The 71,677-nt window shown below is 40.5% G+C and overlaps 4 protein-coding genes across 7 annotated transcripts in view; 2 read left to right on the top strand and 2 right to left on the bottom strand.

Annotated features, from left to right (window-relative positions):
* Positions 1 to 1,102: 1,102 nt before the first annotated feature.
* LOC306826745 (tubulin beta-2B chain-like) lies at positions 1,103 to 5,258 on the bottom strand. The gene is made up of 4 exons (XM_079348253.1): positions 5,061 to 5,258; positions 4,609 to 4,717; positions 3,403 to 3,513; positions 1,103 to 2,553 (listed from the first exon to the last, which is right to left on the bottom strand). The coding sequence occupies exons 1-4, from the start codon at positions 5,115 to 5,117 to the stop codon at positions 1,469 to 1,471; spliced, it is 1,362 nt and encodes a 453-aa protein (XP_079204379.1). The 5' UTR covers positions 5,118 to 5,258; the 3' UTR covers positions 1,103 to 1,468.
* A 1,339-nt stretch (positions 5,259 to 6,597) lies between these two features.
* On the bottom strand, positions 6,598 to 41,026 carry LOC306826707 (solute carrier family 22 member 23-like). Of its 2 annotated transcripts, XM_079348186.1 has the most exons (11): positions 40,868 to 41,026; positions 39,590 to 40,571; positions 33,188 to 33,291; positions 32,935 to 33,089; positions 19,262 to 19,430; positions 17,638 to 17,765; positions 15,652 to 15,754; positions 14,621 to 14,856; positions 13,087 to 13,119; positions 11,885 to 12,008; positions 6,598 to 11,153 (listed from the first exon to the last, which is right to left on the bottom strand). In XM_079348186.1, exons 2-11 carry the CDS (start codon positions 40,025 to 40,027, stop codon positions 9,632 to 9,634), a joined length of 3,012 nt encoding a protein of 1,003 aa, XP_079204312.1. In that variant the 5' UTR covers positions 40,028 to 40,571; positions 40,868 to 41,026; the 3' UTR covers positions 6,598 to 9,631. The 2 variants fall into 2 exon arrangements, with proteins under 2 accessions (XP_079204312.1, XP_079204313.1); XM_079348187.1 differs by lacking the exons at positions 39,590 to 40,571; positions 40,868 to 41,026 and adding an exon at positions 38,712 to 38,730.
* A 5,831-nt stretch (positions 41,027 to 46,857) lies between these two features.
* Positions 46,858 to 63,981, top strand: dspa (desmoplakin a). 3 transcript variants are annotated; one of them, XM_079348181.1, is made up of 24 exons: positions 46,858 to 47,295; positions 48,891 to 48,975; positions 49,092 to 49,210; positions 49,636 to 49,780; positions 51,726 to 51,851; positions 52,015 to 52,074; positions 52,163 to 52,330; positions 52,447 to 52,551; positions 52,643 to 52,738; positions 52,852 to 52,977; positions 53,260 to 53,412; positions 53,645 to 53,799; positions 53,987 to 54,113; positions 54,259 to 54,445; positions 54,552 to 54,814; positions 55,039 to 55,220; positions 55,391 to 55,529; positions 56,065 to 56,258; positions 56,400 to 56,562; positions 56,894 to 56,977; positions 57,089 to 57,196; positions 57,389 to 57,487; positions 57,669 to 59,483; positions 60,016 to 63,981. In XM_079348181.1, exons 1-24 carry the CDS (start codon positions 47,048 to 47,050, stop codon positions 63,226 to 63,228), a joined length of 8,160 nt encoding a protein of 2,719 aa, XP_079204307.1. In that variant the 5' UTR covers positions 46,858 to 47,047; the 3' UTR covers positions 63,229 to 63,981. The 3 variants fall into 3 exon arrangements, with proteins under 3 accessions (XP_079204307.1, XP_079204308.1, XP_079204309.1); XM_079348182.1 differs by having other exon boundaries at positions 54,555 to 54,814; XM_079348183.1 differs by having other exon boundaries at positions 46,860 to 47,295; positions 57,669 to 58,166.
* A 790-nt stretch (positions 63,982 to 64,771) lies between these two features.
* The window catches only part of LOC306826212 (tensin-3-like), a 32,786-nt gene continuing 25,880 nt past the window's right edge, over positions 64,772 to 71,677 (top strand). Inside the window, exon 1 of the mRNA XM_079347399.1 lies at positions 64,772 to 65,172. The gene's annotated coding sequence lies outside the window, so the exon portion shown is untranslated. The remainder of the gene's footprint in view (positions 65,173 to 71,677) is intronic.

Below are 71,677 nucleotides of genomic sequence, written 5' to 3' on the forward strand. Positions count from 1 at the left end.
CCGTCACTCATGTCAAAACAGATGTTTGTGTTCAACTCTTTAGTGGAAAAATTCTTGGGTTGACAGGCGTGACTTGGGTGGGGCCCGTAGTGGAACATATTTCATCTGTGTACACTTCAACAGCCAATTCGTCGCTGCATCACAACGTGTGCGTATTTGTCTTGTCAGGAAGTCCAAGCATCAGCTCGAGTTTCACCAGGTTCCTGTCTTATGGGTGTGAAATAGATGACATTGTCGGTGATAAAATATTTTCTCTCGATTTTCTGCACAGATTAACTTCTTTACTGTCAGCGGGCTCCTCAATGGTTGCTGCAGCTTGATTCCGTCTGATGCTGATCTGCAGTAACACATTTCACAACACCATTTCACTAAGGCTTACATTGTTCTGCAAAACTCAAACAAATAGTTGTTTGGCAGCTTAACTGTCAGTTCATCGATCAAGTTCTTATTAAGAGATGCAGTGCATAAACTGAAGTTATGGGCCATGTCAAAGATAAATGTGTATCCTTATTAATAGGACAGGACATTCAAGCTCCTGTAGTGAGCTTTTAAAATGAATGCTATATAAGCTGGCTATGAAACACACTGCAATCAATAATGATATCTCAGTAGGGCAAGTAATACAGAATGAGCTGCAAAAGCAAACCAAGCCTTCAGCTAGATTATTGATAATGTATAGTAATATTTGACTCATGAAACCACAGCCACCAGGAAGGAATTAGATAAGGCAGATTTAACTATATGCTGCAGAAACTGCCTTTGTTAACTGTTAAATCAAAGCAGGATAAGAAAACTACTTGTGTTTTAACCCGAGAGATTCATAGCTTTGTCCACATGGGGTGCCAAGAGCAGCAGCACAAAATAAAAGGTCATCACAGGAGCTTTCGAGGGTAAAGCTGGCAAATTGAAATGTTTATATTATATACAAACAACATCCCTCAGAAGCCCCGGAACAATGGTGAGGTATACAAAATGGTCGCTTATGAACACTTTGTAGAACTACAAGGCAATATTGACAAATAAAAAGTCATTTTGCCCTCATTCATACAGCTTATGCTATGTAATAACATTTTTTTTACAAAAAAAAAAAGAGGACACAGTATTTTCAGGATTTGATCATTTATTCAAGACTTGATAGTGAATGCTTGTTGAAGTAAATGGTACAAAACTGTACTGTATGTAGGACAAGACAGGACTGTACTGGATACTGGCGTGGCATGACTCGGAAAATCCAATACTATCGTACTTGCATAATATATAAGTTCTAACACCCCTCATAATCAATGTCACTATAAGCCATATCTATGTGCAATTCAATATTGGCAAAAAAAGCTTTAAATCATTATGAAGTGCAATAAAGTTGAATATCTGCGTCGCTAGCTTACTTTGATTGATCTCACTTCACTGTCCAACAACAACTACGATTTTGGCGGACTGTTTCACTCAGTGTCATGTCAGTGCTTTACAATCAGTGGCGAACTTCAGGGCGGACTTCTTCCTCATCCTCCATTTCATCTTCCTCATATTCACCAGTCTCATCAGCAGTGGCGTCTTGGTACTGCTGGTACTCGGACACCAGGTCATTCATGTTGCTCTCTGCCTCAGTGAACTCCATCTCATCCATTCCTTCTCCGGTATACCAGTGGAGGAAGGCTTTGCGACGGAACATGGCAGTGAACTGCTCAGAGATCCTTCTGAACAGCTCCTGGATGGCTGTGCTGTTGCCAATGAAGGTGGCAGACATCTTGAGGCCACGTGGAGGGATGTCGCAAACAGCGGTCTTCACGTTGTTTGGGATCCATTCCACAAAGTAGCTGCTGTTCTTGTTCTGCACACTCAACATCTGTTCATCCACTTCCTTCATCGACATTCGTCCACGGAAGATAGCTGCCACAGTCAGATAGCGTCCGTGACGAGGATCGCAGGCGGCCATCATGTTCTTGGCGTCAAACATTTGCTGTGTAAGCTCTGGCACTGAGAGCGCACGATACTGCTGGCTGCCCCTACTTGTGAGGGGAGCAAAGCCCGGCAAAAAGAAATGCAAGCGTGGGAAGGGCACCATGTTCACAGCTAGTTTACGAAGGTCAGCATTGAGCTGTCCAGGGAACCGCAGGCAGGTGGTCACCCCGCTCATCGTGGCTGATACTAGGTGGTTGAGGTCTCCATAGGTAGGTGTTGTCAGCTTCAGGGTACGGAAGCAAATATCATAAAGGGCTTCGTTGTCAATGCAGAAGGTCTCATCAGTGTTTTCCACCAGCTGGTGGACAGACAGAGTGGCATTATATGGCTCCACAACAGTGTCGGACACTTTCGGAGAAGGCATGACGCTGAAGGTGTTCATGATGCGGTCGGGGTACTCCTCACGGATCTTGCTGATCAATAGGGTGCCCATTCCTGAACCTGTGCCTCCACCCAGTGAGTGGGTGAGCTGGAAGCCCTGGAGGCAGTCGCAGTTTTCCGACTCCTTCCTCACAACATCCAGGACCGAGTCGACCAGCTCTGCTCCCTCAGTGTAGTGACCCTTGGCCCAATTGTTTCCCGCTCCACTTTGACCTGCATGATTCCAGACATATTTAGAGACAGTCATTTTAAAATGAAAACAATCGTAATCTGCAAAAGCACAAGATGCATTTCCACAAAAGTGATTTCTCCAGCCCACGACAGTTTGCATTTCACAAAGTAAATAATTATTGGGTTTTTTTTTAGAAACACTATTTATTCCCGAGGGGCAATTAGCAATTAGCGCACCGCAGGAGCAGCGAACTGCATACACCCTGACAGAGCAGGGGGAGCAATTCAGGATTAAGTGTCTTGCCCAAGGTACTCCGAGGAAATGCAAAATATTCAAGTTTTTTTTTTCTTAGACTTTGATGTGAATTTAACATTATTGATAATTTCACACAAAAAGTGTACAAACAGCAGCTTAATTCAGCTATGTAAATAAATGCAAGTGATGTGATGCAAGTATCTGTTGGCCCCTTTCATTTTGTCAAAGTAGCTCTTAGATGAAGAAAAGTGCTTTGATGTTGGGTTTACAGAAAATTACATGGATTTTATAATAAAGCTTTAGGAGATTCATGACTGTGGTGTATTTTCTTGTGAAAAGAAAAAGTGGAGTCATCTTTTTTTTCGTAGTTTATTAGCCCCTGTATCCCCACTTGGCGGGATTAGCACTGCAGCATCATCTCCTAGTGGATTTCTATTTTGCTGAGTCACCTCTAGAGCTGTCAGTCTGACACAGGATGAAGGATTCACCACTGAGAGGCTACAGAAGTTTGTGAGGAACCATCCATCTCTGTCATGGTAAAACTAAACTCAGCTTAACACGATAAGACATCAATAACACAATTTAATAACATGTTATTGATTTGTGACGACACTACCGCAACGCTGTCAACTCACCGAAGACAAAGTTATCAGGCCTGAAGAGCTGTCCAAAAGGCCCAGAGCGGACTGAGTCCATGGTTCCTGGCTCCAGGTCAACCAGAATGGCACGGGGGACAAATTTGCTGCCTTTGGAAGAGAACAGTTAATAAAGGGATGGAGAGATGTAATGGAGGAAGAGTTGGAGTACGATATCGACAGTCTTAGTGAGCCTGATGTCAGAACATACAAATGACTGTATATTTTATATAATTTACATGGGATATTTTAAGGACACTACCTGCCTTCTACTGTTTATTTCACACACAGTACTTTGCTCCATTCTTTTTGTCTGTAAACTTTGCCACCAAACGGCCGCAGCATGCTGCACTGCTTATTCTTGACGGGTGGGGCTTTCAAAGTGCTGAGCTCTGAGGAGTTCATTCAAACAAAGATGTGATCCGCCCCTATCCTTACCTCTCTTTTCTGTCTCTGTCTTGCCTCTTAATGTTGCTACATTCCTGTCAACAATAGTGTCTGTTCTTTTTTTTTATTTTTATTTTTTTAGGAGGATTGGCATTTATGTGTTACAAGCAACATGCAATTTTGGTCAAGGTGAAACTGATGACAGCATGCACCACGGAAAGAAAGGATCAATAAAGCCTGATGCCAGCAACATTGATGAGGGGAGACAGTAAAACCTAATGTGCTGTTTGGGCCTACCTGCCTCTCCTTGTGTCCCTATTTATGATTTCAAAGTATTTAAGTAGACAGCTATAAATATACTGGCTATACATTATATAGTCTGTTTATTATAAGACATTTAATAGATGAACTCTAAATGTAAAAAAAATAAAAATCGGTTGCTGAGTTGAGACTGAGCGGGGTCCACTTTACAGAGACTGCAGATACCTGTACTCCCTTTAGACAGAGAGAGAGAGAGAGAGAGAGAGAGAGAGAGAGAGAGAGAGAGAGAGAGAGAGAGAGAGAGAGAGAGAGAGAGAGATTTTAGCAGATTCACTGTCCTCGTTTTTTTCTTAACTCATGCTGGGACCTACTTTCCCTTGATGCTAAATTAGTGACATGATCATGCTGTTCCATCCAGACTAGCGTCCATATAGCATAAGGTCATGCAAGGACAATGAGCAATGAAAACAATGTTTCCCCTTTTGGCAAGCCCTAAGGCACTAAGACGCAAAGATGAATTGAAACAAACTAAATTAAATGTATTTTTTTTTCTTTTACCTGAGGCTTCATTGTAGTAGACATTTATCCTCTCCAGCTGCAGGTCACTGTCACCTTGGTAGCTACCGGAGGGGTCGATGCCATGCTCATCACTTATAACCTCCCAGAACTAAGTTGGGAGAAAGGTAATCATGTTAAGGATCTGCAGCAAAGTAGCACGCTGTGAAAATAGAACTTGATGTGTCTTGCTTTACTTTTTTGTAATTGTGAATCTTTTTGATGAGAAAACGACACGCAGCAGAGGCCACATCACTGCAGCCGCTGTACCTGATTGAACCGCACCCAGCACGGTAATACACTAATAATCGATATCTAACTTTTTAAAACTTATAATAGACACCAAGAGTAAATCAATCAAAACAAGAAACCCAGTGATATAACAAGTGCATTATTCCGCATCTATATTTCAACTACATTTTTATTTTTCCTAAAACAAAACACGTTTATCATACCTTAGCCCCAATCTGATTTCCACACTGTCCAGCCTGGATGTGAACGATTTCCCTCATGGTGCGCTGCGGTTACCGGCAGAAATGATCCTGTCTCAACTTCCACTGCGTCAGGTCTTCAGTCTATTGCGTGTGTTTCTTTAAATCAGCACTCACTTCTTCATTCCCAGGACGAGTGTTGAGCCTGCGAGGTAGATAAACGTCCTGCTGGCAAGATGACGTTGCACGTAGCGCAGCATCCCAGCATCTCCGTCAGCCAATAAAAAATCAGCTGTGTGACGCAGTGGAACCAGAGGACCGTGCCGCATCATCCACCTGACATCAGCCTGTCCCACGCAGACAAATACAGTATCTGCCTGAGGTTGTCGTTTAAAGCTGAGGCAATATGTTCCCTTCTGGAAAATGTAAATCTTTACTCGTATAATACTGACAACTGCGGTTCAGTTATAGGCCTATGTGTAGAATTATTTAGCAGCAAGCTGTGTTCAAACCATATTTATCAGTAACTATTAGATATCTTCTTTGATCACATACAAACACAGTTCCAAACGTTTTTGGTTTGAATCTGAGACCGTTTTATTATTGCTATTTTGCTAAGGTTTGGTTAACTTGTTATGATTTTACATATTCTTCAACTAATGGAATCAGGTGTGCATAAAGGGACTGGATCAATAATGGATAAGATCAGCGGTAATAATTTTGGTAATCCCAAAATTGTTCAACTAGTGATGGTAATTTGTGCAAACTATAGTTTATGAGCACATGTTAGTTCCCAAGCAAATGTTAGCTCGATAAAATAATCACGACATATGATTGTCAATACATGGCAACATTTTCTTTTTGATTTATGCACTCATTTTGAAATATTTGTGTAATAGCAAAAACACACTCTCTTAGTTTCAAAAATAAAATAAAGCCTGCATGTAATATTAACTGTGGTTTCTGCATGGCCACTTGAGGCCAGCTCCAAAAGTGGGTCCACCCTGACCACACCCCATGTCAAAATACTTAACTTTACAGAAGAAATAAACAGCCAGGTCCAAATCACAGCTCTACTCTTTATAGATAATTCCTCCATTCAGATGGCTGAATATTGTTTTAACTATTGTTTTAACTAACTTGTTAACATGTATTAATGCTTTCAGCAATGCTATACACAATTAGACCATGGCAATAAGACAGTACTTAGCACATACAGTCTGTGCTAAGCAGGTAGTATGATTATTTAAAATTAGATTTGTGAAGAGAAGCATTTTAACTCAGAAATGCATTTCGCTACCTTGAATTCTTTCCACAAATATAATTTCCTAGACCCCTGAATATTTTATACATTCGTCCAGCCTTTTCTACAAGCTTTTTTAAAAACATTTAAATCTTGTTAGATGATTTTATAAAGTCAGCAATTTTCCATCATTGTCTTTAAATCAAATATGCAATAGATACAAGGCCTCCAGCCAGCAGAAAGGGTGTTCAATCTTTTTTCTTGGACCTAGTTTTAAAAATATTGAAGGTTGTTAGAATAAGGACTTGATGATATTGATAGCTGATCAATAAATAGTGGTTTATTTAACAACAGGTATGGCTTATATACAAGTGCATTATGTTTGTTAAAACAAAACAAAAATGAAATCAAACAATCAGAAATTAAAAATGGTACAATCCATGGTTTTTACATTCATTCAAATCTCCCATCTCCCCCAAGAGATTCTGAGTCGCGCAGTTGAGAGAAGCAAAACCTGAAATGTCTACACTGGGGACTTAATGTGTCTGAGACTTCTTTGTACCAAGTTCAAAACTTTACACCAGTCCATGTTATGATCCTTCATCTTATTGAAGCTGGGGGTCTCCACACATTTACTATTTACAAAGGCATAAAATGTTTTTTTTTTTTGCTTTACCACTGCTCTCTGTCTTCTTGTCTGCCTGAACGCTGGTGCTATCAATGCCGTGGATTGCTTTTACTTATTTTTAATCTAACTTATCTGCAAGGAAAGTCCAACCAAATGCATTTAGACGTCCTATCAGCACTCTGAAATAGCTGCATGAGAGTTGTGAAAATGGAAGCAACAGATCTCAGAGAAGACACTGGATGTACTGGATGCTGTGTTGTGATATTGTCTTACACAGATCAGTTTCTGCAATACGCACACTGAGACAGAGAGACTGACACTCACAGACATTGAGGACTCAGAACTATGTGAAACTACTGACCACTGCAGATAACCCAGGTGCTGCTGCAGACACAAAAAAACCCTGATTAAATCCAGTTTAACCATCCTGTTTTACAAGACTGATTACATATGGGTCTATTGCAAAAGTTGTGTTATTAGTCATTTTTGTATCATATGCAAAATCCTACTCAATTTTCCCTTTTTTTTTTTTATTTTTTTTTTTACTGTCAATACACCACCAAATTTGACATCACATGATAGCAGGGTATTGTGCTTTGAGGCTTAGCAGCATGGCATATGTATGTAAGACATGAAATGTTCATATGAAACTTTCACTTTATGGAAGTTTTTTTTTTTACATCATGGTGTTTTAAAAGATCATTATTGACTAAACCAAATACAGCTTTTACACTTTGAATAAAACTGCTTTTAAGAAAAATCCACCATAGTTATTTGTGCTCAACCATTCACATACCAAAGGGTATATTGCCTTTGCAAGTGCACATTTAACTTGGATTAATGCAAAAGACAATTTTAAATGACTCAAGTACCTGCAAGATTTGTTACAATAGTACCACAAGATGTGGTAAATGACAGAAATCTGGAGTTATTGATTCCTGAATGACACCTTGATAGCTCACCAGTATGCCCTGCATAAGTGATATACTAAGAGAAGGTTATATCACATTTGAAATGACAAGACATCACTCAGTTGGCTCTTATGTTTTACAGTAACATGTAACTATTATTCCCATGTATTATTATTGTTGTTGTAAACAGTGGTCTATCCGTAATCACATCTTTCACTAATATTACAACCTCCAATGCATGGAGTATGTAACTACACTTGTTGAGTTACACACAAGTCAAGTAATATCGCTGTCCACAGGTGGACACAGACGTTGGAAGAAAAAGTGTCTCCTTAATAAAGAGTCCGTCTTTTTTACATCAATAGATTCATGGAGCTATAAATAAGAATTCAATTTGTATTGTAAAATGTCAATGTGACAAATAAATGAGATATTGCATTTTTTTTAAGGTAAACTTAGTTGTGCGCATGAATGTATTTACATACATGAACTATGTTAATGCCAGAACATGATTTGGATAACACACTTAACGTTAGCAATGCTTTGAGAGGTGGCGATCCTTTTGAACATTTCATCATCCATTGATTTCATTTCGGAAAAACATTTGTGTCTTTTCTTAAAGTTTGCTTATTTGTTTAGCTGACACGTTCACAATTATTTTCATGCTTTGTCCCAACTGCAAAGAAGAAGATGCCACCCCACTGAGGTGGCAGAAATACTGTAAGAATAAAGTAGAGGTATAATAAGGGCACGCCATGGGAGATTATTCAAAATAATATTTGTTTCAATATAAAAAAAGACTCAATCAAGCTCAACAACTAATTATCAATTTACATACAATATCACATTTACAAATAAGAGCATTTGCATACCATACATTTCATCGACTGAAATGATTTGGAAAAATAAGTTTCTTTAGACCAACAAAATATGGGTCATTATTTTCTCAAACATCGCTGTAGCAATCTAAATCTCAACTGTCAATTCTGACTCATCTAATTGTGATACAGTGTGTTGCTTTTTCTATTCCAATACACAATTTGGGTTTTCTTTTGTTCCTAAACTGTTGAAAAGGTTTTATCAGCTTTACTCTAATCCACTTCACAAAGCAATATTTCCCCAAACAGGACAATACTGCATTTATAATATTTTTGGCACTGTGTCTACATTTGATTTTGGTCTGAGTTGTTTTTGGCTTTGTATTTAGAGAAATCCCTCCAATTTGGATTGTTTTCCTCTGTAACGGCAAAGAAGAAGAAAAAATACCATGTAACATTCAGATTGTTTGTTGTGAATACAGGTAAGGCGATATTTTAATACAAATGTTAGACGGACGTTTTTGACGTTTTATTCGAACCAAAGTAGTAGTGATCAGATTTTTTTGTTTGTTTTGTTTTTAGAATAAATGCATTTCTCACCACTCTTGATTGTTGGTATAGTTGTAAGTCTCTTTAAAATGACAGACAGTGATTTCCCATTCATTTACATCAAAGTAGTTTAAAGGCTGGTGATTTCCAGTGACATTCAAAAGAAGGGCAAAAAGATCCTGTCACATTGTCACAAAACCAGCCTGTGGCACTCTCTCTGTTGCGTGGTGTCATTTATTGGCTTAACGCAGGGTGGGGGAGGGCATTGAGAAACATACAGCAGCTCATTAAGACATGTTTACTCGACCCCAGGTTCTGGATAGCCTTCATCGATTGCCTGGAGTCTGAGCAGGACAGTTCATGCCCCGTCGTGGTTAGTCATTTTGCATTGGCTGCTTCGACGTGCAACCATAAAGCTTCTTTTCTTGGCTGCATCCAACACTTGATCATGATGAGGCCATGCCGTTGACAGTGTTGTTTTCTGTGCTGGCACTGATGGAAAGGACACCAGAGTCAATGGGGGAGGAGACGGTGCAGTCCAATAGAAATGGGGGTGTTGCTTCTGTAGAGTCTGGATCGCTGATTGAAGGGGGTACTGAATCTAGAGCAATGGGGGGAACTGAATCCTGCCCTGGCTGGACAATGTCTGTCAAAGAGATTGACTCTGGGGGAGGGATATGAACAATGTCTGTGACAGGGGGATTGGTAGGAGTGGGTGTAGGGGTGTCAGTATCTGGAACAGGGGGAGGGAATGAGTCTGCTGAGGGTATATGATCTTGGTCAATAGGTGGGGGCAGACTGGGTGAAGGGAAATTAGTGACTGGGGAAAGGGTATCATTTGCACAGGGAGTTGGGTCTACCTGTGCCGGTTCAGAGTCTATGACAGGAGGTTTTTCAAAGTCTTTACTGGAGGGCGTACATGTGGTTTCATCTACTATTTCTAAATGAATATCTGAGTGTTTGCCAGTGAGGGGTGGAGGGTCAGTGGAAATGTTGCAGTCCGTCATCGGAACAGGAGATGGCATAGGAGACGGCAGGGGACTTTCATGCATAGATGGAGAAGGTAAATCTTCTACAGTGTCGTTAGAGTCTTCTTGCAAAGTTGGATCAAATTCTGCGTTGATATTTTTGATATTGTTACCCATGGGGTTTGGGGATTCTAACGTGGAAGTGGGCGGGGGTTCGATGATGGGGATGGTGTGTATCAATAAAGAACCAGGCACAGTTTGAGGGACAGGGGGAGTTGAAGAGTCTGAAGAGGGGGAAGGGGTATTGGGAATCTCTTTTATTGGGGAAGGACTAATGTCATTCTCTTCAGGCGTGGCGGAATCAGTTAATGGCTCAATGGATTCCAGGACTATTGCTGGGAGTTCTTCTGCGTTGGCTAAAAGTGGGTCTGTGATGCACTGGGCTTTGTGTAAAGGCGTGGAAGACATCAGATGCGCTTTACTTGCATGTATGATGCCGTCTTTACCCAGGGATGTGATGGGTGGTGTGGCTGAAAGTGAGTGGCCATTGGGGCCTTTAGAGTCAGGCTTGCCAGGGTGCACCTCCATGAACGCTGGAGCAGACACATCGGCGACCGACAGAGCAGTCAAATCGACAGCTGAGGAGGCAGTGGAGTCCATCGTTGACACTGCAGTGTTGGCCGCCTCGTGGAGTGGCGTGTCATGCACCCTGGTGTAGTCCCTGCTGCTTTCAGATTGAGCCAGCAGGAGGCGCTGTTCTCCAGGTTTCTTTGGCGGAAGGAGAGGCTGGCGGGTGTAGCTCTCGCCGTCAGCCAGGGTCTCAGGGAGGGGCTGGTAGCGTGTTTCAGGCAGCAGTAGGATGCAGATGATGCAGATGAGGGTGCAGCAGGCAAAGATAATGTGATGAAGGAAATACCCCTTCTGATTGTGGAGCTCCATGATTGGTGCAGTCAGCATGCCAAAGCCAGCACTGGCCAGGACTAGGCCTAGACCACCACCCCTATGAAGAGAGGGCAAATATTACTACATAGTCAAATAAAGTGCGGCTCATCTGAAATCATCATTTTGCAGGGACTGAAAAACAGCGTCATATATGTGATATATCAGGGAAATGTTTCAGTTGACATTTTATCAAACAGCAGCGAAGAGAGCTGCAGTACCATTAAACACATCCTCTACTTGCAGTCACACTCATGTAGTTTCCTAAGTTCACCATCAGATGTCGCCCTCTGAACACTGTCAGCAAAAACAACACGCCTTACGTAACCACGGATAAAGAACATCCAGGGCTGTGTCATATATTCTCAGAGGGGATTGCTCATTTGTACAAGATGTGGATTACATTTGACACTGAACTGTGAGAGGCTGTTGTTTCCTGCAGTTCAACAATTTCATACCTTCATTTAACAGGAGGTGAAGCTGTTAATCCATCTGGAGCATCTAATGCTATGGAAATCAACCACTGCAATAACTCAATTAAAAGCTAGACGACATATTTAAACAGAGACAAATGATGTGCAACTCTTGTTAAATTGAGGTCTTGACAATTTCTCTGATGACTCATAAATGCATGATATTAATCCTTAGATTTTACAAATATTATCACACAAAAACACAATGAACAAATAGTGCTCTACATTTCAAACACATCCGCTCAAAAATCAAAAGCAGCTCATCCACTTTTCCTCCTCTTCCGCTGTTGTAACAGTTGCAGTGTTAAAGTGGGCTTACCTGATCACAGTGGGCGTAATCTCGGCGCAGAAGAAGATACTCAAGTTGCTGACTGCGTGGGAGGAGAACATGCCGATGATGGAGAAGGCGACTGAGAAGTTCTTATTCAGCGTACTGGAGTTATCTGCAGACAAAGCAGGAGACACACGTTTGCCAGTTTGCACTAATTAAGATGAGTAATTTGCAAAAGGACCAGAGTCCTTTTGCAAATGTCTTTTTTAAAGGGGTGGCATAACAACAAGCATGTATTTAAGGAGATAATGCACTATATTGTGTTATTACAATAAAATGATACTGCGTTACTGAGTTAACAAGTTAGCAAGTTATCAATTTAACAAAAAAATTATTATGAATTACTCATGCGGGCTTATCTTCTTTGATAACGTGAGGCGTCTGAGTGATTCCTTCAGACTCAGGGTTTCTTTTTTTTGAATCTTTGCTTGCTCAGTTCAAGTACATTTTTTTTTTTTTTTTTTTTTACAGCTCTTAAACAGACATTTAAAACTGAACTTTAAATTCGACAACATTTTCACCAACTTTAATTTCTACTTATTGAAGCACTTCTTTGCTTCAGTGGGATGCCACATACTGTACCGCTTCAGTAAAACTGAACATATTTACAAACTTATTCTAGCTCTGCAAAAGACCTTAGAATATGTTCAAGTGAATTCCTGAAATGAAGAATGTATAATCACAACTGATTGAAAATTGCATGTAGAGGTAAAGAGCCAAGAAAATATGATGGCCTATCCAAAGCTAATGTATGGATTAGGAATGCATAAGACATGGTGAAGATGATGCACTGTGATCATTTCTTGTTCTTGCTTTAGTGAGGACAGAATAACGATATTGATAAACAGGGGAGAAACCAAAAGGAATGCTAGTTGTGTGATTCACAGCTCTATAACAAAGAGGCTCACCCTCTTCAACACAAAGGGGATAAACAAAGGGAATAGTGAGACATAATTACATCGAGCACTTCATTATGTGTCTCTGCAGGGCATGGATACGCCAAATGAAATACTGGAAGAGGCCTGCATGCTGCACATTTTCTAAAACCTCATCAAGATAGGGCAATAATTCAATTCCCACAATAACAGATGTAAGGCTGATAGAGGCGACTGGGCACTTTTGATTGTTATCAATAAGTTTATCTCCCTAATTTAAGTGCAACACTTCATTAGAACAGCAATAAATCCTACCTATATTCAGATGGTCACTGTACTTCCCCAGCACTGTAGGAGAGAGGAGGAGGATACAAGATATGTGTCAGTAAGAAAACACAGTCAAATGTCACAATCACTCATAAAGTAGGACCAGATTAAATCCAGAGTCAAACATCAGAAACTAAAACAAGAACACATGTTGAGCAAATCTCGTCATTACACTGCTGCAATAGTCCGACGGTAAACATGAAACTTGTGTGTTGATGTAGGTTAAACATTAAGCCTGGTACGTTTGTAACTAAATAAACCGACTTGTGTACCGTTTTGATCATCTGGAGCCCTTTTTGGTAAACATTGACTAAAGCAGCAGTTTGTAATCATGTCCGACTACTCCATTAGAAACAAGTCAAGGCCGCAGAGCCCTCAGGACGCCCACTGACAACTCCAACAACATTTGTGGACAATGTGGACTGCTGATAAGTCCAGATGTCTCAAATGAAGTCTGTGCTGCTTCTAAAAACAGCTTTGTTTGCAAATTACAAAAACAATGACTGGCTGAAAATTACTTTTGTGTTCATCACCGAATAGAGATCATTAAGAGGACTCACATAAGTAGAGTAGATACTTTTTAAATCAAAACAGATATGCACATCCTTTAAATCTATTGTTTTTAAAGTTGTACCTATTAGATCTTATTTTCTATGGCCATCAAACCACAAAAAGATGGAATTCATATTAACACATTTCATGATATATTTCAGTACATTTAACAAGTATCAAAATGTCTCTAAAAAAGAAACATATCAACACATTCATTTTATTTATAAAGCGGCCATGTTGAATAGTGAACATGATGGGACCGTTTATGTGGACATTTTGAAAGAAGCTGTGTGATATGATCATGTCATCATAAAAGGGTTGTACTGTCAGTCAATATGCACAAAAAAGACAACATTTAGTGCAGCATTAAGATGATACAGCCCCGGGCTGTTACATTCTTTTAAGAGATTCACCTGGCTTCATTAAAACTGTGTTTAAAAACCTACAAGATCAACTGTTTCTCAAGGCTGTCAAAATGGTCTCTAACAGCATGCTGATGATGTTTTTAGAAAACGTTGAATAAACACGATAAAAATGGAATACCTGCCAGAGCACATTTTGCAGTCTTGGGTGAAATCAGACGAAGTAACCTAGGAAGTATTTCAAAACAGCTACAACTATGTCCTCTAAAATGAAAAGTATGCCAAACAGTGCAGAGATGTGCATCAGCGTGTAGTTTTTTTTGGTGACAATGCAGATTTATGGTACAATTATTTGAATTAATGACACTTACACAGAGAAAACTTTGTAGAAGGATTGGCTCTTAGTTAATTTTTGTATTTCAAAGAGATCAATGGGCAAAAAGAAACAATATGAATACCCTTTTTTCAAGTTAGTGTGCCCATTAAGGTAGACAAGTCCTGATTTATTTCCTGCCTCTCAATTCTGAAGACAAACAAAACCAACAAACGTCACCATTGCAATACACTTCATGTATAACTGGACATGTGTCCTTCAAAAGAAAACTCACAGTTAAGCAGGCCCAGCTGCAGCAGCGAGGCCAGGGCAGTGATAATCATAAACATGAGGAGGCCGCCCCGTCGGCCCATCAGACCCACCGCGGGGCAAAGGGCCATGCAAGACGCCACGGCGATGCCTGCCATGGTGTAGTAGTCTGCATAGAAGTTATGAAACATGGTCGTCTCCTGGGCTTCAGGGTCCATCATGCTACGGGCGAAGCAGTGGTGGATCCCGTAGCCTGTTAGCCTTCATACAGAACATACAGAGGGCAAAATGATCAGACACGCAGAGCAGCAGAGAATACTGAGGCTAAGTTAGGGGCAAAACAAATACAGTAGGGGGAATGATAAATCAAATGTGAAATTAATAAGAGGGAGGGAATGAAATGGTAAACACAAAGATAGAAAAGAAGCTACAAAATACAGAAAAACTGCGTCAAGGTAAACTAAAAGACAAATCTGATAAAAACAATTAAGACATTTCAAGCTCGAGCTCCTTATTCCCCTCTCATCTCTACATTTACACACATGTAAACACTGACTGACTGACTGACACACAAGCACACAACCCCCATAGGTATCCAAAAAAAAGAAAAAGCAAGCAAACACACACCCTCTCCCTTGGCTGTCTAATGTTTCATAAGGACACAGCTCATGTAAAATTAATGCTGACTGAGAGAGTCAGGGACACAGAGAAGCAGAGCTAGAGCAGCTCTGCCTCTCTGAGATGGAGAGAGAAGAACAGAGATCCCTCCTGAGATGAAAAGAGAGAGCAGAGAAAATACAGAAGGAAAAAGGCAGGGTTGCTGATCAATGCAGTATCAAGCCGACAGGTTAATAGTGGCATCTTGGCAGCACAAAATGGCGTGTCTGACAGGCACTGCCTCGCCCTGCACACACATACAGGCACACACACATTTCCCCTTTTTTTTCCCTCTGGGTTTTCAGATCCTCTCACCTACAGAACTTGACTTGTCACCATCCAAACTGTTTTGTTTTTTTGTTTTTTTTTTCAGAAGTAACACAGAAGACAGACACTCACGAGTTGACGCAGAGCACAACAATATTCTTCCACAGGTTCCTCGTCCCGACCATTTTCACGATGCACGTCTTTTTGGGCTTCTTTTGAAGAGCTTTCTGCAGCTCTGGAAAAAAGAAAACACATTCATGTTATAGAAGTGAAAATATACGACCTAAGTAGAACATTTCAATAATCAAGCACAATCGTTATTCCTTATATTTTCACATAATCGGCTGATCATGGGACGCCCAGTTTCTCTTTTAGTTCACCCTTTAATCTTTTTGATCTTTGTTCTGCATCGTCTATGTCTGTTATCTTACTTATATTACATTCCAAAGCAAATAAGGGAGAAATTAAACCTTAAATAATTGTACCAAGATTCACTTTGATTACACAAAGAAACACTTGGTTGTTACCATGGACCGTAATGTTGTTACCCTCAACGGCTTCAGGGGGGGGCTGTAAAAAATACTTTCAAAAGCCACATGATGAACCTCTGAACCATGACGAGTACGTCAATAAACTCAAGACGGCAAAGCATTTATGACTTAAAGGAGACACTGGGATCTTTCAAAGAAATCATTATTTGTGAGAAGCACAAAATAATACAAAACACAGTTTTGCACATGTATAGATATAAAAACAAAACTTTTTTTATTTGAGTTTTACCAACATGCACACTGACTTTAGTTCACCATAGTGAGGTGATATTAACCTGCTTATAAATCCATCAGTCTGCAGTAAATATCATCCCTTAAAATGGAGTGTTCAGCTTAAAACAAACAATTTGATTCTCTTAAAGAGATAAACAAGGGTGCCCCTGATTTCTTACAACCACAAACAAATGCCACCTTTGGTTTCGAAACGCATTTTCATCCCCCTCCTCCCTCTCTGCTTTGTCTAACAGGCACTGCATGAGACTGCTGCTCACAGAAGAACAGGAACATTTCCTGTGAGGCCAACAACACCCCTGAGCCGTCGCTGATATGTGACATCGCACACACTGTGGATGTTTTAGTATGAGACTGCGGGTTTCTACAGAAACACACCTTGGTTTATGTGGTACTGAATGTCCGTGTTGACTCAGGCATGTGACGGCATTCCACACACCAACGCCTCGAGGTTATCTCCGGCTCTAAAACTGAGGTTTTCCTACTGTAGGCAAATTAGTACGCTCACTTTCCAAAGATGAACTAATCAGCAGATACGCATGCATCTGTCCTGTCTCTGTGCTTTAAAAGTTCCTCAGCTGTGATTAAAAAAAAACAAAAAACAATGAGTACATTTTGTGCCCGACCTGCTGTTTAAGGCTGAGTGGTTAAAAGTAGGAAATATTACTGTGTCAGGGACACACAGTTACTATAAAACAAGAGCGGGTAATAAATGTCGATGGCACAGTTATTTTGTTAATGCTGCAGTTTCAGAGTTTGAAAATAGTATAGCTGATTTCACACCGAGTGGCTTCTCTTTGAGTATTTTTCCAGCCATCGTGCTTAAATGGTAAAAAATAAAATAAACCCTGTTAAATCCAATTTCAAGTTCTATTAGCCATGACACTACCAATGGCAGGCCTTTTATCTTCGACCCCATCCGTCCTCATAATGCAGACTCAAACAGTTAACCCGGCCTCAAAGGTCAAGTGTCTGACCGTTGTCCATCTGCCATCACAAGTCCATCCACCCATGCTTTAATGAAATAAAGGCGCATTATAGAGTCATAATGCAATGTACAACACTCACTGCTACATCTGAATGGCCTGTTTCTATGGTAACCAGGCAGGAAACTGAAATAACCTTGTCAATCCACCCTTTTTTTTTTTTACATTCTTTTTTTTTTAGGAAGAACAGCTTTGGGAATACAACATACCAAACAAAAAAGCTTTAATTATGACAATGCAGCAACACTGAGACAAATGTTAAGATTTAAAATGACCAACAGACACAGTAATTATAATATCACTAAAAGTACAACTTTAATATGTCGTTTCAATGTAAGCAATATGGTCACCTGTGAGGATATTATCTGAGTCGAGCTCCATGTTCACTCGGTTTTTCTGTGCGATGTGTCCCATGATCCACTTGGAGCGACAGTACTGCTGAGTGGCCAGAAGCCAACGCAGTGACTCAGGGAAAATCCTGAGGAAAAGACGGGGGATATCCTTGTTAATAAGGCAAAGATTAGCTGATAAAAATGAAAAGAACTGGCGGATTTCTCTCTCTTATTAAAAACTTCTCAAATGTTTTAAACAAAATGAAAAAAAAAAGAAAATCCTTGTTAAATTATTCACATGAAGGACAGTCTTTCTAATTCTTCCCACTAACTCTTGAATAGCAATAACGTGCGTCTCAAATAAGCCTGACACACATGATATGAACAAATAAACAGATAGTTTTACTGTCACTTGTCACACTTTGTTGTCTGATCTGTGTTTTGCATGATGGAGCACATATTTCTCTCCTGAGCTGTACGCTTCCTTCTCACAAATGTTAAAAGTCATCCAAAACAACAACAAATTTGACCCTGGTCTGGAACAGAACAGAATGTATGATCTTGCACTGGTGTAGCTTGATGTTGTTTACCTGAACTCAGCAAACTTTGATAGTAGTAGTGAACTCTTCTGTCCCTCAGCTGTATTATGTACACACACAGTCACCTTGTCACAGACATGTTCAGTTTGTCACCTTAGTCACTGTTAATCAACAAAGTCATCATGGGTCCACATTCATGACAGTGTGACCTAACTGATTGTTTTCTGTGTGCTGTTTTTATGCCTTTTTTCCCCACTCGTGTCAACAAACGAATGCCCTCGAGTTTTAGGGTAAGGTTATTTTGAAGGCCATGATCACGTGATAACAAAGTGTTACAAGTACCTTCAACAGCAACTTCTGAGTGATAAGGGATACGCATTGTGTTTCACTCGTTTATTAGAACGATTACACTGATTTATGTCTCAGGTTTCTGACCCCTGCACTGCTCCATTATGGGAATACCATCAATGCCCCATCAGTTCCCCTCTAAGTGTCCTGCAGTGATTGAAGTGCACTGTATTGATGTTCGATTAGATTAGTGTCTCATATTATTTCAACAGTTTCTCAGGGGAAACGGCTTTGTTTTATACTGCACCTTTAAAACATGCGAAGGCCTTTAACACTGTGGTTAAATGGACGTTCTTGGGTTTTTCTTCTGCTGGCTTTGTACATATTAGCAATGCTGTTGAGAACTGTGCATTACAAAAGAATCCACTGAAATTAAATCAAGAGGATTTATTGCTTGAGCTGGAGTAAAAGGAACTGTGGTCACAGCAGAGGTCACTGGAAGTGTGTTAATGACATTTATTTCAGCTGAGAATTTACAAGTTGTCCTTGGAGTTCCTTCTTCACTTTTTAACGTTTGAAACAAGAATGTCTGAAAAGGCCTCTTTGGAGTAACAATGTTTAATTCATACGACATAAACATTCAAAACAACATATTTTTTTAATGAGAATTTAGCACATGTTGAATTTTAGTGCATATGGTGCCACATATTTACCCATTACAAGGGCATCATGTCAAACGGCGAATAGTGAAAAACACCTTTTAAACAACAGAAGTGGGTGCAAAAGAGCAGCAGACTCCTGGTTCTATTCCTCACCAGATGTAGGACAGCATCAGCAGGAGGGGGCAGATGATGACCGCTTGGAGAACCTGCCAGTCTCGACAGAGGTAAGCCAACCCGGGCATCAACAGCTGACCGCCCAACACTACAAAATTGGCGACCATGGTCATGGAGAAACGCCATCCTGGCAGGCACAGCTCTATTCCTGGCAGAGAAGAACAAAGAGGAGAGATAAAGAAGGAGAGAAAAGTCTGTTATAAGGTTTTCTGCAACTGAGACAAACAATAAGGCCTTATGTGAAAACACGGAACAAAAGCCTTCCAGAATTAGAATCACAAAAACGTTAATATACCAAATACGGAAAATAAGACATGCTTCATGCTATCATATAAATCATACTGAAAGTAGGAATAAAAGTTAGAATAACACTATTTACATTGATTCCCAGATGAGTCGGAAATAACTGCTTCTTAGCTGTTATTAAAACCCAAGACAGACTTTACATATAAAACCATTAATGGCCCAGAGTCTTTCTGTCAACATAAAAAGGAGTCTAGCATGATTTGTCCCTGACGTTTACAGAAACAGTCCAGAGTTCATCAATCAAACCTCTGGAAAGGTGACGCACGGCAGGCTGTAACATGGATCCTGACAATGCCTTTGATCTCAATGCAGAGTTTTTATATTCACATCCACAGACATTATCCCCAGGCCATTGTACATTGTACTGAATAAATACTGTGACTTTTAACGGAAAAAAACACTACAACTTTCTTTACCTATCCTTGACTCAGAGTAACCCCTTTTCTGATTTTGGATGTCTGGATAAAAGAATGTTTGGACAAAGGAACACATTTTAAGACCTCACCTTGCACGCTGTAAAATATATTTTTCTTCAATTGTCTAACCTTCAACGCATTAGAAAATTCATGGCTCACAGCACACAAAAAAAGCATCAATACGTCTTTTGTATCAAAAACAATAAAAGGTCACTGTTACAGCTACAGAGCAGCGCAGAGTTTGTGACATTAAATCAAGGCGATAAATCAGCATGAACTGTTGTTGTTCAGAGACAGTAGACAGATCAAGACAGTAAGCTGCTGTAAGAGAGAACTAACTAGAAAGAGGTTCCTTGTACTCAATTCTCCTCTGTCAGAATAGCACTGATTCATTCAGCCAGCCATTAGCATGCACAGCACACTGGCAGCAAGTAACCACAGACAGTTCAGGCCTTTAGTTACTGCAGAGTAGAGCATGACTTCACATCAGCCCATAGAAAGTACAGAGTACTGTAATGCTCCTTTCTTCAAACTACACAAATCTTTTGTGCCGCTTCATTCATCCTTTTTGTTAAACATTGCTGTTTTTTCTTTAATGGGTCTTTTCTAGTGGTCAGAAATGTGAACAGTCTCCAGATGGGCCTTTCAAGGTGACAAGGCCAGCATAATACAGTGGGTGTCGACTGCCCAGCTTCATTCCAGTGGAAAAGACCGGAATTTCAATTAGGACTTGCCCCCTTCTGAGGACATGAATAATGCTCTCTGTTCACAGACACTATCGCAGCTGGAATGACAAAGCCAATGAGCTGAGAGCAGGGCGATGGGTGCAAGACCTGCTGAGTTTGAACCAGCTAACCTCAGGACCCCTTCCCTGTTTGCCGCTGGGAGAAAAGTAACGGTTCACTGCTTGTGGGATTTGAATTCTTCAGTTATGTATAAGGCATCATGTGTGCTGATCAGGCCGGCGTATTGTGACGGGAAAAGTACATCCTGTGGTGAGCTATAGAAGAGTGTTCACACGCATGGACAAACTCCATCACATTTCAGTCTGAGCTACTGTGTATCATAAATATATCAACCAAAATAAGTGTTACAAAAACATACAAAAAGGTGGTACATGTTCTGTACATGGAGCAACAAAATCAGGACCAAAGTTTCTGGAAAGGAAAGGAGGCTCTGAGCTCCTTACTCCGGCTGACCCTAATCCTTCACAAACCCATTAGATCAGCATTCCCACAATGCTCTGCTGCGCCCTCTGTTCTACTGACATAAATAATCTAATTTCCTTACAAGAAACTCACTAATGATGCAAGCAAATGTCTCTGGGGTAACAAAACTAGCAGAATATACATCTTATAAAAGAAGGACACATTTGAATGCATTGGGACACTAACTGTACACAATGAAAGTGGAAATGACATCATCAATGATTGAGCCAATAGCCAATTAATAATAGTGGTAATCCTTAAAGAAGCTTTGCTTGTTTTGCTGACTTTGGCAAAACAAGAATATGAATCACACGCTCTGACTGCTACACACTGCAACAGCTCACCAGCCTTCTGTCATGTCAAGTACAGAGCTCAGTCAAGGCGGCCCATTGTTTTACAAGTGAAAGAGATTGGTTGACCACTAAAGGCACTCAGTGCAGCCACTCCCTGTACCCACAGGCTAATGTTGGGACCTTTCACTGGTCACATGAGATCCGTATGGCTCCATGCCATGATTTCTCGGTCTAATCCCAGCCACTCAATCCAGTAAGGACTCTGTGGCCTTTCTTTTTACTAAAAGATAACAGTGGCTTGTTTTCTATGATAAATGTTTCTTATGTTTTAGTAGCATCTGCAAAAGCAGCACAGTACAAGGATGGGGTGTTACAGGTGGAAAAAGTGCAGCTGTATTGCAGTGTCATCCCTCAGCTGAGATTCCTCTTCTCTTCTCCTCCCACGCATTTTTTTTTTTTTTTTTTTCCGCTGCTGTTGTAAATTCCATAAACCTCAGTGTCGGTGGCCTCTGAATCACTGCTTATGGCTCTGAGATGTTCAGTAATTAAAACAGGTTCTTCAGTTTTTTGTCTCCTTCTGGTTGAGAAATTATATGCTGGCTAGGTAACCACACTAAAGGTTTTAAAATAGTGAAAGAACAATGGGCAAGTAAATAGTAAAATGAAAGAGATGACCCAACAACAAAGGGTTTTGAACTCAGAAAAATGATACTTACTTTTATTGATGTCAATGTCAATTTTATTTATATAGCACATTTAAAACAGCGGGTGGCCAACCAAAATGCTTTACAGTAAAAGACAGAGTTAGTTAGATGCACTTTAGTACTGGGAAAATGTTTAAGCTTCTACTGCACAAATCTTCAAAGCAGCTTCCTTGTCATATGGTGACAATTTTTCTCTAATTGGACTGGGAAGTTAAAATACGACTATAATATTGCACTGATGTGATCACATAAACGTGGTAAGTCTAAGAATGTGTTCACTGTTTGACTGCTCATCAACTGAAGTAGTAAGTAAAATCTGACAGAAATTTAGGCCAAATTCCAAGATTAAACACTTTATACACAGGTCACTACTGTTGGATAACATCAAATGTAATAAATCTTTTAAAGCTAACATTATTATTTGATAGTCTAAACAGATATTGAAAGCTGTCTCTTTAAAGTTAACATTAATGTTTGCTACTTCAGGGTTAGGGTGTTCAGTTGCTATATGAGCTACGCTAATAAATAAATAAGAAGCTTTCAAAAAAACTAGAAGACAGACACACCCTCAGACATTTAAATCAGAAAGGATTTTTTTTGCCTGTCATATAACCTATCATGATGTGATGTGATAAATTAAGTTTGGAAGTGGCTGAAAGTGATTGGGGAGCTCTCTGCTGCCGGCATGCAGGTCTCAGCAGCTGGGGCACAAGATCTGCCTGTTGCCAGCAGAGCTGGGAATGACTGGTGGTCCTGTCACTTTCCCTAAAGACACAGACATAGAGTTTGTTTGCTGCCAGGAATTTAAGATGCCATTTCTTTCTGGAAGAAATCTTGTAATGTGTTGAGAAAAAGGCTGCATGAGTTGTAGATAAATGCACCGTAGCTTCAGTGGGAGTGGCCTGCTGTGCTGTGCATTCTGGGAGCTGTTTTTATTCACATGAGCCAAGATGACACTTTCTGCCTTTTCTTGGTCAGGAAGGCACCAACTTCAAAATGTACTTCATATTTTTACTATATATGTGACCCAATGTCAATACAGAGTCATGTTTCAACGATTGAAGTGTCCCTTTAAATGCTAACATTAGCTGTTGTTAACAATAATGAGTTAAAAAAATATGGCCCGTTTTACCTTTGGATCTTCACCAATTGTCTTTTTAGCTGCTGATTAATAAGGAAGGTTTGAAATTATCATCTAAATCCTCTAAGTTTATACTTTTTGCGAACCTGAAATACAGCAGTAGGCTACACTATAACCCCAATTTTGGAGTTTAGAAAACATGGCAGCCATTCCAGTATGGTTAATTAAAAATAGCATGTGCAGGACAGTAATGGCAGAATAAAACTATTTATTGCTAAAATATTGCATCTTCATCGCCATGGTCACACATGAAAAATCTTGACATGTCTAATCAAGGCATGTGTAAAGCTGCTGATGAGGTTTTTGTAGTGTGTGAGGGTAGTGAGTGAAAGGCCAGAGCAGCACTGTCAGCAAACAGCACTTCCCTGATAAGAACCCACTGAACCTTGGTCTTAGCTTAGAGTTACTGCAGGGGTTTTTTTTGTGTGGAAGCAAATTTCACCCACAGTTGAACATAGTGACAACATTGGAGAATAAATCAAGCAGTGTGGAGTGGGTGTACAGCCTTGATTAACACACAGTTAATTGGTAAAGTATCTGAGAGTAGGCAGAGTGCTCACCAGGTACCCTACACATTTTCATAGAACATGATCACCTAAAGGCAATGGCGTTAAAGAGCACAAAGAGACTTATTTTGTATTAAAGACACATGGTCTTTTTTGGGTTACAGCATGACAACAAATACAGTGACAAGATTGTTCTGAATATAGACCATAGAGATTCTCTACGGCTACATGTAAGCAAACAATTGCTGTTTATTGAAATTTACTCTGACAAATAACTTCCCAACCACGCTCCAAAGGCAAACTCTTACTCTTGTCTTTGTTGATATATAGGCTGACAATATTATCACACAAATATCCTGAGGGATTCTTACTTCTTACACATACTGAAAAAAGGCTATTGACTTAAAATAAGGTCATACTTGTACCTTATCTGGAGCTGCAATGAATGCCAACTAGCACTGACTAGCCACAGGGACTTTCTTTTGATCCAAGTGTGCTCACACCACCAAAAGAGTCTTCTACTTGGATAGAGTTTTCGTGTGTTGGTTTCTATAGCCCCGTTTCCACTAAGCAGTCTGGTTTAGATCAGTACAATTTGGTCAGATTTGGGTCGGTAAAACCTGATCCTGTTTGCGTTTCCATAGCCAACGCGCGCCCTATTTGGTAAGCGGCGTCTCAGCCGGATGCCGACGGCCGCGCCAGCTTCATAATAGCGTCACATTATATTAGCACGACACAGTGTGCCCCGCTAACTCAAAAACAACCCACTGGTTCCACCTTCTTTCTCCCACACACTGGAAGATCAGCATCAAATGGATTTTCCATTCTGAAGATACAGAATGTAGTCCCAAAGTGTCCCAAAATAAGGAAATCATCAGCCCGTCCAAAGAAGAACTGAAAAACATTCAAATCTTTTTTTACATGTAAAATGAAAGAGCAAAGGTCAATCTTGCTGATTTGGCCAATCACTGGACTTCACTCCGGAATTTGAGCTGAGAGATAGCTTTAGATTATGCCATGCATGGTCACTAAAAGAAAAAAGGTTCACAATTATTTCCATTCTAAGAGGCCAAGTCGAACACTGTCATATCGTCTGCTTTCAAAAAGTTCAATAATAAACAAGTACAGAAACATTCAGTCTAAAGTGTAAAAGGGGGAAGTCTGCAGAGCAACCACATTTGCAAACTCTGCACAAAAATGAACTTTAGCCCTGCTGTGATAGAAAAAAAAGTCTGTACCTTAACCCATGTATCAGGAGACAGCTAAAACAGTTTGAGGGGAAGAATGTGGATGGGTCAACCTGTGTATCATGGAAAATACTTTTCTTTGGCTAAAAGACCTTTGCTCTCTTCACACTGCACACTATCTAAGTCCTGTTTTGCCTCTTTGGATACTTTTATAATCTCTCCAGACCATTCTTTAAGATCTAAGTAATATAAATAAAAAGTAGCACAATAACTCTGCAATATTGTTAAGTGGACCCAGCAGTTGTCCTCAAAGAGGCATAGCCATATGGTTGCAAATGAAAAACTCCTGTTCTTAGAGTCCAGATCTGGCAGGCATTTCTTAAAATCAGGCCAGATTTACCCATATCCTGACAAAATGTAATGGCATACATACAAACAGTTTAAGAGCAATACAGGTAGGACGAGGAGGCAGGCGAACAAAGCATGATGTCTGCCAGACTGTACCAACAGGAGAGAATCTGACAGTGACACAAAGGAAGCAATTTATACAGAAAAATGCACACAGAGCTTCAGTCTTTCTGTGATGCCTCTTTCGAGAGATGAATGTAAATGTTATCAACAGGGCACGACAGAGAGAGGAAGGACCTCATTACAGGCAACACAGGGACAGTGAAGAGGACAGGACTAGTCTGGACTGGCTTTGACTAACCTGAGCAGGTTCTGCAGCAGGAAGCTTATACATCATAGATCCTTCTGTTTGAATACAGGAGCATTACTCCACCAACACACTGAAAGAGGCAGTTTGGGAACACACATGACTAATCTGTAGAGATGAGAGGATAGAAATGGGCGTTGTCGCATAACCTGTCTACAGAATATGATCCGTTAATAAAAGGGGAAATGTTTAAAAAAAAAAAAAAAGCCCTTACTTTGCATTATAGTTTTGAACTTTTTCACTGTAATACATTCTTTAGAATCGAAAAATAAAATTCTAAAATGAGAATTGCTGATAAGGCAGTTCACTATCACTTCTTTATGTAATGTCACCATGACCTAACTCTCAAGGCCACTCACTATGGTACTTATTCGTTCTGTGAAGATTCCTTGCTGCTCTACCACTGGATGCTTTTACAGAGAATCTACCTCTCTAGCTTCCTTCTGTTTCAGCGCTGAGATTGAAATTAATATATTATTCATTTATTTCAATGTGTGTTCTTGTTCAATATATCTCGTGCATCAATGTGCCGGAGGGGTTGTACGCTGAGAGAAGGACTGTATCAAGTTTGATCAGGTTTGTTCTGAGGCATCACATGAGCATACTGAATAAACAGTAGAGTGTTCCTGCTGAAGTTGAGTAAAGCCGTCATATCCTGACTCTAAAACACAATCCTAAATACAAAACTGTCATGGAAAAGTTGAGGTTATTGTTCTTTACTCTTAACTTGATTTTGGGGGTGGGCACTTATAAGCTTCTGCTTCGGCCCACTCCTTTTGAGCAGAATTACAACTGCTCAAATAAAAAAATAAAATAAAAAATAAAATAAAAAAATAAAGATTCTAAAAAGATACCGTCTGTGTTTTTCTGTTCACGACAGATACTTGTGAAGTTTATGTACAAAAGGAGTGACAGACAGTCAACATGACTCACACAGTCAATAAAGTGTCTGGGTTTCACATGAGCAATATTACTGTATTGACACGAATGCTAGACAGCTTTTAAAACTCCATCAGATATGACACCTGCTAAAGTCTGGAAATTCATGTTCTAGACATTTATGTCATACATTTATCAATCACCTTTTGTCTGCCTCTTATATGAGTGCCTTTGTTGTCTATTTCCCTCTTCTTGTCTTACATCTTTTTTTTTTTTTTACAAAATGAAAAGCAATCAGCGGAGACCGCAATTATTAACTAAACTCTAAACTTCTCAAGGCTAACATTTAATTTAAACACCGAACATTTTAGCTTTAATTTAAAACACACATTGATCAACAAACACTAAGCACTGCATCCATTTGGAAAGAATGAAGTTATTCTAACTCAGGGAAAGTTAAACTATTATGTTACACACATGCTTTTTTAAAATCTTTGGCAGTTCTTTGTATATTCAAAACATTAGGTCAGAAACATGACCAGCTATAGATTGTATTTGTATGGTTGTCGTCAACATGCTCAGCACACATTAACAGACTATGTTATTGCTGTTTGTACAAAATTGTAGTACTCAAATTAAACTTAGCTTGTTTAAACAGCAACTATAGAAATTCTGTATGTGTTACTACTGAGAGAGAGGAAATCAAACCTCAAAAAAATTATACAACCCTTTATTGAAATAAAATAGTAAAGTTGTGAGCATGTGTGTCAAAGGTTACTGACAGCAAAATGTCACACATCTCTTTATGATGCATGGCCCGAGACTATGACTTCATCATGTGATGCGTCTGTGCTCCTTCTGCAATAAATTCTGTTAATTCTGTTCCTCTCTCTGTGTGGCTACAGTAACTCTCTTCATGAGGCCTCTCACACACACCCTGACATGTGCAGGCTTGCAACCTCTGATCCAGACATGGAAAGTGAGCTCCACTTAAGATGAGTGCACAGCATTTGCTTTTGCTGCAAGGCAATTAGACAGGCTTTTCTATGTACAAATCCTGCTCCTAAACATTATTCGGTTGTCACTTTCAGGAAGTTAAGGTGTAATCTGAAAGCATTGTAAAGGTACGAACTCACATAAAACAGTGTGTGCTTTTACACTGCAATAAAACTGCTTGATGGATATGTTAAATATATTCACCTTAAAGGCCAAAAACAAGCTATTACAATTCGTGTTTTTGCGTGTATAAAAAAAAACTGTGTGAACAAAAGAGCGAGCTCTGGCCCCATGCCCCAGAACACAATCTCTGCGTCTCAAGCCGATCACAAACTTCTGAAACAAACCCCAACGCAGTCAGTTAGCATGACTCAGCAAGCTGCTGTGTCACATCTGTTTGGGTGAGAGGAGGTGGTGTGGGAGGGGGAGAGGGAAGTGTTTACTTTAAAAATGCAATAGTGAGCAACACAATGATGCTGATCTTAAGGTAGTATGAGCCTTGTCTGTGCTACCAGGTGCTGCGCAGTAACAAGGCTCGTCCACAGTGTTTGGAGCACTGGTGTATAAATAGCAGTGCTGCATCAGATCACTTTCTGTTATATAGCTATGGGATTAGCTAAACTATTGTAATACGTTGAATCAAAACGTTTCATAGAACAAAGAAAAATGCAATAGCCTGGGTTATACATGTAAAGGCTAAATGCTTAACTACAGGAACAGTTTACCTCATATATTGATATGACGTGGTGTAATTGCATCACGCTTGTACTCAGACTTTCCTTTTTCCTTTTGCTCCTTATTAAAGTTGACCATTTCATTCAGTCACCATTCACCTCATTTACACATTGGCCATATTTCTGACATTACAATGTTAATTTGAGGTGATATCACTTAATATTGGTTATCTTACAAATTGTTTATCATATTGCACCTTAATTCTTCACCACCTGAAATGCTAGCATCCAACAAACTCATAGCTAACATTAACTCCTGGCTAATACCAGCTTATATTGTGTTAGGCTACATATGTTTTGGTTAACTCTAAATATAAAATTACGTTTCATTGTTTGACACTACCAAACGAAAATGTTAACATTTACCGACTCTCTGAAATATTATTAGTTGTAAGTGCTTGGATGCCAGCATTAGTTGATGTCTAATTGTAGCTAGGTAAAAAAATAAGTTGTTTAAATTTTAAAAAATGGCCTGCTGTCCCTTCAGATTTCTTATGATTTGTTATTTTCTCATCAAATGATAAGTGATTCAATTATAACGATATATCAGATACCTTAAATCAATGTGACATAAAGTAGGAACTCATCGGTCCGACCAAAAAGCAACTGAGCTTTCAAGCCTCTGAGTGACAGAAGAAAATGACCTCAGGGTGAATATGGTCAATCGATTATCTTCTTCTGTCTGAAAAATGTCCAGCAGCTTCTTGAATTGAATTACGTCTGTTCCTGGCAGTTAGCATACACATGTTACATAAGCTTCAGGCCTACTAGCCCTTTTCTGTGACCCCTTCTTTGACGGACACTCCTGACAGTTCAGACATCCTTGTGTAAAATTTCTCTACACTCATCTATAGAGCCACGCACATATCCTTAAATGTAATGCACTTTATGTTTAAATGCCTCTTGGTCGCAGTTCCAAACAAAAGAAAATGGTTCAGGCAGGGGGTGTCCCCTAATTACCACATATCCGTGTTTACAAGGATATACGGAATTGTCTGTCTAATCAAAGAGCAAGACTGCAAATTGGCAGAATTTTTTTTCCGGATTAAAAATCTGACAATGGTTATGGAATCCAGCCTTTAAGGTCCATGTACTCAGACTTAATTGTACAGTGGTTTATAGGAAAGAGGGGATTAGGGTTATGTCTCCAGTGCAAACACAGCTGAAGCTGGGATTTGGCTCCAACTTTTCTTTTTTACAAGCAAAGTCAAACAAACCACACCACCAAAGAGGATCATGTGGTTTGTAATGTTACATGCACAATCATATGACTTTCAGTGTTGGAACTACAATGAATATTAGCTGCATTCTTAGCATATAGCCAGCTTCCAAAAACAATAACTACCCTAAAAAGAATGCCTTGAGATAAAACGATTCTCCCCTGTAATGGGTTATTGAACGATTGAGTCCTCCTCTTGGAGCAGCTCTGGTAGAGTTTTGTCAATACAAAGTGGCTGCAGGGTAAATATCATGTGACAGAAGCTACACATGATCAGAAATAAGGGCAGCAGAATGGCAAAACAAGTCTATACAAATATGCAAAGCTTAAGCAAACATATAGGTCCTAAAGCCTGCTCCATGACTGTAATGTAGTACTATAGGAGCTGTTCATAGAGTCATAAGGACATAGTTTAACAGCAAAAACATTTAAGCAGATTCTATAAGTGTGTACCTTACCAAATGATTTCACAGAGAAATACCCAGCTGAAACAAAAAAATCATTTTCTAAATCTGAGTTACCAGTTTCACCTTAAAAAAAAGAAAATCTGAAAACTTGGCTGCAAACCAAACAACATGGGTTCGTCTTACAGGATGCAACAATCCTACATGGTGTTTATTGCTGGGATTTCAAACATTAGAGAGGCCAAGATTCTCTGGATAGTTTTCAAAAAAGGGTTGTGTCCAAGAGCAAAGTGTTGCATTTACAGTTCATCAGGCTAAGAAAAAAACTAAAAACTTTTTCTTGACGTTTTTTATTTACTTTGCAAATGCTGTAAAAAATCTTTGTAAAATGGGTGTGAAGAAAAAGGTATTTTTTATGATAGAGAATGTTACAAAAGATAGAGAGACGGGGAACTTGTAGAATAAGAAAGTACAGACTGAGACAGAAATTGTACTCAAGGTTTAACTGTAGAAAGAATAACAAGAAGGTAGTAACTGTATGCAATATTAATTCTTATTTACAATAACTGGACACATTCAGTTTATTTAAAATGCAACCCTGATATAGTACTGCTGAGTCATACTCTATATTGTTTCCATTTTGCACAGGACACTGATAAAATAGTGCTGAGCCGCTCTGGCATTCAACTATTAATTATGCCTCTGATTTATGTTTTTAAAAGCCAATTAAATTCTGCAATGATATCACACCAATAGTCTACACTTATAACGTTTTCCTCTTATTTTAAAAGCCCCAGACTAAGTTTACAAGCTGAATAGCTGTCTAAAATCTTTAAAAAAGGGCAAAATCTGCTTTCATTGAGGAGATTTAGAGGAAGTCACAAACGTATAGAATAACCCCACCACCAACATGTTGAACCACTCATTTACTGAACCGTAAACTGAAGTGCTAATGTGAAAACAATGGCAGCAGATGTCGAGTTTAAATTGATAAGACACCATACAGTACAGCTTAACTCCGCCCTTTTGCCTCCCTTTGTCCCACCTTTGTCCCTTGAGCAGGCTAAACGCTCCTTCTATTTCGGGAGCCCGATGAAGCTTTTCAAGGTATACACTGTGGAGTAAATTAGGATGACAAGGACAATGAGAGCCTCTTCCTTCATCATCTCACCCTTTGCTTCCTCCCTCTCATCTTCCTTTTACTCTTTACTGTTCAATTACCGCTGCCAGAGAGGCTTTTAGAGGATCCATCACTGAGAGCAGAATTGTCAATTGGCCAGAATCATAACGGAATATTAGTAGGACTTTATAATGAAATTCCCTACCTCCCATACCTAAGGGCTAAAATCCCATCGAACAAATTATACAACGCTTTATTGTGAAGAAGGTCCCATAAACAGAATATTATGGTGTCTACAGATTCTCCTTGCAGTGATGGGTGAAACTGCAGTTAGGGCAGTTTACCAAACTGTTAGGGCAGTTTACCAAACTGTCCCTAACTCCATGCTGTCACTATAAGATTATTGACTGGCAGAGGCGTAGATGAAAGACAAAAGGAAAAACAACAATGCGGGTAAGGAGGGTAAGGAGGATAGTTGTTGCTGTAATGAGAATTTATCCCGACAATGGCGTTCAGTTTAATTAACCTTGGGAGGTCACCACAAAACAATTACTCTTCCTTTAAATGAATATTTTACCCTGGTAGAGAGGAGAATTAAAGTAGAAAAGGTGTTTGATTATGTGTGTCTGGTCATAATAAGAACAAGGGCAATAGGAGAATACTAAGTATTAAAACATGGGTGGTTTGGGCAAAAGTAGCATTATAATGAAACTGGTGTGTTGCAGTTCTTCCATATTGGAAACCATGTGATTAAAAAGTTTGTACATTTACTTAAATTTGTTGTGTTCAAAACTTGTATGAAAAGGTTTACATAATTATTGATGCGCAAAGTTCAATGTATCTTTCCTTTAAGGATGACAATTGTAGGATTGAGAATGTTATTTCAAAAATGATGTTGAAAAATTAACTCAGACCAAACAGACAAAATTACACCTTACAACCAGCAGTGCAACATGGGCTGCTCCTACTTCCTGAACATACACAAGCCAATTCTTAAACAAACTAGTTTGGCCACCATGTAAATCTACATGCCTGTTTCCAATAGAGCAGGTATTGTTTTAGCAAAATCCAAATGCACTGCTGCAGCTCTGAGGCAATAGCAACTAGATTTAAAAAGGCTGGTGTAGAACAAACAATCTTTGAAATCTTCTTGCCTTGTGCAAGAGGTCTCAAACTTAATATCTTTGTTTTGTGAAGGGAAACATTTGACATCAGCTAGAATCAACACAGAACATTTTTCGTGTATGTTGGCCAAATCCCTCCGAGAAACTGACAGCCCAATAACAGTTTAATTCAATTCATTTCACAAAACTTTATTTGTCCCTGGGGGTTAGCAGTAAATGATCGACAGGTATACTGAAATTTCACCAAAAATAAAAGGTTAACTAAACAAAATAAAAAGTCAGAATTTCTGAGTAATAACAGTGGCTCTTTTCTTTTTGGGCAGATTAAACTTTTAGCAACTCAAGCCAACTGTGATTCCATAACATTTCATTTGTTGGAGCATATGATCTTGATAAGTCTTACTTCTAGCATTATCTCTATGCCATAGGCTGTTGTATTTATGTCGTTTTATGATTTTTCAATAAAGTTTCTATAGAGATCAGCTTGAAGACTAAAAAGGAAGTTGTACACACAATTTTCAACCACATTAGCTTTTCAGCTACAGGTGTAAAAAATGAAGGCAAAGTTAAAACGTTTCTGTCTGTGAGAAATCAAAGCCTGTTCTCTTTGTAGCAACAACAACAAAAGGCAAGAGGGGATTAGCAAAAGGTTAATTGGCCTATGATGTAGCAGAGGACTTATAGTGTGATTAAGACTTACTGAGGACGTAGAGAGAGAGGGCGATCCCTGCCATGCAGAAGCCCTCAAAGAAGCGCAGCGTGCTGAACATGGGGACGTTGACAGAAAAGGCCACAGTCAGACCGAACACTAGCATGAACAGCACTGATATGATCAGCACTGGGTGGCGTCCAAACCTATGGAGTAGGCAGAACAAGTCATGTCTGAAAAAAGCCATTCAACATTAAATAAAACTTCTTTTTATGCAGGATTTTTTTTTTTTTTCAAATCTTACCAGTCTGCAAGGATTCCAAACACCAAGTATCCAAAGATTGATCCCACCAACAAAGAAAACTTTGCAATGTGAACTTTCCATGCTGAGTCACACACCAGACTCCACTGTGGAGACAAATAAACACAGGTGTTAGTTTCAGGACATGTAAACTGGGTACGGGAATCTGGATGAGACAAGCTATTGACTATTGCTTATTAGCACTTGATCTGTCAGATGTATGAGGTATTATTACAGCTCCAAACACAAAACAATGAAATGTGAGATGGGCACGCTCTCAAACAAAATAAACACCGACTTCATTTTAGACAGAATTTACTGCAGGTATCAAAAAGCTGTGTAAACATGAAAATAATGAATTGCACTTTCCTTTACTAAAAAATGTAACCATGTCCATACAAAGCACGACATTTCTTATTTTCATGCCTGCTCTGCATTGTCAAAATGGTTTACAGCACTACTACTAAGTCTGACTCTCTATTTTCTTCTGTATCTGAAGTCCTCCACCTGAGCAGCAGAACGATTCATAAAATGCAATGCATGACCAGTTTTGCATGAATCATGCATACCATGATATGTTTCTCATTACGGCAGGCACGGGTTAAGATAAATAGACCCTGTAAACATCCCAATGATTACAGAGACGTAAAGCCTTGCAGAATGGGTGAGGGAGCAACTCAATGAAAAGACAACTCCAAGAAACCTGCAACTTTCACAATCGTTACCTCTTTAATATTTCATCGCCAGTAGAGTAGTTGCCCCTAAGGATTGTGTGCGCGTGTGTGGAGGGAGGGAGGAGGGGGGGGTCTTTTTGGTACCAAATACCACCAAGCTGTCTGTGCAGACACAAGAGAGGGGCGTGATGGGAACTTGGTAGTGGTGACAGGCCGGGTATTGGAAAGGGGGAACTACATGTAGTTTACATGTAGTTCCATAAAAAAATGACACAACTTCAATTGGACTAGCACAAAAGAGTTTGGTTCACTTCTTTCTTCCTTTTTTTTCCCCGAGGGGCTCTGACCTCTCGTAACCTCTGTCACAGTGACCTGCTCAGAATGGAACGCTCCAGGATTACCCAGAGCCACCCAGCCATCACATGATCCAGGCATGCCACTTATTCATGGTTTCAGAATCGATGTCAGCAAAGAATGAGATGGAGGTCGGCTAACAAGTTCCTGTTGCACAATCACGACACAAACAAGAGTGTTTAAAAAAATTTTTTAAAAACCCTTAAGCTGACATCCTTTGGGGCTGTGACATAATCACACTGCACTGCACAGCTGGATGACAGTAAGTTGACTGGCCAGAACAGACATCTGTGGTTGACCAGGGACAGATGACCAGTGCTGTTAAATAGCAACATATGAGCATTCTCAAGTCACATGCTAAGAAGACAAAAGCAGCAGCAACATGAGGTTTCTCTCCAGGGCTGACACACTGACCGAGCTCAAACGCAGGCAATTACGGGCACAGGAGAGCACAAATAGAAAAAAAAAAAAAAGATATGGACAGACCTTCCACTGTATCAGGATAACGAAATCCTTCCAAGCACAAGTCAAATTCACACAGTCTGTCCTGCCATGCCCCCATTATTATGGGGGCATGGCATATTTCTGTCAGTTGCTCACTTGCTGTCATCTTTGTCATTTGGGACTAATGAATAGAAATCAGTGTGTACATTTGGGTTACATGTACTGTATGTATACAATAAATGCAGAACAATGAGGGGCCAGAAACAAATCAGTTAGGGCCCCAAATTGGGCTGTCGACCACTCTCAAACAACTGGCCCACCAATGATTGTTCCTCTCCACTGAGTCTCATTAGCTAATATAAAGGCGCTCTGAACTACAGCTGCACATTTCTGCACTCGTTGAACTGGAGAGAGTGGGTGGGTGGCTGAAGGGTTGAAGGGTGAGGGCAGGCGAAGAAGAGGAAGGAATGCTGATTAAACAATGTAGAAACTGGACATGCAGAGATAGGAGAAAAACAGAGAACGAATGTAAGTATGGAAAATAATAACAGGCTACAGAGAGAGAGAGAGAGAGAGAGAGAGAGAGAGAGAGAGAGAGATGGCTGAGAGATGCTTAAAGGCAGCTGCAAAAAGAAGGCAAAAACACACATGGAGAGGCTGCTGCATAGTTACTGCCTAGCAACAAGAGCATTGAATAGCATCATGGCTATTTGACTCATGCTGCTTCTAAGTGCAAATTTCAGTATCACAGCCACACAAAATGATTGAAATCCTGAAATGTGGTGGTATACCAGTTTAGAGTATTGAAGGTAATTAGAAGAGGGTGAGTGAGAGCTAACATAAAACTATACTAACAATGACTGCTTTTGTTTAATTCGTTTTGCATTCATAATTAGGATAATAATACACAGATATCTGACATTGAAGTTTTAGCCTGAGGGGCTAACAGAAGAAGGTTAACGTCACCTATGTGACCGTGCTTTGAATAACTGTCATACTAGTGTTGCATTAAGACTGCACAACCCATAGACTAACATGTTTGACAGGTTGCATGAAGTCAGTTGTTTTTCCAGCAACCGTGGCAGGTGTTGAAACAAACCAATCCATGAGCTTATTAAACGTCGCCTCCTTTTGTTTGCATTCAAGATCCAAGAATACTACCTGTCGCCAAATTGACTTGATGAGTATTCACAAGGGCCCAACAGTCCTACAACTTGAATTCTAACACACGTTCCTACAAACAAACTCAAACCACACGCGAGGGTCAGAGACCCCACAATGTTGGACCCCTCCCTGTTACAAAACAGCACTTATCAGAAATAAGCCTATAGCAAACTCACACACAGACGCATGTAAAGAGCCTGAGCAGTTTTATCTTTGGGTCACACAGTCTCTTTCCTCGCAGCTGACGCCGTGAGTGGCTGTCATTGTGTGCTGACTGGGTATCTGCAGTGGGGTCATCGCCTCCCGACAGCTGAGACCTTTTCAAAGTGTCCCACACTGATCTGGGGTCTGGGGAAGGAGCCAGCCAGCTGGGTAAACAGTATGAAGGGACACAGAGTGGAGAGGCCTGAATGTTCAGCTACGGTATCATTTTTCACATCTATGGGTGTGCAGCCTCCAGCTCAGTGATACTGAGGCAGGGTGTACCCAACAATATGCTTCTACGACATATCTGCCTTATCACTTCCACACATTACTCTGCTGTGACATACTGTTAAATGCTGTTTCGCCATGTTTGTACCATGTAGTAAAGAAATGCTGAAAAGACACTCAATAAAAGCTCAACTAGGGATAAACTAGACAATTGTTTTCATTAGCCATTGTCAAATGAACGCATTGTTCTCTTGATGAATTAATTAACCATCATCATGCCTATATGGAAGAAAGTTTGCAAATTAAACGCTAATACAATAAATCACCCAACTAAGGCTGGAGTTATTGATTATCTTTACCTTGAACTGTTGAAGACGCCCATTGTTTTCCCATTGTGGTGAAAAAAAAGATTTTAATTGGATCTAAAGAATGTAAGACAAAGTCAAAAATACTCTCCAATACCAAAAGCTTAACTTTACATCTTAAAATGTGGACATTATTAAGACCTAACATTAAAACTAAAGAGAATGTATGACTTTTTCACCAAAAATAATCAATTAAATTCATCTTAATAGAGGTTATTTTCTATATTTTAACTTCAAAATTATACAAACAACAATCTCAATGTCTGCATTGGTAATGGATTTCAGCTCCTGGATTTTGAGGGTATGTTTTGGGGTTTTTTCCTCTCTCAGATTTATGCGGCTCTTTTTATGGACAATCTTTGGGTTATTTAGTTTGTTAGCTTCTGGACAATGGTTAGGGCTCTTCGAACTTGTGGCTAACATCTTCTGCCATTTTTTTAGAAAACATTTTACGCTTAAAGAAAATTCTATGAAGGCACTGCAGTTTTGTAAAGGTCTGAAGACCATTCTTCTGGTACTACAAAAGGTGAATCCAAGATTCAAATTAAGATAGTAAAATGATCCATCAGTCTCTAAATGGCAACTATCTCTTACTAATATGCAAGTGTAGATGTTAATCTTTGTCTAGCAGTGGTTCTTAAGCCATTATTTCAAACAGCATGTGCAGCTGACCCACGCCTGAATGGGATCTGAGTCAGTGAGGCTGCAGAGAGACTATCTGTCTCTGAGTAATGATACATTCTCATTTCTCAGGCTCAAGCCAATTAAGACAGACCCTGAGGAGAGCTTAGACTCAATTAGGATGGGTCTCCTCATTAACCACTTCAGATCCATCACCACTGCAACCTCTGTTGAAACCTTCTTTTCTTGACAATCTGAGAAGAGAGGGAGTAGATACGACTCCTGTGCATTTGCAACCAGAGAAACGGCCGACGTGTTTTCCACATTACAGAGAAATATGGGGTCAGAATGTGTTGGTAATATTCTTAGAGAGAAACCGTCACAGTTCATCAATGTTGGCACCCCGCTCTGCTTTTTAAGGATTGAATGTCACAGATAGCTGAGCCCAGTCATGCACAATCCAAACACAGGGAGAAATGCCAAGTCATCACATCCTGATGTGTCACATCCTTGTTCATGTGTTGTGGCGTTGGAAAATAGGGCCATTGGTAGAGTGAAGCTGGTTGTCAACTAGAGACACATTATGGGGTCAATTCTGCTTCAGTTATGACTTCAATTTGGGATTTGTGTGCCAACATCTGACTTACTTTCTCCTGACGGTGACCTTGTCAGAATATGGAGCTTGTGCGTCCAGGAAGATGGGCAACAGCACAGACATTTCAACCAACTGCAACTGCTTGTCACTGATCTGCAGTGGTGATAGTGTCAACATGACATTCTGTCTGGTGTGTGCAAAAGCAACACAAATATTAGAACCTACAGGTTATTACGCCAGCATCAGAGGACAGGAGGAGGGCAGGGTCGCCCAATAAAAAGCTTCATCTTTGAAACTAACTCTTCGTCCTGGGAAAACTTCACATTTTTTTGGTTGTTCGTAATATGGATCCACCCATTCCATTTTCCCCTATTTATGACTTCATGTCAGCTGCAAGTAAGGAATTTTTAAAGGCCTCAATCCATAAAAACTGTTTATCAGGAACCCCACCCCCTGAATTACACTGTGGACAGTAAATGAAATCAGGACTTTAAGTGTCCCCCTGGATCATTGCTGAATTAAAACTTGCTTTACTTAAATGAGGACATTATCAGAGATTAGCAGATGGGCTGCTGGCATCACAGTGGACGCAAGCTTGGGATGCCACATCCCCACCCCCACCCCTCCTGCAGCACAGAAGCTTCAAAGCTCGGCGTCAGATCTTACTCTTCCTGATAAGCCTTTTGATTATTGCATGGCTGCCAAACTCTTCTGAGCTGAAGATGCTGCAGATTAAAAATGCTATTTTTTTTGTGCTGGGAGGGGGGGGTGAGGTTATCTGAGGGTTTATCAGCATTTCAGACTTTGTTCTGAGAAGAAACAAACATTTCCCATTAATCATCATTGGTTATTTCAGTTACAACAGCCTCAATTGTTACCTGTAATCAAATGTGGAGTCTTTCTCCTGAAGATTCAATCACTTTATCCAATATACATCCTTTCAGAGAGCAGGATGATCAAAATCTTAAGCTTTTTCTTTCTCTCACAGAATAATACAATTTGCAGCATCAACAGAAGAGCACATAATGAGAGATATATACTGCTCTTCCTTCTCCTGAAGGCAGACTGCAGCCTGATACTGTCTCCTCAGTCTAGCCTGTACATACAGAGAGGAATATCCCAACAATACAATGACGTGATAGGAGGTAAAGACATCACAGCCACACTGAAGATCCCCAGCTTGAAATATATAAGAACATCTCCCTGGTGTTTGTTCAGGGCGGGTGTTGTTTGGTCACTAATAGGGCTGCATTATTCTAGAGAGTGTAGGCCTAATGACCTTTGCTCCAAATCGAAAGCCCTTCGTGTCTATTATGTCCATTACGACAACCGCTAAATTCCAATAGCCTTGGCAGTTTTGTGCCCTATGTGCCAATGGTGTTGTCTCTCTGCCATAGGTCACACACACACACACACACTGTGTCAGCTGCTGCGATGAGTCACTGTCAGCAGCGTGATGCATGCTCTGTCACCTGTGCAATCCAACTACTTCCAGGGCAAAAACATAGATCTCGATTTAAAAAGAAATGACTCAGAAATGATCAGAGCGATAATGGAGGCAGAGCAATCAAAGCACAGGTTTCTATAAACATGAGTGCGTTTCTGCTTGAAAGTGATCTATCTATAACAATGGGGTGAGTGCTGATAGCCTAAGTGCTAGAATCCCCCTCATATAAATCGACCGTAATATGATGATCGCAGACAGGGTTTCATTGATGCACAACACAATATGATGGAAAAGGATGCCCATCCTTACCTTGGTAACCACATTCTGCACGAGCCCTTTGTGCAGCTCAAACGTCCACTCGCTGCACTGACACTGCATCTTGGTGGTGTCATTGTGGCTGACATAACTTCCATTGGCATAGAGGGAAGCCGGCCGCGCGCTGGTGTTCTTTGGACCGTCCAACAACGAGGAATAACCTGCGGTGTGATTAGTCAGGTTGGCCAAAGGCTGCACACATGTGTTGTTCGGCTGCGCGAGGAGGAAATTATCAGAGTACTGGCTGAATCCAATGAATAACGCCGGTATCCAAGTCAGCACGATCAGCTGTTTCTGGTACTTCCCAAATCCCCCGAGAAACGGCAGAACCGCGCAGTCGATGCGTGTCAGCAGTCCCGCGGACGTGGTTTCGGGGGACACGAAGCCGTTCTCCGGTTGGTGGTCCTCCGTCTCGAGCTGCACCACGGCCATCGCGGTTCCGCCGAGAGATGCCTCCGTTGTGAAGCGAAGCCGGGTTTTGCAGTGCTACTACCCCCTGTCGACTCCACAATGCGTCAATGCCCCCTGCTCCGGCGGTGGAAGCCGTGCGCAGTCAATCACTGGAATGGAAATAAGACGCACCTCTTTATTGTCAGGAAGCACTCCCCCTCCGTCTGCCACCGAGAACAAAACAAAAAACAAAAAACAAAAAGAAGAATATCGAAAACACATGCGTGGCTGACTGCCGGCCGGGGCTCAAGCTCTAAAAACCAAAACGGATTGCGGCGAATTAGGCAATGACGAGGAAAACTATCTCAGGATCTCCTCCGTCCGTCGTGTGATCCATTGGTGTCTCTGTCGGTCATCCACGGCAGCAGCACAGCCACAGGAAGTGTTTCCTGAGGGAGCCACAGGTAACACACCTGCCCACAGAAGCCAAGCGCTGATCACCTTAACCCAACTATGCCTCCTGTAACCACTGGTTACCACTTGGATTGGAAAATGCTCATGTGATGCAGTGCAGCACGAGGGACGCCTGAAACAGATATCAGGTTGTTGACATTGGCATCAAGAAGACACTATTTAAGGGCACCATGTTACTTCCAGTTGCCTACATTTCTTAAAACATATTTTTATTGTACGAATAAATCACAATTTAACCATAGAAAATACCATAGCAATCGTTGCTACACTTCGATTTTTAAATTCCAAACATTTTGCGCAAAAGTCACAAGATCTATTTGGCTCTTTTTTATTCAGTGTTTTTCCTGAGTTGTATTTAGCTACACTGATGCCATTTATGTTTAGGTGATGACAGATAGAGTAGCCTACCTAATGAATAGGAATATGGAGACAAGTTAAAAACAAAGAATTCAAATGTACATTGCTGTTCTGTCAACAGTGGGTCAGAGGGGGAACTGGCTTTGTCCCCGCCCCTCTAAACATGCAAACACTAAAACATGTCTGTTCAACTGTAGATAGGCTACCAGTAGAGGTAAAACAATATGATTTTCTTTAATACATGAGTTTTTGATACGTTAATTTGTAAGTAAAACACACTAATAAATGAAAAACTAAGATGTAAGAAACAATGGGTTATTTATTTTTTGGTGTGGCGTTTCTCTGACCAAGTCTTACTAATATTTTGTCCAGTAGGCAGCCTTATAAATGTATTGTGGTAACCATTTCTAATTCAAAATTAGAGTTTTGCAGTATAAAAAAGAAAGTATATAGCTTCATAACATGAACATAACATCTTATTAATGTGTTAATGGATCAATTGTTTTGAAGAACATTTAAGTTGCTTAGTTTGAATATTCTTAAAGTTATTTCTGACTTTTTGATAGGCCAACATATCTGAGAGTTGCAACTCTTAATAGGTGATTTATTTTTTTAGTCTTGAGTTGTTATTATTTTAGAACATTTAGAAAAACAAACTATGAGCAATTTATGGAGGAGAAAGAGTAACTCCAATTCATAAACAATGTCATAAGAAGAATTCCTTATATTGCTATAATATATTCTGGAAAGCCATTTCCATTCATTAATGTGTTGTGCATGGTATTCTATAAACTTGTACTAAGTATCAGATGAGATTGTTGATAATGATTCATATTTTTAATCTTTAACTGACAGCAATTATTAAAGGCCATTTATGAGGGCCATATTAAACGCTGTATCACACAAATGAATGAACACCTAACTTTTGATTGAGACCATATGATTTGAGCCCTATGTACAGTATTTAGGTAGCCTGGTTAAAGTTACAAGACCCAATATTCATAATAAAGAGTTAAATATTTCTTATGTCTTATTTACACCCACAAGGTAGATAGCCTTTTTTCTGACCATGTGACAGCAGACTCCTTCCTCTTCTTAAGAGTGTTTAGAAAATGCTGCTCCCTCCTGGCCACCAGGTGCTAGTACACACTTCTCGTTACCAAGGGTTTAAAATCACACATTTTTAATAGTTTGATTTTATTGCCTTTTTTTTTCGATTCAAATTAATTTCTTAAATACTTGCATGTGGAAAAAGTTAACGTTTTTTTTGTTTTTGACCTTTTAGTCATTTTTTTGTTTGTCGTTTATTATTCTTTTTTTCCACAGTTGTAATTAACTTAATAGAAGCAGTTATTTTAATGTTGCCCCAGCTTATTTTGCATCTGACATTAATTCAGGGTAAAACCTCTAGCTCTCAGGTCTGATGGTAGGCAAATCGAGCAGACAGATCCTGGAAACTTGAATGAAAGCCCCCTAAAGGCCTTCACCGTCTTGTTCTGGTCGTTTGTTAGACACTGACGCCCCCTGCTGGTTGTTTAGGGAAACAACACTTGTTTCCTGTTATTGTAGCGACAATCATACAACATAAACTACTTTGGATGTGTGTTGCCTTTATGAGTTGTGTTTTGATTACAACAAAGCAGTGTCATATAAAATCCTAATTATTATTACAATTAAAGTTATTACCAAATAAATGACAGAATATTCAGTCCATGTGTCAGATATCTGTTAAATTTAATTAGTACCTTTAGATTATCTCTGCAACATCTCATTTAATTTTGCTTTGTAAGAAATACAAATGTCTGCTTTTTAACTTTTTTGTCTTCTGCTCTGTTGTTCGAAAATTAACAATAAAGTAACAGTGATGTCCAGTCGGGGTTTGTCTTTATCTTTTATACACCTGTGATGCAGACACAATAAATCTCATGGCAGGGCGCCAACAGAAACCAGTCGACCGTTGTACCGTCACACTATCTCACTGTGCTGTTTGTTATCATTCAAAGCTGCTTATTACCCACCCTAGCAACTAATACAGGTGTGTCCAGGACGCACCCTGAAGCCATGCTATGAGTCACCTGACATGTCTATATATGTGTCTGTGTTGTTCTATCTGACTGTGAGTGAGAGTGTGTGTGTGTCACACAAACTGGCTGGTGTATTCCTGATAAAATCAGAGCGGTGTGCCAGAGGTTTCTCTCAGTTTGTGAGAATTCTGTATTTATTCTTTCCCTTTCTTAATAGTTTATGTGTATGCTCCTTTATGGACTTATAGACTTTGACAGTATAATAGAGTATTTACATAAAAACAATCCACAAGGAGAACAATATTATCTCATATAAATAAAGTTTTAGTGCACTTTGGTTCCAAAGTCTGAGAGATAGCCTAACATTGTGATGTTTATAACTTAAGGGTTTATGTCAACTCAGATAGTGTGGAGAGATTTGTACACAGTTTAAGTATATGCACAATCACACAAAGATACACAAAGTAATGCGCGCACAGACAGTAGAAAGCCTTCAGACAATCTACTAGCTGATAAGTCAATATTAAAGAAGAAAAGGCGGTAAAACAAAGTTTTTGAAGCACTAAATCACTGTGGAGCGGCCTCTAATGTTGTGGGTTTTATTTCCCATGAGAGTTGAGGGCATGTCCTGCATATAACTTGAGGAGCTTGGACAATAATGACTGGAGGAGTCACGACATGGACATTCCTTCTAAAGGCTGGACATCTCAACAGTTATTTTCTAAATGAGTGCCCAGAACAAACAGGGAAAAAAGAAGCTTCCTGGTAATGTAATCTTATCCAGAAATATACTAAATAAACATTATTAAAAATGGTCCAAACTTGAACCAGTATGAAAACAAAGCTCCTAAAGACCCAAGACACTTTGCTTTCCTGACCTATCATTATTTATAAAATTCAGGGCAGTCAATCTTTACTGCATTTCATCCTCTTTCTAAAAACATTTTTTTTAAATGTAGTACCGCTCACGACTGACCTATCTGTGGTAAGTCAGCAAAGAAGTAGTGAAGAGGTGTATCTATAAAACCGGAAGAAGCATTTGTATAAAAACAAGCTGCAGGGACAAACTCACATCAGCACACAAGGTTAATAAGCGAGGATATGTGAGCTGTCTGGAGTTCAGCAAACCAGATGTCATTCTTTAATTTCTCACTGTTTACTCAGTGAATGATGTCAGAGCCAGTACATGGAAATGACATTACACGCATGTGTATGTGCATGTGTCACAGTCATTATTAATCACTTGACTTCTTGAGAATTAACCTGGTGTAACCCTTTTGGTGTTTTGATTCCTCTTATTTCATTAGATCACATTAGTGTTTTTACTGTCCAGACAGCATTTTTCTGTGTTTTAAACAAAGTAGGCACGAGAAGATAAATCTCCTGTAATCAACCAGGACCTATGAAAGCTGAGACCCAAACTAGGATTTTTGTAAAGCAAACATCAAGTTAAATATTGACTCCCAAGTGAAGGGAAAAGAGAGCAGGGACTTTACTTTCTCCTCAAAATACTTTACACACAGAGGATAGTTAAAGTGAGATATGTGTTATAAAGGAAGATAAGCCATAGGGTGTTTCCAGTGACTAACATACGAGTATTACTCAACCTGATTGTAGAATCCTCCCTGCAGCCCTGCTGTTACTGCCTTGACACTTCAGTCACCTATTTATAGACTATTTCCCTGCAACACACACAAAAAACAGGTTTTCTCATAATATGGACAATCCCTCTTTGGTGGAGAACTGGCGAGAAGGGGCTTGGTTCCACTTAATTGCAGAAAGGTTCACTGTCCTTCTGTCCAGTCTGGGTTTTTTTTTTTTTGGCACATAGCTGAATTTCAGATTATTATTTTTTTTAAATGGTTATGTTCAATCTTAGAAGAAAAGAAAAAAAAGAGGAAGACATAAAGTGAACCCCCACTGACCTAGTGGAAGAAATGTAAGGTGTGTCTTTTGCGCGTATGTGTGTTCAGTGTCTGAGGCTGGCTGTTCAAGAATTTGCCGTTATAGTACGAGGCTGTCACCATTCATTTGAAAGTTAACCTTAATTATTGAGCACAGTCATGTCATGATAAGTTTTGACAAATATAAAATTCATTCATGAACACTAGATGTGAAAAGTATAAGGCTAAGCAATGTTTTCTCTTGAATGGTTTGAAAATTCCAGTTCAGGGCGTTGGTTTCTTAAAGTTGTCAGATTAGTTGTAACCTGTAAGCACGCCCCCCCCCCTCCCCTCCTAACTCACTCTGTCTGCCAGTCTTCACAGTACAGTGATAGTGTATTAGCAGTGTTCTGTGGAAAGAGCTCAGTCTTAACCCATTTAGACCTGAGAACGCCTGAAAAAACACCCTCTAAAAAGCTAAATAACATTTGAAATCAACCTGCCAAAACTTATGGATTTCAACGTTTACTAATATCTTTGTGTCTCAGCCTCTGTATCAGATAAAGGCATCGAATTAAAAACATTTAATTGCTTAAACTTTTAACTCTATATGTTTTTTTGCCTTTGCACTTTAGGTCATTGCATTAAAAAAAATCCACTTCGGCAACTTTTGGCTCATAAGCTGGCAAAAATGAAAACACACTTGGGTTATTTTGTTTCTCTTTGGACTTTTCACCAACCTTTACTTTCCCACATACTTCAGACACTCTGTCTCACACTGACACAAGGTATGCATGATTCTCCCTACTGTCTACTTGTCCCTTTCACTTTTCAAAGCTCAGACACGCCTACTTGTGATGGGCCCTGTAAGAAAAGAAAAGCTAGTACAGAGGTAAAACCAGGCCAAATTGGAAAATAAAACATACATTTGGTTTTACTTGGTGGTTTAGCTTAACAAAAACAGTGAATCCGCAAATGGACTCATTTTGACCTCAAGAATGTTAAACTCTGGATGACAGATTCTTTGCACAACCACTATCTCTTCAACTCACTCATCTGGAGAGCAAATGTGGGGGCTGCTGGATGTTCATCCCAACTGGATAAGATTTTAAATGAGTTTACACTGATCTCAATGACATAAACACAGACAAAATTCTGCACTGGTGACCCAAAGCAATCACCTCATATGTTGAAAGTACATGAGAAAGCACACAAGTGAGGCTGCGTGCTCTCATTAATTAAAACAGATCAAAGGGATTTTATATTCATTTATATCGACTTTTCATTTATGACGAGGAAAATACAATGATCCAAAAGACTGTGGATGTGCCAATGTTAATAAAGAGGCAATATCTGAACTTCTGTCCCATTGCAAAACTTAAATCAACAACACAAAAAGGTGAAATCATATATTACTAACAGAAAAAGGCATGGTTGTAGTTTTTGGCTTTGTTATTCTAATCTGTAGGTTTGTTGTTGTTTTTTTTGTTGTTGTTTTTTTTAGTAAAATCGCATGAGAAAAAATGTTGTACAACAAGAAGCATTTAAAAAAGAAAAGTCACTTTTAAAAAAAAGAGATTGTGTGAGTGTGTGTGTGTGTTTTTTTTTTAACTCTCACTTCGCACCAACAAAACTTGTTCCACTTTACTGGAGCAAGATTAATCTGTTCTGGGACTTGACGGTTTCCAAGCAACACATTTTATTGCCTACTTGGTAATTCCTGCATGTCCACACTTTATTGCAGAACATCTACATTATATGTGTTCTGCTTTAAGTAAACATCCATGTAAAGCTGTACACCCTCTATTATAATCTTGAGAGCTATTAGCTCGCAATGACTCAGAAAGACTCACGTTTAACACCTTTTCATTGGGCGTAAGTCTTTTTTTTCAACTTGGTTTGAAAGTGGCAGAAAATGCTTAAATATTTAAATAAACTAGGCTCCTGTTCTAAGTTACCTCCTCCACCTCAGTGTCTATCTCGTGTAACAGGTTTATAATGCTGTAGCTGTTTCATCATAAAACAACTGCGCATTCCAAGTAATGATTGCAACAGAACTTCTCTTTGGATTAAATTGACAGCACTAATCGTCCCACACAGGCAAAGGCAGCGCAGGACTTTCAAAAACACAGCAAGGTGTGGTTTCTCTCCAAAGCAGCCCCGCTTCCGTCTATTCACAGCAGAGCAGCACTATCTGCGCAACAGGAGACGGGGAGGGGAAACGTCGCGCTCTGTCCTGTGTCTGGACAGCAGAGCAGACGACTTAACATACCAAAAAAACCGATCTTTAAAAAAAAAAAACACTTTAAAACTATTCTGCAAACATGAGTTTGTACGGCTCTAACCCACAGCTGGCCCAAATGGGTATGAGAAGTAACTCGCGGCCGGATTTGGCGAGTCCGAGTTTGAGAAACGACGTGTTTGTCGGTGGAAACGGCTTTCATGGAAACTACCAGGGAGGTGAAGGCGGATACACCTACACTACCTTCTCCAGGTCCTCTATGCACGGAGGGGGCCCCGGCGGACCGAAGGTGCAAGTTAGCGTGAGTGGTGGAGGAGGTGGCGGAATGAGGTAAGAGGAGAGAGAGAAAAAAACACCTGTTACGTTTTAATTAGTCTTTACTGTGCTTCTTCAATTAACCGTCCAATAGGCGAAGTGTAGTTGATGACGTAAAAACGTACAATTGAATAGAAATTCGCAAAGCCAACACAAATGTGGAAATTGAAAACAAGAGAAGTGTTGAGGAATCAAAGTTATTATAACCACATTTAGAGGCACAGTGTTTAAATAAAATCACTAGGCTATGGCTCACCTGCAAAGTCAAATGTTACGCACAATAACATAACTGATAACAGCTATTATCAATTCAAATTCAGACCAGATCTGGACCCTTTTTCACATATTTTCTTTTGTTTTCATAATAGGCTCTGTGTTTCTAGGTGACCCACATTGTTACACTCCTGTTCTGTTGCCTATAAAACCTACTTCCAATATGAGAAATATTTGCACACACCCCTCAATGTCCTCACACTACTATCATTCACTGTGATGTCAGTGTCTAATGTTGAAGCAAGACACTGCTGTGCATGCAAAAGCTTCCGAACTTCTTCCTTTTTCCAGATTCCTCTGTTAATGCTTTACACTAGTGTTGAAATCAAACTTAAGGAGGATACAAGGGATCATATAGATGTGTGTTTTAGTTAGTTTTAAGTCCAGAGCTGTGTGAGGAACATGATGTCCATTGTTGTGTTTTTTGTAGGTCATTCCAGATGTTTGTTCACCACCTTATTTGCCTCTATGAAGGTTTATTCTCTGATGGGCCCACTGCCCAACAGAACTGTAGTATTGTTTAATATGTAAATAATGTCATCTGAGACTTGTGAACAAAGAGTTAAACATATGAGACCTGAGCAGCTCAACGTTCACAGACTCTATTTCTTTCTACTTCTGGGCTTTGTAGAGACAGGACAGTGTGTCACAATGTGTCTGTTAACCTAGTTTTTGTAGTGGTGGTGACCCTTCGGTGACCCATTCCCCAAACATCATAGCATGACATTTAAAAACAATGACAGAGGATTTTTTTTAAAGCATAATGAACACTGCTTTCTTTGATTTCCACACATTCTACGCAAATATAGGACTGATGTAGTTTTTAAAAAAGTGTTATTTGTTTAAACATACACTTCTGTTAAATGGAATTACTATTAACAACCACATTAACAGTGTTATATCTTATGAACTTTATTTACAGCTTCTGTCTTTAAGAGTTTGACTTATTTGGAGCGTGGGTAGTTAGTGCGTGCACCCCATGTGCGGAGGCTTTAGTCCTCCAAGCGGATGGCCCAGGGTTTGAATCCGACCTGTGGCTCCTTTCCTTTCCCCACTCTCTCTCATCTCTCTCTACCTGATTTCTGACTTTTTCCACTGTCCTGTCTCAAAATAAAAGGCACAAAGAGCCCAACAATAAACCTTGAATAAAGTTCTTTAAAACAAAAACATTGCCCTGCATATCAACACTTTTAAATGATCACATATTTTATTGGAAAATTGGATTTCTTTCTAATTATCTACCAAAAACTGTTTACCTCCTTGTTTTAAAGCAATGGTAACAAATTACTATTAATTAAAGCTGTATAAAAGCCTGACATATCGCTTCTCTTTTTTAGTATGCAGGCTATTCAACAAAAGGCGGTGTTTCTCACAAGCCAGTGTCAGCAGTACCTGGAGCGGGCAAAAATGATTCTTCAGGGTGTAAGTAAATGTTTACACTAAATAACACTGATATCAGGTGTGAATATAAGCAGATTCTGCCCTCAGGAAAATAATGCATCATTTAGAATATATCTGTTCTTTGTTATTTTGTCCAGGGAGGTCCACCAACAGAGGTAGAAAAGTTTTTGATTATGGCTGCAGAATCCATGGACCAGATGAGAGTCTGTGGCAGAGAGCTGCAGCAGATGCGTATACCCAACGATGTGCCCAGAAAGTAAGACAATGTGCAGTGTGTCTTTGTAGAGTATGCCTTTGTGTGCTGTCTTTCTATAGGTTCATTCATGACTGGTATGTATTTAATTACACCTGCCTACAGTTTAACATGGCTACATTGACTTCATTTGTAATGTGTTTTTGGTTGACCAACGTCTGAATTCGTAATTGATAGTCTTTTATGTTATTTATAGTTCATTTATAATTTTTTAATTGTCCCCTGGGGACAGATATTTTTTTTGAATTGAATTGAATAGTTCAACCTTAAGCCTTAACTATAAGCAGATATGGAATTTCAGAAGAAAGAACTCTTCTCCTTTGGCTGTTTCTGCCATGCTGAGCTCTTTGAAGTTGAGCTTTGAGGAAAATTCCTCTGGGAAGATTCACAGGTTTTTTTTTGTTTCCTTTTTTGTTCATCTCAATCAGCTTAGACCAGTTCCAGCACATGCATGCCTCCATCCAACAGCAGCTAATGGGTGGTATGACCACGCGACGGAACAGGGGCAGCGTGGGCTCCCTTGACGGGGGCAGGGTCTTTAATGATGCCATGGCCTGGATTGCCCAACAGAAGGTGAGGTGTCCATAGCTTTAGAAACAAATGTAAAAACAAAGCAAATACACATGATACGCTGAAAACAGTGCAGCAATAAGAACTATTTCACTAAGCTGCTACACGTAATGGTTTGGCAAATGTGTGCCAATTTGTATGTAGTCATATTCTAATACTGACTTATTATTAGCATGTGCACACTTGTCTGATGTGCCCTGCGAAAGCATTATCTGTAAGTGTCTGTGACAAAACTCTGACTGTGTCCAAACACTTTCAACCTGTTGGAGCAGTGTGAATGATTTCATCTGCATGTGTGTGCATGCCTGTATGTGGCGTTGAGGTGCACCATTTTTTATGTGACCGGGCGTGGGCAGGAGGGGGAGGGGCAACACTTACACTATCACACATATCACTTATTCTGACCTCCTGTAACCGATACCACCTGGTCACGCTGCCAAACCTGATCCATGAGTGAAAAGAGGCCAAGAGAGGTGAAGAGGGATTGAAACAAAGAAGAGGAAAAGAGCTCAGCCAAATGAGAAACAGAGAGAGAGAGAGAGAGAGAAAGAGAGAGCAAGGGAAGCAGATAAAGACTCCGTTGAAACAGAAAGAAAAGTAGAAGTAAAGGAGTGTGAAATCCGACACTTTATACAGACTCTCTTGCTTTGGGACGGGGCCGTTTAGCAGATCTCTAACATACTCATGGGAAAAACGCCCTTCAGCAGTCTACCTCCCCAACCCTCCCACCCAACTTAAAAACACACCCTGCCATTCTGTCAACACTTCAACCTCCACCCTTCTTATTACGCCATTCATTTTCTCCGTGTCATGTCATATAGAAACATTTCTTCATATAATTCTGTGAATCAGTCATTGTACTTGAGCTATTGTTTTTTATACCTCAAAATCCATAAAAAATATCCTCTGAAAAGTCTGCCTTAACCGACCTCTGTCTCTGTGTTCTGCTGATTACACTGTCAGCTATTGTGCTTACAGTCCTACTGAGCTTTACATAACTTTGTTGACCTTTCTCCCCCCCGGACCATTAACTTCACCGTCGAAAGTCTCCTAACAGATTTGTTGTGTGTCCTCTGCCAAGTAACCATGGAGGGAAAGGGAGTGGTGAGAGAACAAAAGTCTTTAGAAAAAAAAAAAAAAAAGGAGGCAGAGAGGGAGAGAAAAAAATGCAAGTAAAGAGCAAAGACTGGCTGATGTTGACTTACTGGCAAAGCGCTTATCACAGCTGAGGGCTGCAGACAAGGGGGGAATAGTTGGGAGATTGTTTCCTGCGGATATTGAACACGCGTATTTGCTGACACCTAGTGGACAAAAAGGGAAAGGAGCTAGATTTAAGGTCTGGAAAATGATAAAACGTAGGGAATGGTGTGGCTTGTGTATAATTTTACACTAAGAATACGGAGAGGTTGTTGCCCCTTTTCTTATCTTTAAATGCTGAATAGCCTGCAAAGATGAATAAAAAGACAAGTTAATTAATGTACACCCTTTATGGACAAAAATGCAGTCCTTTTTCCTCCTGAAAGCTATAAACAAACAAAAAAGGTGACATGTTCCTTCAATTCTGCAAACAAGGGCGCCATGTTCAACTAAGAACACATTATTTTTTGTTTTACTGCTGAATTTAGTCTGAACCAAATGGACAATTTGCTCTTTTGAGAAAGTACTAGTGCCAAGGAGTTGAGGAAAAAGACAAAAAAAATGTAAAATAAATCACGTTTGTAACTTGTATTTTAAGTTTTTCGTGGAACAAAACAAAAGGCTTTAGGTCTCCAGACCTTTTTATTTTATCTTCCTAGTTGAAAATTAAAAGAGAAACTTTGTATTTCCACAGTATATTTCCTTATATGTAAATTTATTCAACTTATTTTTTTTTATCTGATTTTGATTTGTGGTTAGGTACGAGGGGTTTTCTCAAATACGTAACAAATATGACTCTACATTCTTGTAGCGCATGATTGAGACCGCTCCATTTGGTGATGATGCTGAAGCCATTGAAAAGCAAATAATGAGCCACAGCAAAACCCACAGCTCAATCCAGAGAAGTCAGGAAGTAGACCGAGCCAGAGATGAACTCGTAAGTGGTTTTCTATTCACTGTTTCCTTGTTTTTGTAGCTCTTTGAAGTTGTTGCCTTATGATAGGTTTGAGATGTGTTCTTTATTAACAATGAAATTCTCCTCACTCAAATTATTTGAAATAACAATTAAAAAAAAAAAACTAAACATCTTTTTATTTTAGCATTCAAGGTCTGACAAGTACAACCTCTCAATCCTGGAACAAGAATGGGACAGTCTTCAGGTACCTACCATGGCTAGCTTTGTTTCTGTAAACAGCAGATTTGCTTTCTATACTGTTGTCTTATTCCTAAATGCGCTCTCTGCTTTAGAAAATATCAAACAACCGTGTGAATCATCTGCGTGAGCTTCAGAGCATCATCCAAGAGATCTCCCGAGCCATCATGTGGGTGAATGAGAAGGAGGAGGAGGAGCTGGTTTTTGACTGGGGAGACAAGAACATTGATCAGTACATCCCTAGGAAACAAGAGAGCTACTCAGTAAGGATCCTTTGCTGAAGTGATTTCGTTTTAATTGTTTGTCCTGCTAAAATCTGAGATAGGTGAGATGGCTCTATCCTGCTGGATCCCTAACGCTCTGTTCTGCTTCTCTTCAGGGTCTGATGAGGGACCTGGAGGAGAAAGAAAAGGAGCTGAACAAGCTGAAGATGAAAGCGGATGGACTCCGGAACAACAACCATCCCGCCTCAGATAAGATTGAAGTAAGGCCCTTAGGTTTTTTAGGGGTTTGATGCAACACAAGATAACAAATTATTCTGTGGTTTTTGTACTGATGACTATGTTTGCCCACAGGCCTACATGGACACTCTGCAGACCCAGTGGAGCTGGCTTCTCCAGATCACCAAGTGCATATCCCTGCATTTAAAGGAGAATTCTGCCTACAGCCAAGTAAGTCCTCGGTCCTTATTTTTCACTGATCAAAATAGAACCAATTTTCATTTCTTTTTTTTCCACGTGAACACCATGTGAAAATATTCTTGCTGTCATTTTTTTTTCTTCAGTTTTTCAAGGATGCCAATGAGACCTATGAAAAGCTGCAGAAGGAACATGAGGCCATCCGAAGCAAGTTCACCTGTGACAAGAACACTCCACTGGAAAATCTCACTGAGCTCCTGAAAGACCTGGAGGTAGTATTGTAGTAGTATCTTAAGACAGGAAAGGCTTCTTTCTCTGCAGGTTTAAACCAAACAAATGGTTCTCTTCTGTGACCTGGGTGTAAACACTTTGCATGTCTGGTGAACAAGTTTGGCCAGTTTTTTTCAAAGGTTTAGTGGAATGGTAATGCGTGTCTGGTTTCTTCTTTTTTTTTTCTTTTTTTTTTATTTAAGGGTAGCTCCAGCGCACAGTGGCAGATTTAAAATAAATAGTACTGTGTTTTGTTTTTTTTTCGTTTTTTTTTATGTTCACAGAAAGAAAAGGAGCGTATCATTGAGCAGAAGAGGCAGGTCCAAAATTTGGTCAGCAAATCAAAGACCATTGTCAGGCTGAAGCCTCGCAACCCTGAGGAGAAGAGCAGCAGCCGTGTGATGGTCCAGGCCTTGTGTGACTTCAAACAAGATCAGGTGGGTTATATGCCTGCTCCCTCTGTCTCACACACACACACACACACACACACACACACACACACACACACACACATACACATACACATACACACACACACACACACACACACACACACACACACACAAATACATCAACATAAGCACAGCATATTAAACAATAAATATAAATATCGTGAATACCGCAGAGATTATTCTGTTGTGTTTCTGATATGTCCAATTTGTGTTTCAGAAAGGAATTTTCAAAGGGAACGAGGGCATCCTGAAAGATAACTCTCAGCGCAGTAAATGGCTTGTGACAGGACCCGGAGGCCTTGACATGTTGATTCCATCTGTGTGTCTGATAATCCCCCCACCAAATCCGCTCAGCATTGGCCTGGCCAACAAGTAGGAAACGTTCAGTCACTGTTGATTTAACAGAGCTCAAGTTAAGATGGGACAGTTCAAAATTTGTCAGCCAAAGCAGATAAAAAAAAAAAATTGCAACACACTGTCTCGACAGTGTATCGTGTGGTTGTTTGCATAGTTTTGTGTCAGCGCTAAGAGTGATACATGGCTTGTGCTGTTTTACCAGGAACGAGCAGTATTACGAAGCAATCATGAACATCTGGAATCAGCTCTACATCAACATCAAGAGTCTCATCTCGTGGCAGTATTGCGTCAAAGACATCAAGTACATCAACTCCCTCACACTCAGCATGGTGAGCGATGACAAAGAAGTGAAATGAACGTCTGAAATGTTTTCTCTTTGCACCAAGATTAGCTTTCCTCCATCTGTCTTAAACATGGCCTGCATTAGTGTGCTGACTTCCTGTGTCTTTTACCTCCCTCTCTGTTGTATTGCAGCTGTCAAAAATGCGACCAGAGGAGTACCGCAGTATCATCAAAAGACTGGAGACTCACTACCAAGAGTTCCAGCGAACTAGCCAAAACTCTGATCTGTTTGGAGAGGAGGACAAGATGACCATCCAGGGCTACTTTGACAAAGCTCAGAACCACTATGATACGCTGATTATCCAGCTGCCTACTTACAGTGAGTTCAAACTCTCTTCACTGCATCCCTCAACTGTTGGTTCACTAAATCATTCAAAATCCAGTTACTAAAACGATATTCTCCATATGTTCACCAATGAATAAAGAAGAAGAAGGAGTGAAGCCTGAACCGCCCAAGCAGGAACCTACTGAGGCTTCCTCTTCCAAGATCACAAAGACATCTGTGGTCAAGGTTACCACCAAGCCTCCCGCCCCACCCACCTCAACCCTCAGCCTCAGTCTGCTCAGCAGTCTGCAAGAGATCCGTCGCAGGCTGGAGCTGGCAGAGTCTGGTCTCACCAGTCATCTGCACATTCCCCTGGGCGAGAACAGTGTACACGAGTGCACGGTGCACATCCAGAAGCTTCAGGTATTTATCGTTTCATTTATTAGACCGTATCTAGTTTCACGTGAGAAGAATTAAACAATAAACAAACATATGTATAATACCATTTCAAAAATACAAGTTTATATCATCAATAGCACTTTGTAGAAAGTCCCTTGTTAAACTTTTAAACTCTGTTTGAAAAACAGTAAGAAACGTCGACCCACGCTCCGTTAAATGAAACGTGTTCATGACTTTATGCTGTCTAGACTGTGCACCAAGACTTGGATTCCATTCATGACGAGTACCTGCGTCTGAGAGAGAAGATAATAAAGCAACTGGAAGGTTTACCTCCAGACTCTGAGCAAGCCAAGTTTCTCCGCGCTGAACTGGAAATCATCAACCAAAAACTCGTAGGCCTCCAGGGTCTCTACTCAGCTTACACTCAAAGGTATTTCCATTGAACCTAATCACTTCCTCAGCAATGATTGAATTCTGCACAGAATAAAGGAACTTCTAGTACCAGAGATTGTAGCAACATCAGCTTTTCCTCTGTATGTAATGTCATATTTTATCATCAAAAGTAGGTGTATAAACAAGCGGCCTGTGTGTCTTGATCAGGTTGTCAGCTCTTAAGAGCTTGCTTCAAAGCCTTCTCCAGGCTGAAGATATCATTAAAGTCCACGAGGCCCGGCTGACAGAGAAGGAGACCTCCTCCCTGGACCTTCGTGAGGTGGAGAACTATCGGAGCACTCTAAAGGTTGGACACAACTTCAGTATTCTGTTTAAACTTCTGTTCATTCAGTTCCACTTTCAAGCCCTCAAAATGGATCGAGATACTTGATCCAAAAAAAAAGTTTAAAGTTCGATTTTTTTTTTTAGCAAACTGTGATAGATTTTTTTCCATCAGTCCTCAAGAAACATTTCCCAGATAATAAAATAATAATTAATTAAAAATAATTAAAAAAGCAAACTAATGAGGAAAAATCTGTAACATTTATATATATCCATATTTCAACACGACGGTCATTTATAAATACAAGTTATAAGAGTTACAAGAGTACCTTCAATGTGATCCCTTTAAGAACATCTTGCTTACTTTTTCATATGAGGCTTTTACTTTTTTTAAATATTTAAAAAGCTAAAGGCCGACTTGATTTGATGAATATTCAAATGATTTTATTATTGTAACTTCATTAAATACTGTATTATTTTTGTACAATAATGTCGCATGAGCTAAATCAGTATTGAATTTAATGTTAATATGCCGTTCATTTTGTGATTCTTTATAAAAGCAAATGAAGAGTGATCTGGAGCAAAAAAGAGATTTGTTGACAGCCATGGAGTCCGACCTGACTAAAGCCATGCAATGGAACGGTCAAATCTCAGATTCCTTCCACAAGTGCGATGTAGACTTGTCCAAGTACTCAGATCTGGTGGGTCAGATGTCCGACCGTTGGCGCCGCATCCAAACCCAGATCGACAGCAGGTAGGGTAGTCTGTCCACGTACACACTCATTTCGTCCAATACCTGTGAATATTTTCCATTTCCTTAACGCACGCCTGCCGGTAACAACACTGAAAACATCCTTTCATCCCTTCCTCTGCCTCCCACCTTTTCCTCCTCCAGAGTGTGGGATCTGGAGAAGCAGGAGAAGCAGCTGAAACATTATCAGCAAAGCAGCACTTCCCTGGAGCAGTGGATAGACAATGCCAGGAAACGCCAGGACGCCCTGCAGATGGTTAAACTCAATGACGTGCAGACTCTAATGGACCACCTCAACCAACAGAAGGCATGCATTTCTTTCTGTCTTTCTTTACATCAACATATACTTACTGTATGATTACATTATTTGACTTTGAAACTATCAACACATTATGCTTTTATTTAGATCATATTCCATTTTCGTAATGGCTGATTTTTGTGTCATTTTCTTGTCTGATCATTTCTTAAAAAAAAAAAAAAAGGCAGTTTGGGGTCACATTTAAGATTTGTGTTTATTTTTACACTTGATTGTTTTGTTTGGTTGATGAATGAAATACATGTCTTGTTAAACTAATATCACTTACAAATAACACTGGATCTGTGCATTTAATGTCCCCCACCCTTTGTGTACCACATAGGCACTTCACACAGAAATCAAGGGAAAGAAGGAGAAAGTAGAGGACGTGCATAAAAACGCAGACACCTGTGCAGCCTCCATAAAGGTTTGTAATCAGTGTATGTGCGCTGTTCTCTTTCTATCTCTTTACATAACTTATTCTCAGACACATTTCCATGTAACTTCTTTTTTTTTTTTTTTTTTAAATAACTTTCAGGACTATGAGCTGCAGCTGGCTTCGTACAGTTCAGGCCTGGAAACGCTTCTAAACATTCCGATCAAGAGAACAATGCTTCAGTCGCCAGCCTCTGTAGTCAGACAAGAGGTACGAGTGCTCTTTCACCATTTATTCAGAGAAATGTTGTGATGAAGTAAGCGCTAACAATGGCGTTCTTACGTACCACCGTTTATTTAAAGGTTAATCCCTTCATTTGATGTTTTAAAGATCACACTGGCACGTAAAGAGCTCATCAAACATTTTAAATCTGTGTTAATCCGATCATTTGATCTCCATCAGGCGGCTGACATCCAGTCCAACTACATTGAGTTGTTGACCCGCTCCAGTGACTACTACAAGTTTCTCGGGGAGCTGCTTAAGAACATGGAGGAACTGAAGGTAGATGAAAGATCTGGGTCGCACCTTTTAAGATAGTATTTCCATGATCATACAATCCCATGGTTGTTAAATAAAGTGCAACATAAACTGGAGCTAAAGGAAGAAAAAGTAAAAAAAAAAAAAAACCCATCTGACAGTAGTTGACTGGGGCTCTATCTGTTTTTGTCACCGCTCTCTCCAGATCAGGAACACCAAGATTGAGATGCTGGAGGAGGAGCTGAGGCGTCTGAGGGAGGACATCCATGATCGTAACCAGAAAAACAAGGCGCTGGAGGACGCTTTGTCCCGCTACAAGCTGGACCTCAGTCAAACAAAAGATCAGCTCATTTCGATGGAGGAAGTCAAGAGGACCACAGTGATGCAAGTTACTGCTACCAAGGAAAGCCTGGACAGCACGAACACCCAGCTTCAAGATCTCAATGACCAGCTGACGCGCCTGAAGTACCAGCTGGATGAGGAGAAAAGAAAAAGAAAGTTGGCGGAGGAACGCTACACAAGTCAGCAGGAAGAATACGAGGCAGCGGTGCGTCGCAGACAGAAAGAGCTGGAAGAGCTCAACTGGGCCAAGATTGACCTTGAAAAAACTGTGAAGGACAAGGAACGTGAACTGGAGAGGATGAAGATACTGATGGAGGAGGAAGCGGCACGTCGAAGAAACGCTGAATCTGATATTTCAAAGGTAAGAACACAGTACACCCAGGAGATTAATCAACTTAAGCAGACATACGAGACAGAGATCCACGTTACCAAGACGACCATCCTGAAAGCCTCGCAACAGAAAGAAGAAGACGCCACAGAGCTGAGGCTGAGGGTTGAAAGATTAGCTGCTGAAAAGAGAGATCTGGAGCAGGAGCTGATGAGAATGAGGCAGTCCATTGCTCACACAGAAGAGCAGAGGAGCAGAGCAGAGCAAGAGGTCAGCCAGCAGAGGGCATCGGTGACACAAGAGACGAGGATTCGCAGCGAGCTGGAGGTTCAGCTGAGAACGCTCATGAATCAGAAAGGAGATGATGAGATCAAACTAAAGGAAGCCACCAAAAGTAATCAGGAAAAGTCCAGACAAATCAGCGTACTGACATTCAACCTGGAGGAGGAGGGGAAGAAGAGGAGAGCTCTCGAGTTAGAAATCAATCGCCTTAGGCAGGCGGAGGCAGAGCTGAAGACTAAGCTCACATCACACCAGGAGGAAATCAAAATGCTTAAAGTGTCTGAGCAGGAGATTCGCATCACTCGAGTAGAGCTGGAGAAGCAGACTAGTGAGAAAAACAAGGCAGAGCAAAGTTCTTCCAGGCTGCAGAGCCGCATCCGTGAACTTCAGGGATCTCTGGATGGATTGGAAGCTGAGTTGGAAAAGCAGAAGAAGGCAACACAGGAGGAGTTCACGCGTAGAAAGAGAATGGAGGCAGAGTTGGAGAGGATGACACATACGTGCAGAGAGCACACCACCACAATTAGCACCCTGAAATCTATCCAGATAGAGGCATCCAACTCTGGGAGGAAGTATGAACAGGAACTCAGCGCCCTCCAGGCCGCTCTGGACAAGAACCTAAGAGATCATAGAGCCACCAAGGATGAACTGGCAGCTGTCACAGCCGAGCTGAGGGCACTCAAACAGAAACTCCAGCAGGAAGAGGCTCGTATACATGAACTAAACCAACGTAATGAGAGCCTTTATAAGACCATAGAGGAAAAGAGCCGCCAGCTGAATGAATACACCACTGAGATCGAGAAGCTGAAGACTCTGACACAGAACCTGACAAAGGAGAGACTGAGATTGGAGGAGGAGCTGAGGACAGTGAGACAGGAGCGAGATGAGCTGAAACTGAAAAAAGATGCTATCGATGGAGAAAGCGCCACTCAGATCTCGGCCTTGCATGTCCAGCTTCAAAGTAGCACCAAGAGGACAACGGAGCTCCAGGCTCTCATCAATGACCTGACCAGAGAGAGAGAAAAGCTTAAACTGGAAATTGACAAAATCAAAAAGCAATCTATTGAGGTACTTTTGGTTGCATTGAAGGATCATCTCCACATAATTCGACAACATTTGTTTACTGCCTGCCTGCTTTCGCATGAATGGTTAAAGATGTATTAAGATTGAACCTGGCTTCAAGTAGTCCATGTATATAAGTGACATGTGACTTCTCAGAGTGTTGCATGACATTCCTGTGCTTGCTTGTGCTTTTACTAATATGTGTATCATCACGTTCAACATTGTGCTTTTCTACTTCTCACATAATTTGACTAAAATCACAGTCACTTCATACTCTATGAATACTAACAATGTAATTAGGACACACCTCTCCATTATTACATTATAATCGGTGCAATTCAAAATGACAACTGCTTGTTTTTTCTTCAAACACTCAGTTGGTCTTCACAACAACAAAAAACTAACTATACATAAATGTAAAACGTTATGCTTACAACATGCTTCTAATGTAACCCCTTTATACTCAGAATGATTCATTAATCACAGTTTTGAGTCTTTGCTCTCTGCATCACCTTTTTTTTTTTTTTTGTCTTCCCAGACTTCCATGATTGTACATCAGTCCCAAAGCCAGTACAGTGAGTTAGTGCTGGAGAGAGACAGTTTGCTGTCCAAGCTAAAACTTCTGGAGCAGGACAAGTCCCGTATGCAGCGCCTAGAAGAGGAGCTCAACCGCATCAAGATTACACTGGAGACTGAGCTGCGCGGCAAACAGCGGCTGCAGGACGAAAAGAACGCCCTCCTCAAGGATTTCAACCACATGAAGAGTCAGTTCGAGCTCAGGGACGGCACCATTAAGCAGTGTGAGTCAGACAGAGACAAGCTTGATCGAGAGAGGCTCTCTCTGAAGAATGAGATCGAGAGGCTCACCAGAGAGTTGAAGAGCGTCGAGGAGAGGTACAAGAGTCGTCTGTTTAGCTCCGAAAAAGAGGCAAAGGAGCTGGCACTCAAGAGAGATGCACTGGAGAGAGAGATTCTGAGGCTGCAGCAGAGGCCTTGCGCCACAAACAGGGAAACCCAGACGGATGAGAAGATCCCAACTATTAATCCATCCAAGCTGGTATTTGATGGAGTGCGCCGCAAAGTCACTGCCCACCAACTTTGCGAATATGGCATAATAAGTAAAGCCACCTTAGACAAGCTACTGAAGGGAGAAAAGACTGTGGATGAGGTAGCTGTGGATATCCAGCTGAGTCTGAAGGGTACAGGAGTCATTGCTGGCATGACAACGGGCTCCCAAGGAAAAATGCCCTTCACTGAAGCCAAAAACAAGAACCTCCTCAGCCCAGAGAGTGCCCTTATGCTCTTGGAAGCTCAAGCAGCAACAGGTTACATCATTGACCCTGCGTTTAATGAGAAGATGCCTGTGGATACCGCCTGTTCAAGAGGGATCGTAGACACAGAAGATAGAGACACCTTGGTGAGAGCCGAAGCAGCGAGCACAGGCTTCAAAGATCCATACACCGGCAAAGTGCTATCCTTGGGTCAGGCTTGCAGACAAGGCCATGTAGACAAAGACACAGCTCTCCGCCTGCTCCAAGCTCAAGAGTCTGTTGGAGGTATAATCGACCCTGTTATGAGTGTGTTCGTTCCCAAAGATCTGGCCTTGGAACGCAATCTCATTGACCAGGATCTTTACAGAGCTTTGAACAAAAAACCCACCTGCTACCTGGATCCAGCAACAAGTGAGAAGACAAGCTATCATGAGCTGAGGAGGAAGTGTACAGTGGAACCTGTTTCTGGTTTGCTTCTACTCACAGGACCAGAAAAGCCTATGACAGTGAAGGGCCTTCGTGGCGAAGTCTCCGTCACAGAGCTCATTAATTCAGAACTGCTCGATGAAACGGATTTGCAAAAGCTTAACGAGGGCAAACTCACCAGCAGAGATATTGAAGACAAGCTGAAGTCCTACCTCTACGGCTCCTCCTGCATTGCAGGGATCTACGACGAGGCCAATGACCGGATAATGCCTTTCTATCAGGCCATGAAAGAGGGTCTGCTCATGAGGGGAACCACCCTCGAGCTTCTTGAAGCCCAAGCTGCTTCTGGTTTCATCGTTGATCCAGTCAACAATATCTTCATGACAGTAGAGGAGGCCTCAAAGAGATCTCTGATCGGAAAAGAGTTTAAGAACAAGTTGTTGTCTGCAGAGAAGGCAGTAACTGGATACAGAGACCCACACACAGGAAAGACAGTCTCCCTCTTCCAGGCTATTGAGAAAGAGCTTATTGAGAAAGGTCATGGAATCCGTCTTCTTGAGGCCCAAATTGCCAGCGGTGGAATTATTGACCCCAAAGAGAGCCACCGTATCGATGTCGAAGTTGCCTATAAAAGGGGATATTTTGATGAGGAGATGAATGAGATCCTGACTTACGAAGGAGATGACACCAAAGGTTTTTTCGACCCTAACACCAAGGACAACCTGACTTACCTTCAGTTGAAGGACAGATGCATCAAAGATAGCAAAACTGACTTGATACTCCTGCCTCTCAGAGACAAGAAGAAGGCCCAGAAATCTCAGGAGAGCCGTACCAATGTCCTTCGCAAGAGGCGAGTAGTGATCGTTGACCCAGACACTGGGCTTGAGATGTCGGTGAGGGAGGCCTATCATCGGGAGCTAATCGACTATGACACTTTCCTGGACTTGTCAGAGCAGGAGTGCGAGTGGGAGGAAATAACCATCACAGGGTCTGACGGCTCTGCCCGTCTGGTTATAGTGGACAGGAAAACAGGGACCCAGTATGACATCCAGGACTGCTTGGACCGCGGTTTGATCGACCAGAAGTCGTTGGATAATTATCGTGCTGGAACGCTAACCCTGACCCAGTTTGCTGATGAAATAACGAGCAGAACCAGCACCACTGAGATGAGCATTTCAGCCAGCACTGTTGATGACATGGTCACCTGCAGCAGTCCCACCCAGGCCGCACCATCTTCTCCTACCGTCCGTAAACGCTTCAACAGTATCTCTATCACTGTATCTCCCCCTGAGATGTTTGATGACCACTGCCCTGTGGGGGCTATATTCGACACAGAGACCTTGGAGAAAATAACCATCCCTGAAGCACATCGAAGAGGCATTGTTGACACTCTTACAGCCCAGAGGCTCCTGGAGGCCCAGGCATGCACAGGTGGTGTTATCAATCCTTCGACTGGAGAGAGACTATCTTTGCAGGATGCGGTGCATCACAGTATCATTGATGAAAGCATGGCCTCTAAGCTTAAACCTGCCCAGAAAGCCTACGCTGGCTTTGAGGATGTGAAGACAAAAAGAAAGATGTCCGCAGCAGAAGCAGTGAAGGAGTCATGGCTGCCTTATGAAGCTGGGCAGAGATTTTTGGAGTTTCAGTACCTGACAGGAGGCCTAATAGAGCCTGGCGCCGGACGTCGCATCACCATCGAAGAGGCTATCAGCAAAGGTTGGTTGGATGGTAAAGGAGCCCAGAAGCTTCAAGATACAAGAAACTACCAGAAGAATCTGACCTGCCCTAAGACCAAACTGAAGATCTCTTACAAAGAAGCCATGGATGGCTGCATGGTGGAGGAAAGTAATGGCATGAAGATGCTGCAAGCCTCCTCGATTTCCTCCAAGGGAATCAGCAGTCCTTACAATGTCTCGAACCCAGGATCCCGCTCCGGGTCAAGAGCCGGCTCCAGGACTGGATCTCGTAGAGGCAGCGTAGATTACTCATCTAACTTCAGCATGACCTTCTCCTCCAGCAGTACTACCCAAACCACCACATCTCACTTTTAATATACAGCCTAAGAATGAAATTAAACTAAAAATACAGTAGTTTCTATGCAGTCATTTGCCTTACTTATGTATTTTGGAGGAGGTTTGCTTAAATTCAGACACTGGTTCATTTAAGTATTTTAATACTTTTAGTTTGTGGTGATTTGTTTTGAGAAAATTCAGGCTCTTTTATAACACATGCATGCTAATTGAATAATGGTCACTTCTGATTTGAATATAAGGCTTTTTTTCTAATTCAAAAAGTTATTTTGAAATATACTTGTTGACCCCAGCTCTACCATGGAGGCAACATTCCATTTGCTATTTTGTTTGTGGTGTTTTTCTGCTTGACTAAAATGTGTTTTATGATCTAGAAAATTCAGTATTTTGTTGTCTTTTAGATTTAGCTGATTATACTGACTAATGATAATCCCTAACATACAGATAACCGTAGTAACATTTGCACAGAACTCTTACAAAACCAATGCACACATGGAAACATAAAAGTCAACGCAGGCATTCATACACACACACACACACACACACACACACACACACACACACACACAGCCTTATTAATGGTTAGACAGGTGAGAACAGTTTCTTGCAGTCTGCTAAAAGCCTCAATCTGCCTTTAAAATGTGTAAACCCATGAAAACTCATGTCTGCAGACGTTTGAACTATGATTGGCTTTCAAGTTTATTAATGATCATGTTTTTTTTTTGCAACCTAAATGTTATTCTTAAGAGATTCTAAATAAAGCTTTCATAGCAATTTTGAGTCTTGATTTTCTCTATGAGTTATACGCAGCATGTTTGCAATGTTGCCAAAAGTTTAAGTGCTCTCTATATGAGAGGCTGCTGATCATTCGAAAAGCAATTTATGTTGTTACCTATGGATGGCGCTATCCGTCTGCCCTCTACAAATCATTTTACCAAAGATGAATGGGGGAAATGTACGTTTTCTTGAAGTATATTAAAAGCAGGATTAAGTTTGAACAACTGAACAGGAAATCACCATCATGCATGAAGGTATTTTCTTTTTTTTTTACAAGATTAGAAAATCATGTTCCACATTCATCTAATAGTTTAAGTTTCTTTTGAGGTCTGAAGACAACTGTAGGCCTACTGCATTTCCAGACAACACAATGAGGATGTTTAAAAAAAATAATCCTGGTTTAACATCATAATACATCCTCCTATGAATTGTCCAATCTCATATTTTAATTTGGAGCATAAAAAGCATTAAAGCCTTTTGGAGTAACTTGTGTTAGGCACCATATAAAGTTGAATTAATTATGTGTCTGAGGTATTATGACACAAAACAGTACATGTATTCATACTGATGTCCTGCCTCTCATAATCATTTTTAGTAAAACCCTAAATATTAAAATGCATAATTATGTCCTAAAGTTGTTCGGGTGGTCCACTGAGGGGTGGCTGGTAAGTCTCCATCTGCGTGTGAGGGGTGATGGTGAGAACAAATGGAGAGAAGCAGAAGGGAGGAGGAGGAGGCCAGAGAGGGGAGGTCGAGTGAAGGGGGGAGGGGACAAGGGGAGACAGCCCTCGCGGCGCAGTGGGAGGACTATCCTAGGCTAGGACTTGTGGCGGCTGCAGTGGCAACCCGGACTGGAGGAAGTGTACCGTGCAGGGGGGGACTGAGCAGCTCCAGCAGGCAGCAAAAAGTTCAGGAACTGTGCGAAGGCTTCCAAGACTTTTTTTCCTCCCATCCAGAACCGCAGAAAAGGGCCAAAGGACGAAGTAAGCGCCCTGAAGCGGCTGTGAGCGATCTGAGAGCAGATTCCAGCAGAGGAAAATGAGATTCTCAGCCTGTGTGAAGGGCTCAGGGCTCTGTGGTTAGGACTCCTTCTCTTTCAGCAGCTCTTACCGACAAAGAGGAAACAGAGGGATACACACGAAGACTCAAAGAACTTCCAGTTTAAACAAACAAACAACAACAAAAAAGGTAAGGCACAGCACGTGAACTTTTTCATGGTCAATCATTAAGCATGGAGTGTTTCAAAGTCAGTTCTTAAAATCAGGATTAGAAGTCCAACACAGTGTTCACCCCCTCCTTCCCTTTAGCCCCTTTGCTCAGTCACATTTCATTGAGTTTGCACATTTATTCAAAGTGCAAAACAGGCCACCGCTGTCTGTATTTACTTTGGCTCTGGGTGTGAGTGAGTGTTTGTGCTGCAGCAGTCTCAAGACAGAGAAGGGAGTCATTCAAACTGGCCAAGCACTGATGTTGTGATTCCCCCCCCCCCCCCCCCTTTTAATGTGAATGAGTATCATTTACAGCCTTTGAATTAAACCCCCTTAAGCTTAGCTTGATCTCAGTGAGTCTTTTTTTAAATTATTTTAAATGTCCTTTTCAAGAAATGGCCTTTTGCAGTGACTCTGATTCTGGGTTCCTTGCTGTTCTGGAGACCTTTATAATGTGAAACATATGGGGCCCTTAGTTTGGAAGACTTGTCCTCAGTTTTTTTTTTGGAAGAAGCTAGACATTTTTGTTCTTTGTTGTCCCGTCAGACTTTGTTGGTGAATAAAGATGACGATGAAGACTTGAAACAGTTAAACATCCCTTTTCTTTGAGCAACAGCAGCTGGGAGCTATTATGGGTCTTGAAGCTGTGCTTTGGGGGGCAGCCATTGTCAGTGGCGTGTACAAGCATCCATATCTCACAGCCCTTCTTTAACTGAATATCAGCCTGTCCCTCTCCCTGTTTGGAAAGGAGACACACACCTGCATTTGCACCTTCCTGCTCCACATCCTTTCATGCAACATAGACATTGTAGGTTGCTCTGAACTTTTTGCAGGCTAAACTCTCTCAAGATTACCTTTAATTACAGACCCTGCGAGAAAGGGAAAAAAAACCCATCTGTTTGAACTGGTAATTACTGATTTTTTTGCGAGTTCTTTTTGGGGTCAGATTTGTATGAACAATGTCAGCTTAACTCAACAGAAGTTATAGAACACTGAAGCAGACCAAAGTGCTTCACTAGGATGGATAGTAAGAAGAGAAATCGACACCTGTACATTTAATTTAAAAAGTGGACTAATGTTAGAACATAACTCCAAATTATAACTTAAATTGAAAATTAATTCCCTTTTGGAAATGTAGGTCTGCTTCCCTTTTGAAAGAGAACAGAGAGCGCTTGTCATTTTGGCCTCTAACGGTTAAATAACTCTTCGTAAGAGACCCACAATTATTTTCGCTGATAACAGTGAAAATGGATCCTGATAATGCAGATTGGACAGGTGGGTTGGGGTTTTTGTAATGTAAGCAGTGATCCAACAGAATGGGACAGAATATTGGGGTAGTTTTACTTTGTCACAGCAGTGCCACGGCCACTTGGCAGACATGTGTAAGCCATTAAACCAAAAAGAAGGAGAAGGACGGAGACCGAAAGCAATAAAGGGGAAAGAACTACAAGAAAGGGGGAAAGAAAAAGAGAAAACGAGGGAGAGAGAGTGGGAACGTAATCCATTTTGGAACGCATTCCTCTATACCTTGGGATAGAAAAACGGTAATTAGGGAGTACTTTAGGAGCCTTTAGGGTGCGCTGAATTGCTCCAAGCTCAGGGCTGTCATTTTTATTCCCTTCAAAATATCTCTAGAAAATGTGAGACAAATACACGTTAGACTTCCAGGGTTACTAAATAAATCAGCTAAAAATACGCAGACTCCCTTTCCTGCGGCTTTTTCTCAATAGTTCTCATGGTTTTGTTTATTTCAGTTCTTCAGCAGTGAATGGGTGTCAAAGCCACAGCGCAAACATATAGAGCCCCTGACAGGAAAGGGCCAGAACAAACTGTGGCCTTGTCCCTCTCAGGGCCCTTCAATCAGCTTGTTATGTCACTGTGGACATGTTACCCTGCAGTTTGAGGCGTGTGCTCGTGCCAAGTTGGAATAAAAGGCGGTTTGGAGCAGTGAAGCTGATGTTATCGAAGTTAGGGGGCTATTAGATGTGAACGCTAAATACTAATGAGGGGGGCTGCAGCCAGGGGAAAAGGTCAAGAAACACATTTGCTCTGGTTGTGAAGCCTCGGCCATGTGGAGTTTACAACAGGTATGAATAGTTCTCTAAATGTACTGTGCAATGCCACTTAAAAAGAAATAAAACCATTAAGATCATTAGGTACAATGAAGTTTAATAGAGTTGAAATGCATCAGGTATAGAAAAACGTGTTTGTCCTCTTCTCCCCCACAGGCAGCCAGACTTCCTGAAGCATTTATGACACTTAAAGGTGTTACCACAGACAAACAGCTCAGGAGATCATTAATCTGTTATGGGTCCCCCCAAAGAGACAGTGGTAAGCTACGTGTGTAGCTGCTTTCTTCATAACAGCCGGGTTGGAAGAGCTTTATCGCCCCCACTTTGAATTCCGGCCCTGCAGTCTGTACCAGATAAAGTTGAGGTGTAACAAGGGGCATGGCGCTTTTTTTGGGGGGGGCGCTTCTCTTTTTTTTTTTTTTTTTTGTACTTTACTGTGGATATGTATCAGAGTGCCCATTTTTATTTGCCCCACATAATTCCAGTTTAATGGACCTGTAAAAATATTTAAGTCTGAAAATGAAGGCTGTTGCCACAACGTGTGAATCCTTAAATAGAAGCTCCAGCCAACAGAAAGAGTTAAGTTTGATGTAGAAGCACAATAGGGGATGTGTGGAGTTGGTGCAACTTTTTCACGTGATGGTAAACTTTCTAAATAAATCATGTCCCTTCCCTGATTTTGGCCAAGATCTGTTGCAGTCTGTATTTCGTCTTCCATGAACACATATGTAAAAGTGATCTGCATGATGAGGCAACACTGAAATAAATGAAGGGAAATAGAGCCGGTGAGCCCACAGACATGAAGCAACCAGCTTAAACACAGATGAACAAACTCCTTCATAAATGGACTGGGCTGCTGAAGCTCAGCCCCGTGCTTGGCAGCGTCTCATTATTTGTGACAGACAAGCATGTAACATTCTTTTGCCCAGTGTGATCACCATCACAGACTCACAAATGAAAACAACTGTGAGGTCACTTTTCACAGGATTAGGCCATGGTTTAACTCATGTAGGATCTGATTTTCTGATGTTAGGATAGTTTTGGCAGTTTAGAGGCATATTACCTGATGCCATCTTCTTTCATCTTGTGGTTTACCTGCCCATACAAAATGGAAGATTGCATACAAAGCAGGCCAGGTGAAGGGAGTGGCTCCTGAAATAGCAACAGACTTCATCTTCGCCTTCCTCGATCCCTTCCTGCGCCGTGTTTTCTTTACTCATAACATGAATGTCTGATTTATTTATTTCCAGAGTTGTTCTTGGTAATTGAAAGAAAGGCATTTGGAGCTGCTCCCAAGTGATGGTCATGCAAGTGTGAACGTGGCTGACAGCACCCACGCAGCCAAGATAGTCAAGCTCTTACCTGCAGGGGTTGGAGCTGGGGGAGCCAGACACACCCTAATCCCCCAACATCCTGACCTTAGTAAACCTGTTGCAGCTTGTTCACAGGAGACTTGGCAACCCAGTTTCTCCAATCTCTCTGCCTACCCCACTACTCTACCAGCCTTGCTCTCACAGTGCCATGGGTGGGCTTGGGATTTCAGTTCCTTGGCACTGCTTATTCTGCCTTTGTGAGCTAATGCTGCGCCTCAAACCAGGAACAAAAGCAGTCAGTGCAAATTAAAGACCAATTATCTTTAGTGCGTGCTGGGGCAAGTCGCTCATGTTAGCTTCAATGAAGAGTGGGAGAAGTGAGAGGTCTGGTTGAAAAAGGATGTTGTTGCTGCACGGATACGCATGAATGGTTGATGTGAAATTAATTAGGTCAAAGTAAGGTATTTAGGAATGTATACCTTTATCATAAGAGCTACCTTTTTTAAATCATATACAGTATGCTTTTAATTGGTTGGAATGATTTAGTCTATGTAGAGTTAAAAGTAGGAATTTTTTTTTCATATATAAAATTAATAGTTTATACTTTCTAAAAATGTGTTTATTTGCTTATTGCCGAGAGCTGAATAGAAATAAATCATATCATCATTTCATATTCATGGCTCTTTGTCAAAATGAAGCTGCTTGCTAAGCTAGCTAAACTAGCTTCGCAAAAAGACTGGAAACAGAGGAAACCACTAACTTGGCTCTATCCAAATGTTATACAATTATTCCATTATTTCTTTGGCACTATTTTACTACAAGAACAAGTAACTAGGAAGCAACTATACTCAACTATAATTCCCTGTGTGTTTTATTGATGTTTGGCCCTGTACTTTTTAAACATGTAACTTATAATGTGTTGATCTTTTATGCTAAGATATCATTTATGGCTGTTTGTGTTAACTGTAAACTAAGTGGGCCTCCTGTTTCTACATTTAAGGTCTTTAAAAATAATCATTGCTAGCCTACTTGCTGTAGCATTAGCTTAACGTATTTTACTTAACAGATTAGAGAGATCTTCAAAAGCTAACTTTTTGGTAAAAGAGTCAAGAGGTTTCCAAACTAACCAACCATCATTTTAAATTGTGAATAAAAACAACTTATTTTAACATATTTCCTCTTGATAGTAGAACCAAACAATGAAGACATATACTCTGAGGTCACATGGAGGTTAAGTGCAGGTTAGATACTCTCATGTCTCTACTTAGCACAGAACTTTGACACTTCCAAAACATCACTAAGCCCTGCCCTGGAGATACACAGAACCTAAGTACTGGGTGATCTGTTCATTAATTTCCCATTAGTCAACAGTTTGTTCTTAGAGTCTCAGGGAAAATAGACTGACCCCGCCATTAGTTTCAACAATCCCAGAGGACCTCCAGCTCCCAACACCTCACACACACACACCTACACACACACACACACACACACACACACACACACACACAACAGCCAGCCCTGTTTCCTGAGTGATGACCTCTTCATACACATGGCCTCTTTCATTCCGCTCAGAGGGTTGGTTTAAGCTGTGGCCACACTGTCACTGCTTTATGACTTCACTCTGCCCCCTCTTCAAAGTGCTGGGCTGTAGCCTGCAGTCATTGCAACTTAATTGATGGACACATTCTCGACTGGGGATCATTTTTATTAACAACAAACAATTGAAGTGATTGAAGAAGGATGATTATATCTTTGGCAGCTTAGGAATGTTTTTCTGTTCGTGATTTTGTGGGCATGGGTTTCTGTAAAATGTGAAACATTTTCTGAGGCTCTGTTGCTCAGATTTCCAATATTATAAATCATAACATCGGATTTTTACTGTGCAAGAGATTAATCCATGACTTGATTTTCTCACCTCTTAATGAGCTGAAAGAAAAGTATACATATTCCTATTTAAGTCAAGTATTTGCTGTTTTTGGATCCTTTTTCTTGACGTAACTTATTTCAAACTGTTATTTTTACTTTTTCGAGAATAGGTCATACAAGTCAATCTGAAGACCACACTTCATGGTCGGATACAGGTGTGATGCTTTTTTACTGTTTTTGGAGCTTTATGCATAAAGCAATTGATTTGTTACTTCAAACAGTGTTGCATGATTGATCCATCATGGAAAATAGTGTTACGATACATTCTGATATCCAGAATTAAAAAGAATTAACAAAAAACAAAAGATACATCTACCCAGTAGTGTCTTTGATTCACCTAGAGAGTCCGCTCTGTAGCCTTTTCTTTGACGTTTGAAGAAATCTGTGACTATGGCTGTTCAAATATCCTCATCAAAAAGTCCAACTTGTTGAGTTTACTTTGAATCTATGAAGCTTTATCTTTTGTCTCTCGAGCGTAGAGACATAAACAGTGGCTCATAACTCGAATCAATAAACATTTTATTTATTTAGATTCTATCTGTTCTATAAAAAAATGATTGTAACCAATCTTATTTCCAAAGAGGATCAAAGGTGTTCAGATATTTTCCTTTCATTAATCATCATAGTAATGAAAGATATGGATGTTCAAAGTATAGCAGTAAATTCTTACTGTTTTTAAGCTGTAAATGTTTGTGTTCGCTTTTAATGAAAAGTGATTCAACTCATAGATGGATGGACTTATAGTGTCAACAGTGTTGATAACTGGCCACGCTTTGCTATTCTGGGACTGTAAACCAGCACTGAACACACAGAGATGACGAGATAAGAGATTGAGGGATGTGTCAGTGGCGGCTCTCTCCAGACCACTGCGGCAGGAAGTGCATTGCCATGAGGTCACATCAACACACCATCAGGCAGGGATTTACAGCAACTGGTTTCAGCCGGAGTTCTTTGAAGGATTTTCTTTGTTTTTGTCATTGGTGCTAAGAGTGACAGGCTGACAGTGGCTTTTAAATTGTTGTTGTTCAATCTTCTGAAACCTCCGCTTTGTATCTCTTTTGGAAGAACAGATAAGTGGCGTTACAGTATTTGTGACACAAACAAGACGCCCTCTGTCCCACAATCTACAATTGAGGTCACACTCTAAAAAGCTATCTGCGGGAAACTTGGTCAC

Source organism: Symphodus melops (assembly GCF_947650265.1).
Source record: "Symphodus melops genome assembly, chromosome: 7".
Lineage (NCBI taxonomy): Eukaryota > Metazoa > Chordata > Actinopteri > Labriformes > Labridae > Symphodus > Symphodus melops.

Bases quoted from the DNA above. Each gene is read 5' to 3' on its own strand.
- LOC306826745 (XM_079348253.1), bottom strand. From the start codon at position 5,117: ATGAGGGAAATCGTTCACATCCAGGCTGGACAGTGTGGAAATCAGATT. The intron at 4,718-5,060 runs GTATGATAAACG...CTCCCAACTTAG, and splicing joins GAAATCAGATTGGGGCTAAG to TTCTGGGAGGTTATAAGTGA. The intron at 3,514-4,608 runs GTAAAAGAAAAA...TCTCTTCCAAAG, and splicing joins CTACTACAATGAAGCCTCAG to GCAGCAAATTTGTCCCCCGT.
- LOC306826707 (XM_079348186.1), bottom strand. From the start codon at position 40,027: ATGGCCGTGGTGCAGCTCGAGACGGAGGACCACCAACCGGAGAACGGC. The intron at 15,755-17,637 runs GTGACCATATTG...TCTTTTTTCCAG, and splicing joins CTCAGATAATATCCTCACAG to AGCTGCAGAAAGCTCTTCAA. The intron at 11,154-11,884 runs GTAAGCCCACTT...CTCTCTTCATAG, and splicing joins ATTACGCCCACTGTGATCAG to GGGTGGTGGTCTAGGCCTAG.
- dspa (XM_079348181.1), top strand. From the start codon at position 47,048: ATGAGTTTGTACGGCTCTAACCCACAGCTGGCCCAAATGGGTATGAGA. The intron at 52,552-52,642 runs GTAAGGCCCTTA...GTTTGCCCACAG, and splicing joins CCGCCTCAGATAAGATTGAA to GCCTACATGGACACTCTGCA. The intron at 54,446-54,551 runs GTGAGTTCAAAC...CAATGAATAAAG, and splicing joins TATCCAGCTGCCTACTTACA to AAGAAGAAGGAGTGAAGCCT.